This window comes from Notechis scutatus, chromosome 3 (genome assembly GCF_049901735.1).
Source record: "Notechis scutatus isolate UNSWTSFEM ecotype Mainland chromosome 3, rNotScu1.2, whole genome shotgun sequence".
Classification (NCBI taxonomy): Eukaryota; Metazoa; Chordata; class Lepidosauria; order Squamata; family Elapidae; genus Notechis; species Notechis scutatus.
Window position 1 is genome coordinate 189,179,441 of NC_142011.1, and position 72,089 is coordinate 189,251,529.

Here is a 72,089-nt window from a genome sequence, read left to right on the forward strand (position 1 = left end):
CTGGAACAACTATTAACCAACAACACTAGACTAAACAACTGCCTCGATCTCATCTTCTGCAATAGTTTGAATTTAATTTACGGAATACAAACTAAAGAACCCTTTTCCAGCAGTGACCACAATATGATTGACTTTTGTCTCAACATACGCCCACACAAAAATCACCACAATGATGTAATCCCAATTGTAACTTCAAAAAGGCAACTATGATCTTATAGACAACGCATCTCTCATCCCTTGATTGGCAATCTCTATTCACTGGATGCAATACTGTTGAAGACCATTACAACATATTTTTACTTGAAGTCAAAAGAGTCATCAAACTATATGTACCAACAACAACTCCCAAAACAAAACAAAAAGCAGATTACCCATAACAATAAGGAAACTTCAATCCAAAAAGAGATCACTCTGGCGGAAAAACAAATCTGGTCACGTTGCCAATTTCAAAAAGCCGATACAAAAATTTATGCCACCAGATAAAGACCGAATGCACCAATTATCACATTAAACAAGAGGAAAACCTTCTAAGCACCAATTCCACCCGTGCTTTTTACAATTTTGTAAACAACAAACTAAAGGACTCAAGGTCCATCCCACCCTTGATAGGACCTGATGGTAAAGACTGCAACGATGACACCATTAAAGCCAACCTCTTTAACACATTCTTCGGCTCAGTATTTGTAAACAGCAACGGATCATGCCCAGTATTTCCTAGCCGTACCACAGATAACAACAATGATCTAATACATATCGATTTTTACAGAAGACAATGTTGAAAAATCACTACGCAATCTAAAACCATCTCTATCTATTGGACCGGATGGAATATGTGCCTACTTCTTAAAAAAGCTATCCACTGCCATAGCCAAACCTCTAAGTATAATCTTTGAAAAATCTTTCAGGACCAGCTCCTTGCCTAACCTATGGTCACAAGCCACAGTCATCCCCATCTTCAAAAGGGAGACCCAAGCCTAGTTGAAAATTACAGACCAATCTCCTTATGCTGCGTCACCTGTAAAGTCATGGAATCAATTATTAACCAATCCATCATCCTCCACTTAGAGACAAACAACCTACTCTCCAATAAACAATTTGGTTTCAGAAAAAAACTATCCTGTAATCTGCAACTCTTACACTGCAAAAACATATGGACGACACAACTCGACCAGGGCAAAGCAATAGACGCAATCTACATAGACTTCTGTAAAGCCTTTGATTCAGTGGTACACGGCAAACTACTCCTAAAAATAAAATCCTATGGTATCTCTGGACAACTGAATAACTGGATAGAAGCATTCCTGGCAAACAGACAACAAATGGTCAAAATTGGGAGCGTCCTATCAAATTCTGTACCTGTCAATAGTGGTGTCCCCAAGGCAGTGTTCTAGGACCAACTCTCTTCATACTCTACATAAATGACCTCTGTGATCATATTAAGAGCAATTGCGTTCTTTTCGCTGATGATGTAAAGCTGTTCAATACCACAGACAATACTGCTACCCTACAAAAAGATCTTGACTATGTATCAGAATGGTCAAACAAATGGCAACTTCAAATCTCAACAAATAAATGCTCTGTCTTACATATTGGCAAAAAAATCAGAAAATAAAATACAAGCTGAATAGTCAAGATCTTGTTGATGACCCAAGCTCTGTAAAGGACCTTGGAATACTCACCTCTAATGATCTAAGTGCTAGAGCCCACTGCAACTACATAGCCAAAAAGGCATTAAGAGTTGTTAACCTAATCCTACGTAGCTTTTTCTCTGGTAATATCACACTACTAACCAGAGCATACAAAACATTTGCTAGACCAATACTCGAATACAGTTCATCAGTCTGGAACCCACATTACATATCTGATATTAGCACAATTGAGAAAGTCCAGAAATATTTCACAAGAAGAGTTCTCCACTCCTTTACTCGTTGTAGAATACCTTATGCCACCAGACTTGAAATTCTAGAACTAGAAAACCTTGAATTACTGCCTTCGGTCTGATTTAAGCATGGTATATAAAATCATACATTGCAATGTCCTACCTGTCAATGAATACTTCAGCTTCAACCATAACAACACAAGAGCACACAATAGATACAAACTCAAAGTTAACCGCACCAAACTTGATTGCAGGAAATACGACTTCAGCAATAGAGTGGTCAATGTCTGGAATACTCTACCCGACTCTGTAGTTTCTTCCCCAAACCCCAAAAACTTTAACCTTAGACTGTCTACTATTGACCTCACCCCTTTCCTAAGAGGTCTGTAGGGGGCGTGCATAAGCGCACCAATGTGCCTACCGTCCCTGTCCTATTGTTTCTCTTATTCTTCTTTTTATTTTTCTTATATGTACTCATTTCATGTATTCACAACTATGTATACACTTATACTTATTATCTTGTAAACAATTGGCAAATCTAATAAATAAATAAATAAATATAAAAGCGAAATACCACTCATGCATAATCACAAAATCTCCAGAACCGAAAAGCCTACAAACTTGAAATTTGACATGTATGTTCCTTCTGGCTTCTAGGTGCTCACTAAGAAATGATTTTTCAAGATGACCATCAGAGTGTTAGTATTTTGTATATTATTATTAACACACTCTGATGCTAAGGGGCTCTACTCCCCTCCCCACCTGAAAAGAAATCTGTTCCAAATGCAAAACACAAGCAGAGGACAAGAGTTTCGATTTTAGTTTCACAGCACCAAGCAGCTTCAGTACAGGACAATTGAGCTAAGCCACGCCAAGACTCCTTGCTGTCTCCTTCTTGCTCACACAGCAAATACTCAAATATATTTTCAGGATAGGATTGTGTTGTGGTTGTGAAGATTCTGAGCCTTCAGTACCACAAGAAGACAAAGCTGGAGATTTTGTGGGATCATTTCGGAACTCCAGGGAACTGTGTTTTACTTAAAAGATCCAATGTAAGAACTTTGCAGGTGATGTCTTCTTCACTGTTCCTCCAATTTTTTTTTTCTTACAACAACATTGCAAGAAGGTTGGGCCAAGAGAGAATGCCTGGCCCCAAATCACCAAGTAGGGTGGGTCTCACTACTAAATTATTTCCATTTTAGAGTCACATTAATTTCACTGAATAGATTTCTTAAAATAGAAGCCTTTTCAGGGAGGGCCTGGAAAAGAGCACATGCTGCTTTCTCTTTTATTTAACTATCATATCTTTTACATGTTTTATTTTAAGTGCAATTTTACCCAGAAGAAAGCCTTGTGAAATTAATTGAGATTTAGTCCCAAGTAAACAGTAGTCATTGGCTATGTCTGTAGAGCTGCTATAGCTAAATAAATAATGTGAAGATAAAGAACAGATATTTTTTCATAATTCAAACAAAACAGGATATCTGCCATTTCATTCCTGAGTATTTTGCAACAATTAAAATGGCATTACCCCTAGATTAAAAATATGTACCATCCAAGATTCTGGAGACTAGAGAGTGACTCAGTGGGTAGCCTTTCATCTGGCCTTTAATTTCACCACTGCTTTTCTTCAAAAAGACACAGCTGAGTCATGGTGACTGACTCAGATCATAGTATCTTAAAAGAAAGGCAACATATATATGTGACAAGAACTCTAAGGAACATTTTGCAACATTCAATAAAAATAGATGACCTCCATGCAGGGGTGGTTCGCAGGGGTTCCCTGTGGGGGCTCGCAGGGGTTTGGGAGATCCTCTAGCTAAGCTTCTGCACAGTTTGGAGAACCCCCAAATGGCTGGCTGGTCCCCCCTGCCCTGTCCCGCCACTCCCAGGAGTCCCCATGTGGCCCGTTTTCTATGCAGGTAAGTGCAGGGCATGCGGGAGGCACAGGAAGGATGAAAAATGGGCAGGGGTGGGATTCAAAATTTTTAACAACCGGTTCTGTGGGCGTGGCTTAGTTGGTGGGCATGGTTTGGTGGTCATGTGACTGGCTGGGCGTGGCCAACTCAACATCACTCACATTGAGGCACTCATCTCCTCGCCTGGCCTCTCATGATTGTGGGGATGCTGCAACAGTTGTAAGTGTGAAAAATGGTCATAAATCACTTTTTTCAGTGCCATTGTAACTTTGAATGGTCACTTCACACAAGCAAAGTACCAGCAAAGGAGGGGGAAAAAACTCCAGAGATGTTCCTGAGACAGGAAGTCTAGTCCTGCCAAGAATGTAATAAAGGTTAACGGAGAGGCAGTTTCTGTAAGCAACACCAGAATGTTTCCTTCCTGCCTTCCTTACAGGATTAGGCCAGTAATTTCTTGTAACAACTGGTTCTCTGAACTGCTTAGAATTTAACAACCGGTTCAAGTGAATAGGTGCGAACTGGTAGAATCCCACCCCTGAAAATGGGCCTCCCAGAACTTTGGGAGGGCCAGAAATGGGCCCATTTCCAGCTTCCAGAGAGCCTCCACAGCCCAGGAAGGACAAAAATGCCCCTCCACCATGGTGCAGGAGGCCACACCCACCATGGCCACACCCACCCAGCAACCAGGCAGACAACCCATTGCTAAAATTTTTGAAGCCTACCCCTCCCTCCATGTATGATAATGCTCAACTATCCTGGAGGGATATTAAGTCATCTCTTCTTCAACTTTCTTTTGAATTGCACCTTTCTTTCTTTTTTGTTTTTTGAAGTTTTCTTTGGAGAAGTCAAATGCAACTGTGAAGAACTTTCCTGACAGTTTTCCATTTCCTTATAAAAAATTTAAAAACAATGTGGTCGGTATTTCCAAGCATTTCTGTAACAGTCCAGACTTGCTTTAATTCCTAGGCACTGTTTATAGTTAAATCATCACTAATTCTTGAGCTTTGGTCATTTCCATTATCTTTTTTAGATAGTCTTTTGAAGTCCATAGAAATTATGCATCATTGTTGTGTGGTTAGACCACACTTGTTACCACAAATTCTGAAATAAATGGCATATTTACAATTGATTTTGAAAAGTAGAAGAAGATTAACCTATAGCTTCTATTAAGAATCTAGAGAGTAGAAGGAGATTTTTTTTAAAAAAAGTACCCAATTGTTCCAAGATTATGGAAGTAGAAACCACATAGTGTCCAATAGTCATTACAGCTTCTTATTATCTAATTGTGAAATTCCATTTTTCATTGTTGATAAATAAATCAACAATAGGGTATGTTGTGTAATTACAAAGCAGCTAAAACTTGGCTTTTGTTATTGTTGTATTTCACCCCGAAGCTGCCTTCCAAAAACATTTTGATATTTGAAACGGGAAAATACATACTGAAATTTAGCTCAGAGATACAGCTATGTTTTTTGAAAAAAAAATTGTTGGAATTTTTTTAACTGTAAAAGGACTTTACGGAATCATGAAAAACGGTGTCCATATTGTTTTTTTATATCAAGAAACAAATAAACCTAGCATTAATTAACTGGAAAACTTAGATGTGATAGAAAAGGTTTTCAAAAGTTTTTAATATATTTTTAACATTTGCTTTTGACATAAAAATTTGCTTTTGACATTCCAACATGTTGAAATATCCTTTGATCTAGAAAGAAGTAGGCAATTCTAACTTTATTTATTTTGTAGTCTTATGCGATTTGATTTTAGACTCTGCGTGATTTACCTTTGCTGGTCTGTAAATATGATATGCAAAGCAACAACATAAAATTGCACTTCTTTAATTTGTTATTGGTTTTTAATTTAATAAAGGGTAAATTGCAGAATGCTATTTTTCTTCCTAATTTGGAGAAAGAGAAGCGGGTGGAGGTAAAATTGTGCTGTAGTTTTATTTCATTATAGGAAAAACAATAATTATGTGCTTCGCTATCAGTTTCCCTTGGGTGCAGCCTGTGAGTCTGCTAAAATCCTGATCTTCCCACATCCTTTACCCTCTTTTCTCACTAAAATGATTATAACTGATCAAAGCCAATACAAAAAAAAAATAGTTGTCTTCAGGAGGTATTGCTATAATTAGTATTTATTGAGAAGTGAAGGGATTATCTTGGCTGACTGCCAGCTATGGACTTCAGCCAATCTGTAAATGTTTGCTTTCTGCATGGGTTATTGACAATCTGGAAAATTGTCAATATTCAATTTTAGCTCCCATCTAATGCCAAGTGAGGAAAGTAGTGATAAATTTCAAGTGTTCTCTATTGTAAAAATTTCAGTGATTTTGGGGTGTCCTGATATTGCCAGGATCCTAAGATCCAGAAAGACACATTGTGATTCTTCCAAGTGAATTTTTTTTATTGTTCTTCACCCATAGACGGAATCTTGCAAAACTAAAGCAAACATAAAGCATATCCCCTGGGAAGTATTATGGAGGAGCTGTCTTCACCCCTTTTCTGTCAAATAATCTATCTGAACCAAGTGGTCTCTTGTTCCTCTAAAGTACACCTCCTCCATCCTGGAAATATGAACTATATTCCATCCAGATATTTATCATAGCAAATATTAAATTATCTTTCCCTCATACCTCATGATGTACAATATTAATATCAATTATTAGCAATAGCAATAGCACTTGGACTTATATATCACTTCACAGTGCTTTATAGCCCTCTCTAAGCAGTTTACAAACTCAGCATATTGCCCTCAACAATTTAGGTCCTCATTTTATCCACCTCGGAAGCATGGAAGGCTGAGTCAACCTTCAGCCTGGTGAGATTTGAACTGCGAAATTACAGACAGCTGGCAGTCAGTAGAAGTAGCTGCAGGACTGCACTCTAACTACTGAGCCACCGTGGCTCATATTAGAGGGGAAAGTGATCAAATATATAAACTCCAAATGATGTAAAGTATCATTTTTTAAAATTCTATTTACAGTTAGTTAGAAAAACAGAGAATATATTGAATGGTGCAATAGAAGCCTTTCTAAATAATATAAACCTACCATACTTAGATTATATATAAAAACAATTTTTATTTGCCCTACTATCTAAGGTAGAGACTAAACAAATAATTTTGAAAACGGCAAGTGGTAAAATATTGGATATATTTTTATAGAGTGATATAAAACATTTATAGATCTTTTGGTACCAAAATTTTGCCAATTGTATAATGAGATAATTGATAAATAAATATTATCAGTGGTATTTAAGGTATTTACCAAAATCAGATAAAGACCATACCTAATATACTATCATCCAATCTCATTGATTAATATTTATACAAAGATTGTAACAAGATAGAGTACAATAAGTGACATCATTTGATATTAAAAATGATCAGGCAGGGTTTACAAAATCTAGTCAAGCAGTAAACAACATTAGTTAGTTGTTGTAGGAAAAGAAGAGGCAGGACCAGGGGCAGCATCAAGAGAGGACTCAGCCTAGAATCATTACATGTCCACAAATACTCCAAGTCCAGCCTCCCTTTGAATTCTGTTGACTCTTATTTAGTGCCAATTTAGTGTTGACCACTAGATTCTTGTGTATAGGCTTGAACAATAAATCTTATGTATAGTCCTGATTCTTTGACAGTTGTAGATTTAATAGACTTGAATAAAAATGAAGACCAATTTGTAATCTTATCATTAAACAATATAAAACTCTGTAACAAAATATATTTACAGTACATGTTTGCTGTATGAAAAAGGTTTGAATGTCCTTTCTTTGAAATTCATAAAGTGAATCAAGATATTATATGAGTTGCCCACATCTACAGTAAAGTTTAATGGTATATTTTCTCCTACTTTCCCATTACTAGACAAGCATACTGCTATTTTCACCCTTGCTTTTTGATATTTATGTGGAACTCTTGGCTTGTGCAATTAGAGAATGTGAGAACATGAAGAAATTTATGGAGTAGTGCATGGTTCAGTTGATCATAAACTGGTTTTATTTGCAGATAACATTCTTCTGTTTATTTCAAAACCTCACTTGCTACTCCAATGTTGATGCAAATAATAGATGCCTTTAGTAAAATAGCAGCATACCCGGCTTGCTAACCAGAATTGATGACAGTAGTTTAAAATTTTGTTGACTATCCATTTAAGAAATATCAGTTCTGTGTACTGTATAATGTCTGTGTAATATAGTACTCACTTGAAGGGAGTGCATTGTATGAAATCCACAAAGTAATATTTATGCCTTTCCTAAGTGGGTTATCATATTTAAACTTCCCAAAAAGAAGTCATTACAGATGGATGACTTTATCTGCCAACTCAGGTTCATGATTTTCATGGTTCACCTATATATTAATACAGTGAAAGTCCATAAAGTAAATAACAGGGAATATATTGTGTGCGATGCTCCTCTGCATTGAGTATCCATCAATAAGCAGTCAAGAATAATAAGCAGTCTTTCAAAATAACCTCTCTTCAGAAATCATAAAATATCTGCCTTGAAGCAATGCACAGTATTTCAAAGTGAACCTTCTATCCTAAACCAACGATTTCCTATAACAGAAGTTTTATGCAGTATTGGAAAATAATGTCTGTCTTCTAAATCAAGAATTTCCATTTGGAACTAAACTCACCAACAGTTGAATCAAACTTGCCAATCCACCATCTGACTCCTGGACCGTATGATGGCTTCTGCTCGGCTTTGAGGTCCAATATTTCTACTGTTCACACTTATTACCACTCTGGGACATCAAGATATCAGACAATGTCAAGTAGTGGTTATTGCTGTATTTCTTCCTGCTATTGTTGGATGTGTCTCCCTGCCATCATCTTAGCCATGACCAACAATTTAAATTTAGAGAATAGCAGAATCTAAGGTATTTTAAGATATGTAGGCTGCAAATTCAAGAAATGAAAATGTGGCAGATCTGGAGAAGAAAATCAGTGAATTGTCACCCTAAATTTTAGATTTTAACTGTAAGCAGTTATGGCTTATCTTATGTATGCCTTTGCATTTCCACTTTGTATTAAAAAAAATAGGTATTTTGAGTTGTGTTTGGAATATTCATGCATCAATATTTATGTATACATATACATTTACATAACATCCAAAAATAAACAACAAAGAACAAAATATTTCTGTGAACACTGTTAAATAATATCTGAATCTTAATTAGTGCTGAATAGGACACAAGAAACCACAGAATAACATGAGTCCCCATTCTTGACAAGAACAGCTTATATTGTCTTTTCTCAAAACAAACAGACAAACAAGCACAAACACACACAAAACCAAACCAGGCTAAAGACCTTTATGTAAGTTTGTAGCCAATGCCAAGCAGACTAAAATATACAAAATGTTCACAAACAGAATTACATAACTGAATATTATCAAGCTTTGCTACATTCTGTAATATTAAATGATGCTTTTTATTGCTATTGTTTTATATTACTGCATTGGTTGTAAGCTCTCCAGAATTCTTTGAGAAGATGGTTACATAACTATTTTAAAAAAACAAATAAAAGAATGTATTTTCTAATACATTTTCTAAGGCTTTTCACATTTTATTTTTCTTTTAATTAATATTTTGAAATGATGCTGCAAAGCAAAATGCTAGCCCTAAGTATCCTCCTCCTCCTCCTCCTCCTCCTCCTCTGTCTGAGTTGGTAGCTGAAAAAATCAAAAAAAGAAACAAAAAAGGCCCAAATACTTCTACACCAGCAGTCAACAACCAGATATGCAAAGAATACCATTAGATCAAGAAGTAAACAATACTCCAATCCAGGAACTTCCACTCAGACAAACAAGCTAATGGTAACCAATAGCCTAATCAAGGAACCACCAAAACCACTCTCAGCGATACTGGTAGGGTAAGCCTCTAGCATATAAAATGAGAGCAAATATTCTTCGCTACTAGCACTGATGATATTATCTAGTTTGGTAAAGAAATGCCTATTTGCTATTCGAAGTGGTCTGGCCCAATATTGTCAGTCTGACATTTGATAAATGGCTGTTTTGTAAGTAGTGGTTGTTCTGAGAGAATGCTCATAACAGGTTCTCAGACTTCTAAAGATGTTCATAATTTCACAAGAACTGCAGTTTCCTCCCTTAGGCATTTTCCCTTCTTACGTTACTTATTTATTATTTTATTTATTTATTTATTTATTAGATATTTATCCCAACTTTATTACTTTATAAATAACTCAAGTGGCACATATGTATCATACGCCTTCTTTCTTCTATTTTCCTCACAACAACAACAATAACAACATTGTGAAGTGAGTTGGGCTGAGAGAGAGTGACTGGCCATCACATCACTTTCATGCCTTTGTCAGGACTAGAACTTATGGTCTCCTAGTTTCTAGGCCCGTGATGGCAAACCTATGGCATAGATGCCACAGGTGGCACACAGAGCCCCAGACAAACTTACCTCACTGCACATGCGTGTGCCTCCCAGTTGATTTTCGGCCTGTTTGAGGCCTTTTTGGGGTTCTCAGTGGCTCAAGGGAAGCCTCTGCAGCCCTTGCAGAGTGAAAAACAGCCCGTTTTGTCACTTCCTGTATTTCCAGAAATACTGGAAGTGACAAATTGGGCCCATTTTTTGGCCTGCAAAGGCTGCAGAGGCTTCCCTCAGGCCTCTGGGAGCTTGAAAAAGGCCACAAACTAGCGGTGGTATTCAGCAGGTTATGACAAGTTCTGGAGAACCGGTCGTGGAAATTTTGAGAACCAGCAAATACCACTTCTGACTGGCCCCGCCCCCATCTATTCTTTGTTTCCCGAGTCCCAGCTGATCGGCTGGATCTTCTTTTGTTGCCCTGCACAGGAGAACAGAGCTGGAAAGCAGGTTAGTAGAGTGGGGAGGGGAGGGGATTTTGCAGTAACTTCCCCCTGGAGTGGGATGGGAATGGAGATTTTACAGTATTCTTCCCCTGCCACGCCCACCAAGCCATGCCAAGCCCACCAAGCCATACCCTCAGAACCGGTAGTACATTTTTTTGAATCCCACCACTGTCTCAAACAGGCCAAAAATCAGCTGGGAGGTGCTCACATGCCCAGTGCAGGTAAGAGGGTGGTGGCAGGGGGATTGTGCATGCATGTGAAGGCGCGTGGGGGAGGGGGCGCGCAGATTGGGTGCTGGCATGCAAGTGCGCACAATTTTCAGCATAGGAGCCCAAAAAGATTAGCCACCACTGTTGTAGGCTAGTACTTTAACTATTAATCTAACGATGATATTTCACAGTGGACCATAGTTCAGGTCCCTCCCCTCCCCCTACAAAGTACGCAATTATATGCAAAAAAATTTAAAAAATTCACAGAAAGAATACTATATTTAATAATGAGTTTTGAAAGAGTTTCAGACAATTGCTTTTAGCGTAGGCTTATATTTGTACAAATGCTGAACTACAAACTTAGCAGACTACTTTAGCCATTAGCTTCATGTTAGCAATATTTTAAAAGAAGGCATTACAGCAGATAATAATTTTCCCTGTTTTGTCATTTGGGTATTAATAACTCCCCAAAACTATAGCTTCATTTAACACCAAGACTATTTCTGCTGCTGGCAACTTTAACAAAGTTAAAGTTAAATATGATAGTCATGTTAAAATATAATATTTTTGGCTCTGTGTGACAGCTCAAGTAAGAGCAAAAAAACATTTTCTCTGCTATTTAGGTATAGTAAAAGATGTGCCTCGGGCAGCATCTACAGTTTTTTTTTTCAAATATATTGATTTTATTCTGAACTTGAAATTCATAAAGAGCTACCCTGGTCACATACAACCATGAATTCTCAAAGCTTCAAAATTCTTCCATCGATAGTTCAGAAGAGAAAAAAAATAAGCAGATAGGCTTTTCTGTGGTTTAAGTTTCCAGCCCTTTAAGTATGATAGAAGAGAAGAAATATAGATGTTTTCACAGTCTTTGAATGTGCCACATTGTTTACCCATGTGTCTGTTGTTGTTGTTATAGTACTGCAGGGTTAACTCACTGCTCACTCTCCAGGAGTTCAATTCTGAGCGGCTCAAGGTTGACTCATCCTTCCATCCTTCCAAGGTTGATAAAATGAGAATCTAGATCAGTGATGGCTAACCTCTGTGCATGCATGCATGACCCCACCCCCATGTGTGCCTCACCCCCCTGCTCATTCACGTGTGTCTTCTGCATACACGTTTTCCCCCGCGCACCTGCGGCAGATACCCAACAATCAGCTGGCTGGCAGAGGGCGCACATGCATGCGCAGTGGGGCTGTTCCAGGTGACCTCTTGCGTGCTGGCAGAAATGGCTCTGCATGCCACTTCCAGCATGCGTGCCATAGTTTCGCCATAATGGGCCTAGATTGTTAGGGGCAATATGTAAACCACTTAAAGAGAGCTGTATAGCATCATGAAGCAGTATATATGCCCAAGTGCTATTGCTGTTGCTATCACTTGCATTCTCTGTTGTATTCTATGTTCAGTTGCTAGTTATAGAGAATTAGTATGATGCGTAATGGAGTCTGAGCTAGTATATTGATCCTACCCTAATTGGGATGTGTATGAAAGTGGAATATTAGATTTCCAAGATACTAGCAGAATGACTTAAGTCCTATAGTAACTATTTCAGTGTTTTAATTCATACAGTAGTAATATTTATACATTTAAAATCTAAAATATATTAATGCTTCTATACAAAATAGTTTATTTTTGAAAAATAGGACATATGTGCGGCTTGACTGCAGCAATTATAAAGTAGAAACCGCCTACTTTGTGCTAAAAATGAGTTATGTACACTCAACAGGGGAAGAAAGAAGCAAATCTATAAACATAAACTTTGAGTTATTTTTCTTTTTTTAAGAGCCCTCACATCCTGGACATAAACTGTTTCAACTCCTACCCTCAAAACGATGCTATAAAAGCACTGCACACCAGAACAACTAGACATAAGAACAGTTTTTTCCCCGAACGCCATCACTCTGCTAAACAAATAATTCCCTCAACACTGTCAAACTATTTATTTACTAAGTCTGCATTACTATTACTATTAATCCTCCCATCCTTCCTTTCACCCATCTCCTCCCACTTATGACTGTATGACTGTAACCTTGTTGCTTGTATCCTAATTATTTTTATTGTTTCCTAGTATGATTTGATTGCTTATTGTATCCTATGACTATTATTAAGTGTTGTACCTTATGATTCTTGACTCTTGATGAATGTATCCTTTCTTTTATGTACACTGAGAGCATATGCACCAAGACACATTCCTTGTGTGTCCAATCACACTTGGCCAATAAAGAATTCTATTCTAAAAGAGAAAATACTTTTTTCTTCCACATAAAAAAGTCTTGTGTTGCATCATTTTAGAAGAGGCATGTGGATTAGTCAATAAACCATTTCATGAACTGACAATAAAGATTTATACTCTGAAACCAATAAGTGGAATGGATGAATGCAATAGACTACAATGCCATTCCTGCATTTGGATATTCAGATCAGAGGAATTTAATGTCTAGATTGGATTTTTAATATCAATCTCCATTTTGAAGAAAAACAAGGGACTTTTTTCCCCTACTAAAAAGGCTGCTTGTGGCCTGTTCTTGCCTAGTGTACATATAATTTACAATATTTCCTTCCTTCCTTCCTTCCTTCCTTCCTTCCCTCCTTCCTTCCTTCCTTCCTTCCTTCCCTCCCTCCCTCCCTCCCTCCCTCCTTCCCTCCTTTCCTTCATTTTTCAATGTGGAATCAGTTTGATCATTGGTTTAGAATAGAGCTGATGTTTCTTGAACTTTGGAAATGAACCTTTTGTATGTCCTCCCAAAAAACACCATCAGGGAGGAATAGTTTTTAATCTGATATTTAATTAGCTGCTACATGGATCTCTTTTTTTAAATAGATGCTTCATGAATGAATTTTGTTCTACAAGAGTACACTTTGTCCTTTCTGGCAGACAAATATTGGTAGAAGCCTGGTAGCCCCTTTTCCAGCTGATACATTTTAATAAAAGGAACAAGCTTTTTGTGAGCCACAGCTCAGTCTCAGATATATAGGGCGGATTGTGTAGGATTTAACCAGGTTTAGAAAGAGAGAAAGGAAGGGAGAAATGGGTTGGATGAGCAGATGCAGCTTAATGGGAAATAGATTACAAATATCTCATCAATTAACAATTGCAACATCTCTGATACACGAAACAAAATGAAACCTTTTGTAACCTGTATGCAGGTTACACAGCCAACCTTCACTCTCATTTCAACTTAAACAGGCTCATTCTGATTTTAGGGGGCAATAGACTAGCATGCCCCTTCTCCCATATGTCCTTTTGATTACACCTGGTTTTCCTTTGCAAAGTTTCTCTGTGAGATGTTCAGTTTAGCTTGTGCTTAGTTCTATAAACTGAGAACTGGCAGTGTCTGTTCAGTATGGGAAAAATACTAAAATTAAGCAGCCAGTTCTGTTGCTTCTTGAGTCAAATGAAAAATAAATTTCTCTCTCTGATACCTAATGCAAGAGGTTTTGCATTTGTTTTCATAGCATTTTTAAATCAATATCTATGTAACTGCTTTATATAAAGTCAGGTTATTGATCTAACATTGTCCTTTTGAACTGTCCAGCAGCAGGTCTTGACTCTAATTTATTATCCCAGACATCAGATGTTGTGTATTGAATTTGAGCTGTTCATATTGAAAACATGTGTTCTGCTTTGTATCTTCACCACTATAATGTTTCTTCTCTTCTTTGGTTTCCCTAGGAATAGAATAGAATAGAATAGAATAGAATAGAATAGAATAGAATAGAATAGAATAGAATAGAATAGAATAGAATAGAATAGAATTCTTTATTGGCCAAGTATGATTGGATGCACAAGTTATTTGTCTTCAATGCATAAGCTCTCAGTGTACATAAAAATACATTCATCAAGAATCACAAGATACAACACTTAGTGATAGTCATAGGATACTAAATAAGCAATCAGATCATACTAGGAAACTAAATAAAACAATATAAATCATAAAGATACAAGCAACAAGATTATAGTCATAAGTAGACAAGGAGATAGGTAATAGGAAGAATAAGAAGAATGATATTAATACTGCCTTAGAAATAGTTTGACAGTGTTGTGGGAATTAGTTGTTTAGCAGAGTGTGGGCATGCAGGAAAAAACTGCCCTTGTGTTTAGTTGTTCTGGTGTGCAATGCTCTATAACATTGTTTTGAGGGTAGAAGTTGAAACAATTTATGTCCAGGATGTGAGGGGTCTGTAGATATTTTCACAGCCCTCAACATCTCCACATCTCCAGATAAAATTCCATGCAAGCAAAAAAGACTTTAAGGTGGTGAATGTCAATCTCCATTCAGCTACCCCAAGTCTAGGAATTAAGTGATTACACAGGATTGTAAAAAGAAAAAAAAAAGATTTCAAAAAAGACGGAAGAGAGATTGTGGTGATTAGATCTCTTCTATTGGCAAAGCTTCTAAATAAATAGCTGAATGCAATAAATTCAGAATTTGGAAAAGGGTGCTGGGTTAAGAAATAAAACAGGTTTAATATAACCATAGCAACAGAAACAGCTTTTAAGCAGAAGAGATCAGGGTAGGTCAGAGAGTAATGCCAATTAGAGTGCAGTGCTTTTAGATATGATTCTTTGCAGCCTATGTCTTCCCTATTTTGCTGTTCTTAGCCTAATTCTGCAGAATATTGTGCTTATGGACCCAGAAAGATGTTTCTCAGATATCAAAAGAGCTGCAGAATTGCTTTTTAGCGTGAAACGGCCGGCATAGAAATTAAATAAATAAATAAAGATGGTCCTCGACTTACAACAGTTCATTTAGTGACCATTCAAAGTTACAATGGCACTGAAAAAGAGACAAGTCCAATTTTCACATGGATGACCATTGCAGCAATTTCATGGTCACATGATCAAAATTCAAATACTCAGCAACTGACTCATATTTATGACGATTGCAGCATCCCAGAATTTGCTGACAAGCAAACTCAATGGGGAAATGCAGATTCACCTAACAACCATGTTAGTAACTTAACCAAGGCAGTGATTCACTTAACAACTGTGACAGAAAAGGTCGTAAAATGGGGGCAAACTCACTTAGCAGCATAAACTTTGGGCTCAATTGTGGTAATAACTCGATGACTACCTGTACATAAATGATCACATCCATTATTATACAGAACTTTGCTGCAGTCATTAATTCCTTCCACATAGTGTCACTTTTCAGGGAATCAGGTCCCATACTGTATTTATTTCCCAACCATCCTGAGTAAAAGAAGAAAGAAAAGAGAAACTTAATAACATTTGTTTTAAAAAATGGCAGATTTATGATGGCTGCTTTGGACTCGAACCCAATTTATCAGATTCTCCAAAACCGGCATGCATGTCCAGCATATGAGTGTAGATGGGTAAACCGATGCAAGCTATAAAGTGGAACAAATCAAAGACAACTAGGTGGGTTGCAAGGGCTCCAAAAATAAGCAGGAAAATATATTTCAGAGCAATCGTCTCCAACCTTTTTGCCTTTGCAGACCAGCCAGGTGGTGGGAAAGAGGGGATGGTTCCACGTGAGGGGGAGGGCACACACAGCTCCATTTGCACAAGTGGCAGGCATGTGCACATTGTAAACTCGCTGCTCAAGCAAGTGGAAATGCACCCACAAGCGCTCTCCCATCAGACCCACGGCCTGGTTCTGAATGGGCCGTGGCCTGGTAGTGGGCTGCAGCCCCGGGGTTGGGGACCCCTGCTTCAGAGCATAAGAAGTAGAGGTAGCATTCAGCAGGTTCTGACCAGTTCTGGAGAACCGGTAACGGAAATTTTGAGTAGTTTGGAGAACTGACAAATACCACCTCTGACTGGCCCCACCCCCATCCATTCTTTGCCTCCCGAGTCCCAGCTGATCGGCTGGGTCTTCTTTTATTGCCCTGCACAGGAGAACGGAGCTGGAAAGGAGGCTAGTGGAGTGGGGAGGGAATGGGGATCCTTTCTCTGCCACGCCCACCAAGCACGTCCACCAAGCCACACCATGCCACCAAGCCACGCCCACAGAATTGGTAGTAAAAATTTTTTTGAATCCACCACTGATAAGAAGTGTTAATGTAGCATCTGTCTGAAACCCTTATAAAACACCACATTTCTTCCTGGAATCCTAGTGCTGCCTTCTGGAACTGTCACATACTTAGCGATAAGTTTGGTCTTAGAAGTTAAGGCACCAGGTTGGAAACTGGGTGACTGTGAGTTCTTTTCTTTTCTTTTCTTTTCTTTTCTTTTCTTTTCTTTTCTTTTCTTTTCTTTTCCTTTCTTTTCTTTTATGTATACTGAGAGCATTTGCACCAAGACAAATTCCTTGTGTGTCCAATCACAGTTGGCCACTAAAGAATTCTATTCTATTCTATTCTATTCTATTCTATTCTATTCTATTCTATTCTATTCTATTCTATTCTATTCTATTCTATTCTATTCTATTCTATTCCATTCCATTCCATTCCATTCCATTCTCACTTTAGCCATGACAGGCAGCTGGATGGGTCAGTCACACTCTCTCTCTTAGCCCAACTCACCTCATAGGATTGTTGTCGTAGGGAAAATAGGAGAAAGAAGATGAATTAGATATGTTCGCCACCTTGAGTTGTTCATAAAAATAATAATAAAAAAATAGGACCTATAAAAATAAAAGCAGCCATCTGTTTTAAAGAACTGCAGGCCAACACTACTCGAAAGCACTTTTTGAAAATCAAGGCCTGCACATCTCTAACCATACCATTCAGTCTTAAAGCCTTTAAAAAAAAAAATCACAGTGACCAGTCACAAAGCAGTATTGATTATAATACAAAAGCTTGGCATTTCTAATCTACTTAGCAAATGCCATGGAATAGAAACATGTCATTTGGTCTCAGGCCCAGGTGATTGAACTGAACTTCTTAACAAATGATCAATCAGCAATTTTGTACAGGGATTCTCCTTTGCAGATTTTTGATTTAACCTCAGCCGCTTTAAGAATACTTGGAGAAACGTGCTGTGCATGTGTTTTAATTCTCTACCTTTGAGCTGCCCCCTTTCACAAATAGGGTTGGTTAAGAATGCATGGAACAATTAAAATAATTTTTTTTTCCTGTCTGACAAGTTTTTTTTTCTCTAAATTTTTTTAATACAAATCTTGAGGAAAAAAATCAGTTATGAAAAAGGGGACTTAGATCTTATTTTAACCAACTCTTCTCACTGTCCTTTTCCTACTCAAGGTTTTAATTTTAGAGTTGATCAATCTCTTTGCATCAAGCAGACTACTTAAATTTGCTCCTTGTTCATTAGTTTGTGGTTTTGCATCCACAACACCATATTTTTTTTACATCATTTCCAAAGTTTTAAATTTCATTCCCTCCCCACATCTTTGCAAGATACATTGCTTGCCCAGACCGCTTTGGAAAGTCCCCTGTTCTGTCAGATACAGCCCAAAAATGCATTAACAGAGGGATACAATCAGGGGTGGGATTCAACCGGCATTACTACCAGTTTGGTATTTGCGTTTTGCCCGCGCAAAGCAGCTGAGGTTGAAAAAGCAGAAAATAAAGATCAGATAAGAGCCCGGGCGGGTGGGTGGGCCAAAGAGCAGCAGACACAAAACCGGTTCTGTGTCTGCTGCTCTTCAGAGCTACCGGTTCTGTGGAACTGGGCAGAACTGGTAGCATCCCACCCCTGGATACAATCAAGATCAAGTGAGGTACTAATACCACTATATAAGCCTTCTAGACCACATCTAGAATAATGCAGTTTTCATCACCACACTACAAAAAAGATGTTGAGATTCTAGAAAGAGTGCAGAGAAGAGCAACCAAAATGATTAGGGGACTAGAGGCTGAACCATATGAAGAACGGTTGCAGAGATTGGTCAGATAGGGTGTAGGGTCTTCTACTTGGACCGGGGATTGGACTAGATGACCTACAGGCAGAGGTGGTATTCAGCAGCTTCTGACCAGTTCTGGAGAACCGGTAGTAGAAATTTCTGATTTTGATTAATACAAGTTCGGAGAACCAGCAAATACTACCTCTGACTGGAGATTTTACAGTATCCTTCCCCTGCCATGCCCACCAAGCCACGCCCACAGAACCGGTAGTAAAAAAAAAAAAAAAAAACTTGCATCCCACCACTGCCTACAAGGTCCCTTCAAACTCTGTTAATCTGTAATCTGTGTTCCCCTTTGTCTACTAAGAAATGTCTCATCTCAATCTATGATCTAATCACATTATTTCACTCCTGCTTTCACATTTGAGGCATTCTTTCCTGCATGCTGCTCATGACAAACTCTGAGTACACAGCTTCCTTGCATCCCATTTGTCAACTAGTTATGGCAAATCCCAGGGAGAGGATGTAAAAAGAGAACCAAAATGTTGCCTACACAATCAAAGCTGCCATCTTTACAGATAGTCCTGGATTATCGACCATTCATTTAATTTTCATTTGAAGTTAAAATGACACTCTATGTCATGGCTAGCTCAGGAATTCTGGGAGTTGAAGTCCCCAAGTCATAAAAGGGCCGTTGTCGTCCACCCCGCTTCACCTGCATTATTATTTTCTCCCAACTCTGTTCAGCAGTTGCTCAGTGCTGAAAACCCCGTTATCCTCACCTGTTGGCCTTCTACTGGCTCTCCTGTAAAAGTCCAATTGCTTCTGTCAAAGCCTGTTTGTTTGACTGATGCATGTTACTTTGCCAGGAACTATGACATCTACCTGCAATGAAATTCTCTGAGAAAGTTCAACTATTCTCACCTGGAACATACAGCATTACCCACAAACTTCAGCCCTGGGAATTTACGTTGCCATGAAATTTCCCAGTTCCATGGTAGGACATAAGTCTTAAAGAGCTTCAGAAAAGCACATGATGAAAATGACTACTATCCTATATTGTTGTAGAAATGCATTTTCATGAGGTCCACCCTGCAACTGATATATTTTTGGGAAACCTTTGTGAATCCAACCTTTGTGAATTCATTTTCCAATGGAATTCATAAGAACAATAATTGAAAAGTCAGGGTTTATTTACCACTTGGTTGATTTTATGTTTCTCAGGCCATAATAGCACTTTTAAAACAAAATTGCTAAGCAAGAATTTTCTTCCATACAAATCTCTGAGTTTGAAAATCTTAAGGAAAGTAGATCTCTAGCCAAACACCCCCTTTTAGATGTTTAGATGTTCCTATTTCCTTTTAGTCTTTTTCCTTTGAGGCTCCTTATACAAATTATGGGCTTCCATAACAAACCTCTAAACAACTGTTTTAGAAAAATAGAGCTTTAATAGCAACACTCAGTGGGAAATTGTGGAACTTATATGCTGTACATCAAAAGGTTTCAGACAATTTCAGAAGGTCTCAATAAACACAATGGGTTTCCAACACACTAAAATTGTTAGTTGATAAGGTAATTTGTGTCACATGTATTCTGCATTTGCACAAACAATCCATCTACCTTTCCCCATTCCCCCAGTTTAGCAACGCATTGTTGGTGCATGTAGGAATCAGGCTGACTCTGCTCTAATTTTTTTTTTTTTTGTAAATTTTATTTGAGTTTTCACAAAGAAAAAAAAATACAAATAAAACATCTTTTTTGAAAGTAGCGTAATCCCGGGTTACATTTCTTCGTACAGACACAAATTCAGGTTCATGCTCATTTTTATATTCTATTCCATATCTTATTACTATTTCACATTTTCTGCATAGCTTCTCCCCTCTTTTAATTTTCTCAATTTTATTTTAATTATCTCATCTCAATTCAAATCATTGTATTTATATTTTTTGTCTGTCCTGTTTCAATTATCTATTATCTTTTCTCATTAAACAAAATTTCTCCTGTAGTTACTGATTGGAGTATGACGCCTTTATATCTTTTCCCTAAAGTTGTAACATTCAATATAATACATAACTTCCATTTGGATTCTGCTTGGTACATTCTTAAAATACACACTGTATTCTTAAGAAAAGAAAAAATTATAAATGTATAATATAATTAAAACAACATTCCATTCCAATTCAATTCTATCATTAATATTAATATTCATTAAAGTCTTAACATCTTTAACATTACTTTTCAATTAAATATCATACTTCTATGGGAACAATTATAAGCTTTCCATAGTTAATTCTCCCCCCCTTCACTTATATTTTATAAAACATTAACTAATTAAAATGTTCCCGTTCCTTCCTAATTCAATTTTCTCATTTATTTTATTTCACTTATTTTAGTCACAAACATTTCACTAAATTACACTAACTATTTTATCCCTCATTTTAATCATATGTTGTTTCCAATTTTCTAAAGTTATTTCTATTACTAATATAACAATACAATCTTATGTACCTTTACAGAATCCCTTTTTCAGTTAGATTTTCACCCATTATCTCTAAATAGTCCTGGTTCTCTATATCTTGCTCCAGTCCTTTGTAACTTCTTTTCCTTTCCTTCTTCCCTCTCTTCTTCTCTCTCCCCTTTTTACCCCCTTGTCTCTCTACCTCTATTTCTCTCTTCTGTATTCCCCTTTTCTGTTGCTTTCCAGTATTATACTTATTTTTCGAATTATTTTTCTTTTCTTTGGTTGTTTTTTTAAGTCTTAAATTCTCCATTCTCTTTCCCCCTTTCCTTTTTCTTCCCCACATAAAATTGCTTGTTCATTAAAGATGGCTTCTTCTTTGTCCCAGTCTTCTTGTTTTGCAGTCTTCTCTTGTTGTTTCTCATAGTTCCAAATCTCCATTTCTAAGAATTGAAAAACGAAGCCAAAAGAACCCTTCCCTTCTTGTGCGTCTTCTTTGTACTTTTTAAGTTCCATTTTCAATTCATCCAGAAGTGGTGCCATTGTATAAATTTTTAAACAACCACCCGATTGATTTTAGTCATTCAAATATAATAACCAAGAATCCAAAGATCACCAAATAATCCAAATACATACAAGCTGTTTCTTTTTTGCTCTTTTTTTCACTTTCTCTTCCTGGGGTTACTATTTAGTTGCAAAGTTTCAGTTAAAATGTATCTTTTAGAAGTCTTGTTGAAGTTTTACTGTAGATTCTTTTTAATTCCAGGCAGTCTCCTCCCTCTTCCAGATCCTGAGATCCTGCCCTTATTCTTTTTCTCTCCCTTCCTGCTTATGAAAAAGAAAAATTTTAATGTCCAGAAATCTTATTATCCCTTTGGCATTTTGTTTTATTTTCAGCTTAATTGCCTATTGATGTCAAAGCAGATTTTTCCAATTTCTTATTTAAGTCTCTTAGTTGTCAGTATAGGAAGGAGAGAGAAGAAAAAAAAAGCCAAACCTTTCCCTTTTCCCTTTCCTTCGCTGCTTCCGACTCTTCTTTGGGAGCGATGTTATTTTTTGTAAGTTTAAATTCCAGGATACCTTAGTTGTTGCTTTTACAATTTAACCCGGTCAGCCAAAACTTTCACTTCTTATCTTCCTCCTGCACATTCTTTTCCGGTCGACTTCTCCTTTGTGGTGGCCATTTCTGACCACCGCTGCAACCGCCTTCGGGAAAGGGAATAATGGCCAGCTGAGGAGGAGAGATGCAGCTCTCCTCAACCCTGCTGGTGGTCTCCCCCCTCTTCACCACCTCTACGGGGTGGCTTAGCCCTGAAACCAGCTGGCTCGGGGCGCTCCAGCAGCGAGCCCAGACAGAAACCACACACGATTGTGGATTTCTGTCTGTCACCGAAGCCCTTCAAACCGGAAGTCTGACTCTGCTCTAATTTATGCAGGGTGGAGAAGCTGCAGTAATCTGTGGAAATCTGTAATCTGTGTGTCTTTCAACATCAATGGAATTAAGCCATGCCTTTACATATTCCAGTAACAGACAAACAGCCCACCAGACTGACAGACCAACAGACTGACAGACAGAAGAGATAGATGATAGACAGGCAGACAGACAGACAGACAGATTAATTCACAATCTGAATCTAATGCTAGATTCAGATTGTGGGTTGGCTATTTCATTACACATGTGTAGTTTGATTGAATGTGATTAATTTCCTGGGGCAATTATGTATGTGCGTGCATTAATATTGTTAGAAAATCTGGTTCTCAAAATTACATACTTACAGATTTACCTGATTATGTTTGCTTTTTTAAAAAGTTAAAACTAGAATAAAATACATTTTTGGTAAAAAAAAAAGTATAAAATATTGTTCTTTGAACAGCTATATATTCCTGCTTTGTTAAGAAATCAATGCCACCTTGCCAGTTATTATTTCCCAAATTGCTGCAATTGAGGCAAGAGACACAAAAGAACTGTTCTATATATCAAAAAGACAATTGAATTTTTTTTAAAAAAGATTTTTATCTTTTGAATTCAATGTCCCATGTGGAGAGTACCACGCTATAATTTAATTTCAATATAATACATAAGGGCTTTACACACACACACACACACACACACACACACACACACACAAATTATATGTATTAGATGCACAAACACCCACATATATTCAGAGATGCACCGATTTGGAAGCTAGCCTTATCCTTTTTCTCATATATGATAAAATGTGGAAATTCAGAGCAGGAAACCAAGCAGCGAAAGGCAGAAAAAGAACTAGGTTACAGATTCATACGAGCATCAATTTTATCATGTACAACTGTTTGGATTTCCTCATTAGCACTTACTCCTTTAAGAACTAGCCTAGACTCCTGGCTATGTCTGGGTAGGTTTATCATTTTATTTTTAACAGTCCTCTTGAGTTAAAACTGGACAACTCTCTTTCCTTCCACAAGGAGAATAAAGCTGTGTACAAGGAACACTGTTTGTGGCTGTCCTCATTAATAGGTAATTTTGTGATTTGACAGCTTTGCCGCTTGGAGAGGCTCCGTTTCGGGAGGGCTTGGAAGATGCTGATGCCGTGAAGCTTGAGCACACAGTCACAGAACTGATCTACTCCAGCCCATTTGCCAGGGAGGGGGAAGTATCATCCTTGGAAGGTTTTTCTCTGGCTGCTCAAAGTTGAAACAGAGCTCGTGCTCTCTATGCAGACAGAACATGCTAATTTCAAAGAACTCAAGGAAGCTGCAGGTAAGTTTTGCCTGGCATTTTACATCCAAGAACCGGAGAGGGAAATGGAAGAGTTTTAATTTTTCTCCCCCTGCAGCATAGATTCCTATGTAGATTAACAAATGCGATGTGTCTCTAAGGGAATAATCCACTTTGCCTATCAGCCAGAGCTGATCAATGCAACAACTAAGCTGGGATAATTAAGGCATGTAGCTCTAATTGTCTAATTGTAAATCTCCTTTTCATCAACTTGCTGGTTTCCCCAAAGCCACGGCAAAGGGTGCTGAAGCTGGGTTGCTCAATCTTTGTGTTCAGCCATAAACAAAGCTGAAAACGGCAAGGCATGTCTTTCTGCTTTCCCCATTGAAGTGGGGAATTTCCCCCCAACCCATTTTGAAACCTGTTCTCCACCTTTCAAAACTGGCAGGGGGGCAGGAGTGTGGGTGACCTGCCTCCAGACCTTTTGTCATTCATCTGTGCCAGGCAATATCTCTGAATGGTGAGAAGGACAAACTCTGATAGTTTATCTTTCCTCTCTATCACAACCTACTTGGCAGAGGAGAAAAATAAATCATCACAGGAGTTGCGGTTCCAGCATAACTGTTTACCAAAAAGAATCCCCAAATCTAGCTGATTAATGAGACAGAGAGAATGACCTTCTTGTGGGGCGCTCAGATCGGTGCATGCGTTTTTGTAAACGGGTCAATGCACTGTTGGAAGTCAAGGGTTTAATATATGAGGGATGTAAAGCCTACGGACAGGGATTTCACCTTACATTAGATTCCCTGTGATTATTATTATTTTCCTCTTAGGAAGGCAATGAGAAAATGTATTGACCAGAATGGACAGAAGCAGCCAGACGACAATGGAGAACAACACAGGCAATGGACAGAATGAGACAGAACTTCTGCCAAATCTGGAGGTGGTCACTACTGAATACCAAGTGGTCACTATCTTTTTGGTTCTCCTTATTTGTGGGCTAGGCATTGTGGGCAACATCATGGTGGTATTGGTGGTACTTAGGACAAAGCACATGAGGACCCCTACTAATTGTTATCTGGTCAGCCTTGCAGTAGCTGATCTCATGGTTCTTGTGGCTGCTGGACTACCCAACATTACTGAAAGCATTTATGGTTTCTGGGTTTATGGCTACATTGGATGCCTCTGCATTACTTACCTCCAATATCTTGGCATCAATGCTTCTTCTTGCTCTATTACTGCCTTCACTATTGAGAGGTACATTGCCATTTGCCATCCCATCAAAGCTCAGTTTCTATGCACTTTCTCCAGAGCCAAAAAAATAATCATTTTTGTCTGGGCGTTCACCTCTATCTATTGCATGCTCTGGTTTTTCTTATTGGATCTTAACAGGGAAGTCTACAAAGAAGCCACAGTAGTGTCGTGTGGGTATAAAGTGTCTCGGAGTTACTACTCTCCAATCTATATGATGGACTTTGGGATATTCTATGTCATGCCAATGGTCTTAGCAACTATCCTCTATGGGTTGATTGCTAGGATTTTGTTTCTGAACCCCATTTCGTCTGACTCTAAAGAAAACTCAGCAACATGGAAGAATGATTTGGTTCTCTCAAGCAAAACCAAAGCAACCAATAAGAGCATGAACAGTGCCATGGCTTCAAGAAGACAGGTAAGAAAACTACCCTCCAAATCAGGGGTCTCCAATCTTTGCAACTTTAAGACTTGTGGACTTCAACTCCCAGAATTCCTCAGCCAGCAAAGCATGATTGAGGAACTCCGGGAATTGAAGTCCACAAGTCTTAAAGTTGCCAAGGTTGGAGATCTCTGCTCCAAATGGTTTGGGAGGTTCCATCTGTAGCAAGAGTCTTCTCGATGGAAAGTCCAGACAAAATGAGGCTTCCATGTTCACAGGTGCATTTGTACATCATACAAAACTTCCTTAATTTATTTGGTTATCTCTATAACAATAAATATCTCATTAACAATCAAATATTTATGTTCCAAAAATGTAAAGCCAGAATTGATATTAGAAAAAAAATTGAACTATCAACACTTTTAAGACTGCCCATAAGTATGGTGACTAAAGTCTTCTTAAAATACCAGTCAGTACCTGCACCATAATTTCAACCACAAATTCAAACTATATTCCCCATAATTTCTGATTCTAGAACCTGAAGCTGTTGACAATGGTGATCCCAACTTAGAGCATGAAGCATTTATTGCAGTTGACCTTCCCTGAATGATCTCAGCTAAGAGGGAAGAACTTTTCTTCAGCGATCCACACCCAAGATATTTAAGGCTTTAAGAATAATAAGTTTTGTATGTTGTCTGGAAGCAAATGGACAGCCGACATAATGCCTTTTGCATATAGTAGATGTAACAATCCCTTTGACTCTTTTCATAGATGAACCTGGTTGTTGAATTTTTGCAGGAAATATCTGGACTAGATCCAAAGACAGCCCAATAAAGAATCCACTGCAGTAATCTAGCTTGCAGGATACCAATGCATTTACCACTATTTTGATGTGATTAATGGATTTTAACTTAGCAGATTGTATGAAGTGAAATCTGTAAAGTGTGTTTTATAGTTTAGCATGTTGTATGAACCCAGACAATGCTTTTTTATTTTATAAACTACAGGTTCTTTTTAAAGTAAAGTGCTTTATGCAATGGGTGAACCAGACCATTTTATCTGGATGACATAAACTGAGGATGAACAGTGGTATGAGGGAGGGGGAATTGCAGAATTTATGCCCTGGGTTGTTTTTTTTTTTGTTTTTTTTTTAAGATTTCCAGAGTAATTTCAGCCCTGTTATTATATTTGAAGAATGAGTTTCTAATGTAACATACTAATGCTTTTCTAATGAGTTCCAAATGTAACATGCATTCTTTTTTAGTCCTTTGAGTATACAACTACAGTATACTCTGTAATAAGCACAGTGATATCTTAGCATGCAGCACCTTTAACTTTTAACTGGTAGGATTATCATATCATAACTATTTAAACAGCAGTGAAATGCAAAATGATGAAACTTGTGCTACAGGATTGAGGTCATACAATGCCTAGAGAGCTTTTTAGATTAAGAAGGTGAAAAAGAATAGCTACAATGTCAAATACCTCTATAGCAAGCAAAAATGCAATAAACCTTCATGGGTGCAGTCTCAACATTTCAGCCCAATTAAATACATATGGTAATCCTTTGAGTTCAAAGAAGACACGCTGTTGTGCAGTTCATCTATGGACACAGAGATGGCTCTGCAATCCCAAACTGGAAGTGCCGAGTCTTGCACAATGGGGACACTGAACATCCACTGTTGCAGTAACTAAGTGTATTATTCTTTGGTTATGTTGATGGTTGTCTATCATTTTTGGCAATGCCTATCTTCAAAGCCAATGGAGGCTTCATAGCACAGGGCTTGCCAGTAGGTTTTGTCAGCAGTTGCAACATCTAGTTCCTTGGCTGCACATCACAGTGGCATAGGTTTCTTTCACAGCATCTGTATAATTGTTGTGTGCATGACTTCAAGTTCTCTTCCCAGATTCTCATACACTATAGAGCAACTGGTGAGGCTTACACTATCCATTAATTCATTCATCCGATCCAACCCATTTCATCTGGGATTCAATCAGTGGTGGGATTCAAATTTTTTTTACTACCGGTTCTGTGGGCATGGTGTGGCATGGTGTGGCTTGGTGTGTGTGGCAAGGGAAGGATAATGTAAAATCTCCATTCCCTCCCCACTCCTGGGGGAAGGTTACTGCAAAATTGCATTCTCTCCCCACCCCACTAACCTGCTTTCCAGCTCCGTTCTCCTGTGCACGGCAACAAAAGAAGACTGAGCCAATCAGACGGGATTTGGGAGACAGAGAATAGATGGGGGCGGAGCCAGTCAGAGGTGGTATTTGCTGGTTCTCTGAACTACACAAAATTTCCGCTACCGGTTCTCCAGAACAGGTCAGAACCTACTGAATATCACCTTTGGATTCAATGCTGGTGGACTCTGTGATCCAGGATTTCTAGGTTGGGGGTACAGTTTTGTCAACAAATGCCAAGGATGGAGCAGAAGCGTACATGTGAAATTTCTCCAATTGTTGGATATCCCTTTGGTACAGAGTCCAGGACTCAAATCTATAGAGGAGGTAAGGGACAGCCACAGCTCTGTAGGCTTTCAGCTTTGTGAAGATGGAGGTTGATGGAGCATTCTAGTATGCAACTGTCCCAGTACCTGGCTAGCCTTGATGATTTATTTGCCAATGTCTCATCTCTTGAGATGATGCTTCCCAAATCTTTGAAGCTGACATTTGTCAGTTGGATGTCATCAGCAGTGGTTTTTGGTTCTGTGAGCTTGGTGTTTTGCCTGGACGGGTAAAGCACCTCAGTCTTGTTCAGGCTGACAATCAGACAGAAGAGAAGCATAGAGGAATTTGTTCAGCGTCAGCTGTGGATCATTGTCTTTGTCCACTAGGAATATCTACTCATCTTGAATGACTCTATGGAGGCACTTCACCTGTGCATTCAAGTGGTGAAGGTCAAAAGAAAGCTTTCCAGTTGGTATTTGGTGTACATCCCCCCTTCAGACTCTGAAATGAAGAACAGATAGGATATAGCAGGATATAGCAGATCTTAATACCACATGAAAAGTCGCTGAACTTTCACTCTGGCATCACAGGTTTAATATCCATAATCAAGACTTAATATCAATGCAATTGTAATTAAAATTGTAACAATTTTAGAAAAGGTGAAGACCTCCACTGTCATTACATTCATTGAGGCACTAGGAATGATAAAGGGAATACTGTTTTTTAAACAGTACAAAACTAAACTGTGGATAAGTTCCCAACAGCTGTGATGATGATGGTGGTGATGATTATCCCCATTGTAGAAAATTGGAAAGAGGCAATTGAAAACTTCATGGCAGACATGGTAAATAATGTCTGTCAGACTGGATGATGGAATTTAAGACAATAGGACTTCAAGAGCGGCTATTAGGGAATAACAGTGGAAATGACTAACCTATTATAGGTTTCATGGTTCTAAATGTAACCCGTTGGTCACTCTGTGAGAATGTTATGTGAGAGGATGTTTTTAGCCTGATTCAGCAGGGCTGTTCTTAACTTCTTAGTACTGAAGTTGTCTGGGTAGATAGAGAAAATAGTGCAGGCAGCCTAACATTTTTTCTCCATCGGAGCTCCAAGGTAGATGCCTGCTTGATAGGCTTGCTTTGGTGAGAAGTTTGAGGATGCTATGGATGATGTGTGGAGGTATTTGGTGGTCCTTGTTGATTTGGTGGATGGCCAGTGATACTGATGCCAGTTGCTTGAGATAGCAGGAGGAATGGAATGAGAAGTGGTAGCAGCAGCAGAGGTGAAGACAGCTGGCATGGTGGCAGTGGATCAAAACCTGGAGGCTGGCATGATGCTTTCCTGGCTGGTTGCTGAGTGTAACTGCATTGGGTAATGATCTCATAATTGCAGAAGATCCCTGTTGAGCAGACTATAGTTCGATGGTTCAGAAGCTGTGATCTGTTGTCCTTGCTTCAGTTAACAAGTAATGTGTCAGTATTCCAAGTAATATCCTCCAAAGTAAAAGACTTCAAGACCATCACATTCTCAAAGATCCATTTTATTGGAGAGGTCATATTGGCACATCTGGGGAAAACCTGAATCTGAGAGTTCCGGGTTTTTCCCCACCCAAAGAAAGCCAAGATCCAGCCCCTGCACCCAACCATCCATCACATGGCCCAATCAGGTCTTCACATCAACTGGAAACAACCCCCAGTCACTCCCTTCCAGGTGCAGAGTGAACTGTTCTTGATTCTCCAAGAAAAGAATGCTGTCATTACTACTCTTCCACTGCTCCTTGAAATCCCCCTTCACAAATTCCCAGGCACTGAATGTGGCAGCCCAGAAGCCTCAACATTAAAATGGCTTCCAAAGCTGACAGAATGTGGAATTCCCCTTCCCCCAATTCTTGGGATTGCAACCATAGAGATTGTAAAGGGAGACTGGCTGATACAGGGAGAGGAAGTGGTAGTGGCTGTGGGATCCTGGTTGAGTGAGGTGTTAGAATATCTGTCTATAAAGTCTTGGAATTTTAGATGTTTCAGTCCCAATGGATTTTGTTATAAATTTAGACTGGACTTATCTAAGGATCCATGAAATTACCATCCATGATAGTAATTTAAGGGTGGTATTGAGTTATCCTGGATCAACCACAAATTCAACATATCCTTGTCAATACCACTACAGTTTTATATAATACTTAGAGAAAGGGAAAAAAATTGGAAGAGAAAAAAAAATAGCTCTGCCAGAATCTGTGTATTAACAAAAGTACATGGAGAAATACTGTATATGTTCTTTCTCAGCTAGACATAATGTGTAATAAAAACTCTTGTTTTACATTCAGTGTAGAATTAAATTGGAAATACTTAAAATTTGGATTTCCCACACTTTGGGAGATCAAAACCAAAGTAGATGTTTTATACTTTAGCTTGTCATCTTTACATACTGTATGCTTTGAATGGATATCTGACTGCGTGATGGATCATGTCTAGTTCCATTGATTTATTGATGTATCTTTGATTTGAAGACCATGGTTTCCGGGAATTCTTTAGCCTTTCTGCCCTTTCATGCTCAATTATTTCTGTATTTGCGTAGTTTAATGTGTGGTTCATTCTGAGCATATGAGTGGCTATTATTTCTGACCTTCTTTTGTGTATTTGGTGTCTCATGCTTTGCCATACTACAGTAGATGAAATCTACAGAGAAAAACACTTGGAAAAACAATAAGGTCTTTTGTCTTAAACTGATATTAGATTAGTCCTTTGCAAATTCTGCCTTCCACATCTACATTGAGATAGACAGAATCTGGTAGAATTGAGCTTCTGTCAAAGTATAGTTCCATTTTGAAATATGTAGGTTTCATGGAATCACAGTGGCAAATGAAATATACCACTAAGTTTTTATTAAGGGAAATGTGCATGTACAATGAACATCATTTTCCCAATATATTTTGGAAACCATTATCCCAATAAATCCTGGATAAATGTACACACACACACACACACACACACACACACACACCAGAGAAACCAAAAGGACAAAACAAGGTATACTGTAGCCAGTAATAGAACTTACTGTACTTATCTAAGCATATTTTCCCTCTTTTTTCAAAAACAGACCTCAGATCAAATAGGATTCATTAGCTCCATATTTAGGTTACTCACAGTGCAAACAATCACACATCCAGAGTTCAAGATAACTACTTTATTATGTTCTGCCTATAACAAAGTCTGGCAATTAGACAACAATTAGGCAAGGCCCCAAGGAACTTGGGAAGTCCAGTCCTAGCCCTTTTGTGGTTGTGCAGTGACTCTAGACTAGTTCTGCACTTGATCCTTCCTCCCTGCCTGACTGAGTGCTTTTGTACAGCTGCACAAGATATTTCTTAGGTAGATGCATGATTAATTTATGGAATTCGCAAACTTAAGACTGGAAATACAATTCTTTCAGAGATATCTATATGGAGCCACCGTGCCTTCTGGCAGTCTGCAATTGATTGTTAACTGGAAGGAGTGACACTCATAGAGCCCAGTATTGCTTCAAAACTCTACTAATGTGAGAGTTTGGTTCTTCATTTTGGTTCTCCTTTGTATGGTCTAACAGGATATGTTTGATGTTCCGAAGCATCAAAAAGAAGGGTTGGAGCACACAGGGGTACAATTATAACAACTATCTGCAATTCATTAAACCCAATGTGACTTTTTTCAGGACTGCATGACAGCTGAGCTGAGAAAAGTCTTAGCAGCTTTAAAAAGCTCCATAAAAGTGCTCCAGGAACACCTTTGCATTCCACAGAGTATCATTTTGTTCCTTGAAACTAAAGCAGACACATTTCTGATGCTGATAGTCTTAGCAGACACTCAGGGCTAAATGGCAAAGGAAGCAGAGCTGAGAAACTGCAGAAAGCTTCTATATTTCTAAAGGCTTTAAAGACAAAATAGCTCCCAGCAGCAAAGCAATGGAAGATTTCCAACATTAGAAGGGGAAGAACAAGATGATTCTTTGAAGTATAATTAGTTTTTGACTTACAACAGCTTGTTTAACATCTGTTCAAAGTTACAATGGTCCTGAAAGAAGTGCCTTATGACTGTTTTTCACACTGATGGCCATCGCAGAATCCCCAGGCTTATGTGATCAAAATTCAGGTACTTGGTAACTGACTCATATTTATGACAGTTGCAGTGTCCCAGGTCATGTCATCATCTTTTGCAAACCTGACAAGCAAAATCAATGAGAAAGCTAGATTCACTTAACAACCATGTTACTAACTTAACAAGTGCAGTGATACACCTAACAAATGTGGCAAGAAAGGTCATAAAATGGGGCAAAATTCACTTAACAAATGTTATTTAGCAACAGAGAGATGCTCTGTTGTGGCCGTAAGGCAAGGACTATTTATACCTTTCAACATTATGATTTTAATATGATATATATACAGTTAGTAGGCAATTTGCAACAGGCTGGAGACTGCAATTCTTTTTGCTTGGTGCTAAGGTTGCAGTGGGTTAAATGAGGGTTTGGCCATGGATAGATAGTGACAAGAAGATGGAATTGTGTTATGGAAATGAACAAAGCTACTTTTGCACAACTTTGGTAAGTAGGGATGTTCCACTTGCAAATGTCATTGAAATGATATTTTATTGTTATTCCTCCCTAAACCTAATAGGAAACCACCAAATGTTAACTGGAAAATAGGGGAGGACTCCAGTGGTTCTAAAATAGAATATCTAAAGTAGTGATGCAAGGATTACATCTAGTTCACGGGTGTCAAACTTGATTTCATGGAGGGCCAGATCAGCATTGTAGTTGTCCACCACAGACCAGCTGGGGGAGGAGGAGACAGGACGGACGCCCTCCTGCAGCACCCTGCTGGCCAAAATGGGGCATGCAAGGGCCACCCGCGGCCCACCCCATGCTCCATTTTGGCTGACAGGTGCTGCAGGAGGCCATCCAAGCTGAAAACGGGCTGCGTGGCCCATTTCTGCTAGCAGAGGCACATTTGCTATTTCCAGGCTGGTTCCGTGGGCCGGATCTTAGCACTCCATGCACCAGATCCAGCCCGTGGGCCTTGAGTTTGACACCCCTGATCTAGTTTATAAGACATGAGTTGCCCTTCCTTCGCCATTTTAGACAAATCACAAGATTTGATCTTACAGAGTTATTATTAGGATAACTGGAATAGCCCCAGATATGTTTCTCTGATGAAAGACATGACCAGTTTACTGCTAACTGGAAATTCCCAGAAGTTGTATTTCCCAATATTTGGAGAGCACCAAGTTAGGGATGTTTGCTCTCACTCCAAGCTGTGCTTCCCTACTCCCCACCGCCAACTGCACATATGGCAAGAGTTCTACAGGTGTTTATTCAAACCTGCTAAATAGTTCTCAGAAAGCACCCCCATTGCACATATCTGGATTCCGAGCTCAGTACGTCATGGGTCACTGAATAACCAAGACCAATGGGCCCATGTGAGGTCCAGGAAAGCAGTCGGTGAGTCAAATGGATCAGGATACATGGCATGAGCACACAAGGCACAGAACTGGGCACATTGCTCCAGCAATGCTCAAGTCTTCAGGGTGGGATTAAATAGGCGACATCAGTGCAGTCCTTCATGAGAGGCGAGGTTGCCTCCTCATGAGTAGTCTAGCTGACTGGTGTTTGCCTGTCTGCTCTATGTGTCATTGGATCAGGAGGAGGTGTAAACTCCATCTCCTCCTCATTGCTTCCTGGCTAACATGCTGAAGCTATGGCTCCCCTTGCTCAACCTGGCACTCGTCCGATCGACCCAGATAAGGCTGTTTGGTCAGGGTAGTACTCCTTGAGCCCTGAACCTGACCAATACTTTTCTCTGCTGACTCAAACTCACCCTCCTCTTCTGAACTCACTTCCGGAGAGAGGTCCAGTGGTGGAGCCATGACACAAGCTGTGTTTGCTGTTGTTTGGGGATTCATTATTTCATTCCTCTCACATAGAACTAAGAGCAATTCCTTTCAGGTGCCTCTCTTCATTACCCCACTTGAACCTAGATGAGTTCAAGCATCTCTCCTGCCAGAACAGAAAGCTCTTAACAGAGGACATAATTTCATTACAGCTTTTGAAATCAGTGCTGTCCTTTTCAAAATATATAGATTTGTGTTCCGAGAAAGGAGTCTTAACTCCTTTCATAATGGCATTCCTATGAAACTATTCCTTTTTTCTTTCGTTTTTTCCCCTGAAGATGTATTGTCCTTTTTTGGGAGGAAGTCTGTGCCAAATGCCTTGCATCGTACAATTAAGATTACATTAGTCTGGAGTTCTCCAGCATAACTCCAGATAGCCAAATGTGTCCAATCTGTTCCAACTGATATCGCCAGTAGGTTCTACTACAAACATTAATAATGTTTATATTTATTTTCCCAAAATTCTGCTCCAGGTTTTTAGCAAAAACAAAATTAAAAAAACAAAAAACCCTAACTGTCTGTTATCTCACTACTACAGTAATACTTCAGGCTAGAAGAACATGCTATGGAGACATAATCCAACTTTCTTTCATTCTCTTCTTCTTCTGAATTTGAAATGTTAGATAATCTATTATACCTTTTTAAATTGATTAGGGACAGTATCCAAGGAAGAAAGAGAAGCTTAGTTACCTCACCTTGAAACGAGAATTTTACTACATCTGGTTAACAGATTTGGCTGTTTAAATCAGCTAATTTGACAGTTGTAACCCTAATACTCAGAATTTATATTTATATAAAACAGAAGCCTTTAGTAGGACTACTAAAGTAGTCAGTGGGCCACAAATTTAGTAGGACTACTAAATTATGGAATTTTTTTTCCTGCTTTGAAAAACATGCATGGTCTCAGCTCTACACCTTTAAAAGCTCATATATCTGGTTGCTTTATCTGAGGTGGTTTTTTTTTTAAGTTTTAATTGTACCAGGTTCAAATTTGAAACATTTTAAAATAGCAAAGACCGCTCTCCCATAGACCATAGAGCCACCCATTATAGATGAAATGTCACTGCAATACATGCAGCCCTTGACTTATAACCACAATTCAGACCAGAACTTCCATTGCTAATGATGTGGTCATTAAGTGAGATATGATTGTGCCCAATTTTACTATCTTTTTTGCCATACTCATTAAGTGAATTATGCAGTTGTTAAGTGAAACCAGCTTCTTTCATTGATTTTACTTGTTGAACACTGGCTGGGAAGGTTGCAAATCGGGATCACATGACATCAGGATGTTGTAAGCATTGTAAATATATGTAAATACATAATCCAAGATAGAATAAAGTCTTCTGTAAAGAAGTCCTGTGATCTAATATATCCCAAGAGTCATTTGATGCCAGTGGGCCACAAATTAAATAAATAAATATATACATACATATATACATAATATCTCTATTAGGGAACAAAAGCATCTGCTATTGTCTTAGTGTCCCAAAATCTTTCTTAATTCACCCTTTCAGCAGCTGGGGAAGCAAATGATAAGATACAAAGTAGGCCAACAAAAATGGTAGTATCTCCAAGTCTAGTGGACTAACGCAGGGGTGTCAAACTGGCAGCCCATGGGCTGGGTTCATCATGCACAGGCCACACCTACCCCAGCTCCGCAAAGAGGAAAAACGTTGCAAAATGTGATGACAATGTGATGCCATGAGTTTGACACCTGTGGACTAATGGATAATCAGCATTTCTCATTAGATTTACAGTGTGGAATTGCTACTCCAGAATTCAAAAGGCAGAGAAGAGAAGAAGGAAAAACAAGGTAGAAACTTAAAGGCTTTACCCTGGAGCAGAGCACACTCAAGTTTGAAATCCAAAAGGTGCTTTTTTTCAAGAGGCAATTGGACTTTCTTGTTTTTCTTTGAAGATGTTTCACTTCTCATCCAAGAAGCTTTTTCAGCTCTGACTGGATGGTGGGGAATGGAAGGATTTATACTCCTTGCAGACAACTGGAAAAAAAAGCACCTTTGGGACAACTATGACCTGGATGACTGATGCTTTCCATAGACACTCAAATTTGAAATGTAGACAAAATACATCCCCTTGACATTGGGTGTGATAACCAATTGCTTCAGTACTGGAAAAGTGGTATTAAAACTAAAGGGCATTTAAGTCCCTCGGAAGCACCTGAAATGCCTGTTTTTTCCCCCCAGTATCAGTATCCATATAATTGCATATCACATATCCTGGGTACGTGTGTTTTTCTGCATGTCAGCTGTAGAGAGAACACAGGAAGCCTTATGTTCACCTGAAGTGGCCGCAATCAATTTCCTCTAAAACCTTCAAGTCCTCTTTTTGGAAATAATAATTTTAAAAAATGAGAGAACTCCTTTAGCACACTGCAGGCCAAGAAAATACCATGCTTTATGTCACTGTCCTGAAAAGTGATTATTAGTACTCAAGGGTTAATTTGTTACAGCATGGAATAGTCCTGTTCAAATCTGCAGGAAGGCAGGCCTATTTTTTTTCCTCCTGCTATTCCCTATTCCAGCCCTTTGCCTCAGTTTTCTCTTCTATCCAACAGACTCTTTTTCATTCCACATCTATTCTGTGAGTAAAGAGCAATAGGTACAGAATGCAATTGAACAGGGCCATTTCTGGCACGGTTGCCCCCGTTAAAAGATTGCTGTTTTTCTGTAAAAACATTTTGCCTTTCTGTTTTTGGATCTCTCCTGCTGCTGGGTCTGTTTTGTTCAACAGAGGAGCAGCTGAATTTGTTATCAAAGATATGCCTTACATGGCTGAAAGTCAGAATTCCTCAAGCAGGTTACTCTTCTTCTATGTGGCCTATGTGAAGTCCCCGTAAACTTCATTATAGCTCTTTTCTGGCTAAGCATTCTGGGAGCTAAAGTGCACACATTTAGGATTCAAAATTTGTAGATGACACCAAGCTGGGAGGGATAACCAATACTTTAGAGGCTCAAGCTCCAGAAAGATCTTGACAGACTTGAACATTGAACCCTAGCCAGCAAGATGCAGTTCAGTCGTGAGAAAAATAAGATCCTGCACATAAGGAGGAAAAACAAGTGCATAAGCATAGAATGGATGGTACATGATAGCTGTGCCATTGAGGGGATGGCATGAGGGAGAAGAGATTGACTTATTCTGTAAAGCAGTGATCCCCAACCTTTTTTTATGGCACGGCCCAGTACCGGCATCATCTGGGCGCCGCCATCTTGTTTTGATGAAAAGTGCTTCGGTGAGGTCACCGGAAGCACTTTTCATCAAACAAGATGGCGCGCTGTGAGTTTTCCGGAGAAATGGCTTTCACCAGAAAGCTCCGCATCTGAAAAGCTTCTGGTGAGCTTTCACCCGGAAAAGCTCACCGGAAGCACTTTTTCATCAAAACAAGATGGCGGCGCCCAGCAAACCAGCAGCCCGGTAGGACTTGTTCCACGGACCGGGATCGGTCCGCGGACCAGTGGTTGGGGACCCCTGCTGTAAAGCACCAGAAGGCAGGACAAGAAGTAATGGGTAAAAGCTAGTCAAAGAGAGATCCAACTTATAAGTAAGGATAAATTTTCTAACACTAGCAATTAATCAATACAATAGTTTGACTCCTGGAGTGGTGGGTGCACCATCACTGGAGGTTTTCAAGAATAGACTGGGCAACCATTTGACTGAGATGATATAAGGCTCTTGTCTTAACTAGGGAGTTGGACTAGAAGACCGCTGAGGTCCCTTCCTTTCACACTATTGTGAATGTATGTTGACTGTTTTGACTACATCCTGCAGACAACCCTGGTGAAAGTGGTGCCTATTTCCAGCAATAAAAGCAGTGGTGGGATTCAAATTTTTTTACTACCGGTTCTGTGGGTGTGGCTTGGTGGGCGTGGCAAGGGAAGGATACTGTAAAATCTCCAGTCAGAGGTGGTATTTTCCGGTTCTCCGAACTACTCAAAATTTCCGCTACAGGTTCTCCAGAACTGGTCAGAACCTGCTGAATACCACCTCTGAATAAAACACCTGGTTGGGATGGGCATTGCTTTATCCTAGCAGACTATGAGAACCATCAGACCAGAAGCTGCCTACCAGTGACACCATTGGTCTACATTTTTCCACAATAGTTCAAAACAAAACATACACTGCAAAAGTTCAAGTATCTTCCTGATAAATTGAGATACTTACCCTTTTAAATCCCAACTGTGCGTAATTTATAATGTAAGTCCATAGAAGTGGCTGGTCGAAACAAGAATATTCTTTAATGAATAGACTCTTTGTCTTCTGCTGAGTTTTTTCATTAATAAAGAGGATTAAGCCTTTTTTTCTTAGAAATCATAATTCAGAGTAGCAATTATTGCATTTAGCTAGTTAGTAATAGTATGTTCACTGGAATATTTTGAAAGATTAAAAATGGTTGTAATATAAAGAAGGTCCCCTAACAAGAATACAAAAAGATAATTATAAAAAGAGCCTTTTTTTTCAAGTATCAGACCTAAGTTAAACAATTAAGAGCTTTCTTAACAAGGACCCTAACAAAATGTTTTATTGACAAAAAGCTCTTTTGATAATTGAATAACAGAGAGCTTTTAATGAAGCTGCAGACCTGCATAGATGGTATCATCATTTAGAATGACGGTTAAAACAGATGAGTTCAAAACACTTCATTTTGTTTTCAATTTCCTTTATTAAGAGTAATTTATACTCTGCCAGGCAAAGGAAGAGAAGGAAGAAATGAGACGTATCAAAACCAATGAGAATAATGGTTTAGGCCATTATTTCCCTAGTAGAAAGACCCAAAACAAAGAATATTACCAAACAAATACATGTCCCAGGATAATGTTGCAGGATCCAATCTGATTTGGTCACCACAGAAGTATCAAACTCGATTTCATTGAGGGCCGCATCAGGGTTGTATTTGACTTCAGGGGGCCAGGATGGGCGTGGCCAAGGTGGCTGTGGCTAGCTCAATGTCACTTGTATCATAAGTGCCTCTGGAGGCCTGAGCGCTCTGCCAGCGAAAATGGGCTCCTGAGATCCATTTTCAGCTGCAACGGCCTCCTGCAACCCTCTGCGAATGAAAATGGAGGTCGGGAGGGCCACGAGTTTCATTTTCACTGGCAGAGGCACCACAGGCCAGTCCTTTGCTGTTTCCAGGTTGGCCCAGCGGGCCAGATCTAAGCACCCCATGGGCCGGATTTGGCCCCCGGGCCTTGAGTTTGACACCCTGGGTCTACTAAGCATTTGGATTCGTGTTGGAGCTCATCCCAGGGATTTTTTTCTTTCTTTCCTCCTTTCCTTCACTTTCATGTTGCTCAGGTATACGTGAATATTAGAAAATTTTAGACTTATTAAAAAGAAACAAAAGACTGTTGAGTTCCTTGACAAGCATTCTCTATCTTTGTCTCTGTCTGACCATGGTAGTCCCAATCCAGATCATATTGCTATGAGCTAGCAACTTAATGAATAAAATTAGAAGCAGAATGATGTATAATGTTGCCCTTTTGCCTAGCTCCCCAACAGCGGTGGGATCCTCCTACCTGTTCCACTAACTGGTTCTGTGATCATGCGCACGCATGCACCTAATGCTGGCGTACGGCTTTCCCCAGACCAGCTGAGGACTGCAGTGCCAATCAGCCGAGAGGATAAAGAAGAGAAAAGTTCAGGGGCAGGTGGAAGGGCTGATTCTGCACTTTTCTCTTCTTTCTCCTCTCGGCTGATTGTGGGAGTCTTTTTTTACCTTTACTACCAATTTTTGCTACTGGTTCATTTAAACCAGGCTGAACCGGAAGCATACCACCACTGGTCCCCCAAGATTTTAAACCCAAATTATTTCCTTTACGAACTAATAGGGATGTACACTGCTTTGTAAACACTATTGGTGTCTTGGCTTCCTCTGCATTAAGTCTGAGGTAGCCAACCTATGACTTTCTGCTGCTCTTTGGTGTTCCCTTCCAAAAGTGATAACAAATGGTAATTTTGAGCATGATTTTGATTTTGCCAGCTCCCTCAGAGAGCAGAGGAACTGGGAAGATGCTTTCATCTGGCCTAATTTATAAGGAGAACAACTAACTATTCAAAAAGCAAATGCTTAGCCAATATTGGTTCTGTTTTACAGGGATGGGTGTCCACATTTATTCGTGGAATGTGACTTCTGGCTTTTCCTCTTTGAATAGCTTTGTGATTAGGAAAGCCCAGGGCATTCAGATAATAGTGCAAACTGATTGACGGGATTATAGTAGCCTTTGTCTCTCTGTCCCTCTCTAACCCAACTTCTTTCTAATCTCTCTTTTATTTGACCAAAGATAAAGGTAAAGATTTCCCCTATCCAGTTGTGTCCAACTCTAGGAGGCGGTGCTCATCTCTGTTTCTTAACTGAGGGAGCCAGCATTTGTCTGAAGCCATTTCTGTAGACAGCATGACTATATGCTAAGGCACATGGAACACTCTTATCTTCCCACTGAAGGGATGCTTATTTATCTACTCACATTTGCATGCTTTTGAACGGCTAGGTGGGCAGGAGCTGGGGCTAGAAATGAGAGTTCAACCCATGTCACACAGCGCTTGGGACTCAAGTCTTGGTTGGCAGCTAACAAGTTCAGTAACTTTAACCACTGAGCCCCCCCCCACATACTATTTGACTTGCAAGGCTCTGATATGATGCTTCTACCATTCCAGTTTCTTCTTCATTGTAGGCCGGTTTACTTCTCAAACTAGAAGAAAGAACAGATTCTTCCTGCCAGATGCACATCAATCCCATTTTTTATCCTAGTCCAGTTTTCTCACTAGCCTTTTACCCTATCATTTCATTTTAGCCATTGTCTATCTACTGTGGGTTTTTCTTCTGCATGTTTCCAACCAATATGGTCCTGGGCACTTTTTTTTGCCAGTTGGATCTGTAATACTTGCCCAATGTCATCAACCCATTTTGTTTTAGGTCTCTTTCGTGGATGCTTTTTATCAAATGGAATCCATTCTTTAACTACCTTGGTCCACCTGCCATTAGTTCTTCTTGCTATGTGACCAGCCCATTTCCATTTCCATTTTTTTAAACTCTTAGGATGATACCATACACTTTCATTTGTTCCCTAATCCATGTGCAGGTCTTTCTATCTTTTCTTGCAATGCCGAGCATGTATCGTTATTTATTTATTAAACTTATAGGCTGTTGATCTCACTATGCAAGAGACTCTTTTAGAACTCTCACTTCTGGAATTGGTTCAGTTTTCTCTTCATCCAGCTGGTTTAGTAATTCATATCAGACAATGAAGACAAGGCCATCTGGATTTAAACAGGTCCTCACAGCCTCTGTACTCCAGCCAGCTTCATCAGAATGCATGTCATCCCTACAATCTCCTTACAGCAATAGAAAGAGAAAATTACTCTATAAGTAATCATAGTAATGATATTGCATTATTCAAACTGAAATTCGAATTATATAAATCAATTTTGTTTCTGTCTTCAATCTGCGTACATCTTGGGTGGCCCTTGAACACACACACACATACTCAAAATTGTGCATCCTTGATTTATGGTAAGTACTTGGGGCATTTATTTCTATAGACCAGAGAGCAAGATAGATTCTTTCAATCCTTTTCATCCTCTCTGTCATTATTTCATAGTAATAGCACTAACATTGTTATTATACAGTATTAATGGTTAGTCTTTATTTCCTAATGAAGTACAGCATTCTTAATTAAATGCAATAGGATTGAGGATTGCTAAATTCTCTGTCAGATTAAACAATTTTCACTTATTCTCTGAATCCTTCAGCAGATGAATCACTATCAACACAAGGATAAGTCTGAGTCACTGCAGATGACCAGGTTTAGGTTCATAAAACACCCCTGTGAACCAAAAAGGAGAGGACTTTGTGCTTTTTGAAAAAGGTTTTCATTACTTGTTCTAGAAAGGTAACAACATGAAGGCAGTACTATTATTCTCCTGATTAAATATTGATACTCATTAAGATCATTAATATCCAATTTCAAAATTGGTTGGGAGACAAGAATAGAATAGAATAGAATAGAATAGAATAGAATAGAATAGAATAGAATAGAATAGAATAGAATAGAATAGAGTACTTTATTGGCCAAGTGTGATTGGACACACAAGGAATTTGTCTTGGTGTAAATACTCTCAGTATACATAAAAAGATACGATACATTCATCAAGAGTCGAGAATCATAAGGTAGGACACTTAATGATAGTCATAGGGTACAATCAGCAATCAAATCATACTTGGAAACAGTCAATATAAATCATAAGTATACACGCTACAAACTTACAGTCATACAGTCACAAGTGGGAGGGGATGGGTGATAAGGAGTGATGAGAAGATTAACAGTAATAGTAGTGCAGACTTTGTAAATAGTTAGACAGGGTTGAGGGAATTATTTGTTTAGCAGAATGATGGCTTTCGGGGAAAAACTGTCCTTGTGTCTAGTTGTTCTGGTGTGCAGTGCTCTATAGCATCGTTTTGAGGGAAGGAGTTGAAACAGTTTATGTCCAGGATGTGTGGGGTCTATAAATATTTTCACGGCCCTCTTTTTGACTCATGCAGTATACAGGTCCTCGATTGAAGGCAGGTTGGTAGTAATTGTTTTTTCTGCAGTCCTAATTACTCTCTGAAGTCTGTGTCTGTCCTGTTGGGTTGCAGAACCAAAAGTTCTTGAAAACGTTCTTGAAAAAGGAGCAATTGTTTAACACTCATCTCAAGTTCCTTGACTTCACTGTGAAAAGATAAAAATTTAAAGAGTCTCTCAAGTCCATTTCAGCTCCTGCTGATCCATGATATGCCACAAGATTCCGTCTTGTCCCCTATTCTGTTAAACATCAGCCCACAGGTGGTATTCATTTATTACTTTGGAATGGGAAGACATTGATATGCGACCATCCAAAGAAGCACTCAGTAGCTCTGAAAATTATTATCTCTTATGGACTGGATGAGAGATAATACACTGAAATTAAATCCAGATAAGAGTTGAGTTGTTGGTAAGGAGCAAGTGAATTCAGGGATTGGGGTGATTATACTCTAGATGGGGCTGCATTCCCCTTGAAATCCATGTATCACAGTTTAGAATCTCTAGGTGTCATTGGATTTGCTGATGATAGGTATTCCATTTGCACATCCATTGGTACTGCACCAACTTCTTCATGAGCAGGTGATTATTTTAACATATTTTAGATGATACTTTCTTTAAAAGCATCCAGAAATTGCCCTTGAATAAAATATGTCATCATGGCTCTTAAGATGTGAAAAGAACAGAGATAAACCAACACATACACTGAAAGATCTGTATGGATTCCTGGGTGCCTAAATAGCACAAATAGCAATGTTCCAATGTTTAAGGACTGTCTCAAAAAAGGGGGGATCAGTCTATTCTTCAAAGCATCTTAAGGCAGAACAAGAAGCAATGGATAGAAATTAATCAAAAACGGAACCAACCCAGAATTAAGGAGAAATGTTCTGACAGTTAGAACAATTAATCAGTGGAATGACTTCCCTTCAGAAGTTGTGGGTCCTCCATCACTGGAGGCTTTTAAAAAGAGACTGGACAACCATTTATCTGAAATGGTATAAGGTTTCCTGCTTGGGCAGGGGTTTGGACTAGAAGACCTCCAGGGTCCCTTCCAACTCTATTATTCAATTATTTTATAGGACTCTACTCCCATATATCCCACCCTGTATAGTCAGATTGATGGAGTTATGTACAGCAGTACACAACTACAGTAAAACTACAGTAAAAGTTCTCTTTCTCTGCATTAGATCATTGAAAAGGTTTATGTCACTCTACTTTTGCTCATCAGATATGTCCATTCACTTCCCACAGGTTACAAAGATGCTGGCCGTGGTTGTAATCCTATTTGCCTTCTTGTGGATGCCCTACAGGACCTTGGTGGTCATTAACTCCTTCCTATCTCAACCTTTTCAAGAACATTGGTTCCTGCTGTTCTGTAGGATTTGCATTTACCTTAATAGTGCCATCAACCCTGTTATTTATAACCTCATGTCCCAAAAATTCCGAGCAGCCTTCAAAAAACTTTGCAAGTGCCAACAGAAACAGCTGGAGAAACCTACCAACTACAGTGTAGCCCTCAACTACAGCATCATTAAGGAAACTGAACATTTCAACACTGAACTAGAGGACATCACGGTTACAGAGGCTTACCTGTCATCCACAAAGGTATCCTTTGATGATAACTGTGTGACCTCTGAGGTAAGAACCAGAATAACAGCTTGATTTAGTGCCATTTCAATCAATAGCCATAAAAGAGAACATTGGTATAGCTGGACAATTTTGGACATTGTGGACAAGTGTGTGTCCTATACTGTTTAGTATATCAAAGTATGAAAAGTCATCTCTACTACTCCTATACAAAACTATTTGTTTGCATTTCCGCATTTCTAATTTAATAAAAGTAAAGATGTAGTTGGGCGAAATTATCAAAAGTGAAATCCACCAAAAGTTGACATAGGGGTTGACCTCTCAGTGTAGAATCTTCTCTCCAAGGTTAAGGAACTTCTCTGGATTCTCACAGTTCACTTTAAAACTTAAGGAAAACATGACAAAGGATTATGCCCTCATTGAGCTTTCTCAGGTTGGAAAGTGTAAACATCTAGAAATATGATTAAATATGAGACAAGAGGTGCAATTAAAAACAACATGAACATAACACTTTTTACCCAAGATACTTCAAAACAGCACCTCAGTTCCTAAGAAATTATCAAAATGAATGGAAATATGGCAAATGAACAACATTTTTTGCAGGGAAAATCTGTCTGAGAATGTGAGATTAAGAATAGTCTGTCTTAATTTCCTACAATGTTGGGGATTTTACCTATATTTGGATAGATACAGTGGTGCTATGCTTCCGGTTTGGACTGGTTCTCCCAAACCGGTAGTAAAAAAAAGCCTTCCATGATCAGCTAAGAGGAGGGAAAAAAATCTTCTGACAATCAGCTGGGAGGAGAAAAAAGAGAAAAGCCAGGATCGGCCTTCTCACCCTCCTTGCGCTTTTCTGTTCTTTATCCTCTTAGCTGATTGGTGCTTCAGGTCTCAGCTGGTGTGAGGAAAGCTGTGTGCCGGCATTAGGCAAAGCATGCCCACCAAGCCACACCTACTGAACCGGTGGTAAAACAATTTGAATACCGCCACTGGGTGGCTAGAAGTGACTTTTGGCATAATTTTCCTGAAAGGTTTTTTGTTTTTTTGATGTTTTTTGTTTTGTTAAAGCAATGTCTGTCTAGCAGTAGATAATAGTATTTAACAGACACTTGCAAGCAGGAGCACCCAATATCATCAGGTTTCAAGACTGTGAAAGCTAATATCAGAAGACAACCTTGATCTGCCTCTGTATCAACTTAAATGCATGGTGGTCATCTAAAGTGACTCATCCTTCAATTTCTCATTTCAGGTCATGTGAAGTTGGAGGAAGCTGCATCTCTTACTCCATTCTGCTTTTGTTCTATTTGATCTCAGAGCAACCTTTGCCAACCTGATATCATCTGGATGTATTGAGAAATCAATTCCCAGAATTTTTAGTGGAAGTGTGCTGGGTTAGATAAGGCTGTCATAGAGTGATCCACTTCTGAGTCATCCTGCCTATTAATCTAAAAATATCCAAAGTGGTAAATGTCAACATGCTCATACTTATTGAAGCTACCATACTGTATATTATTAATGCTTGTTTTGTGGAAACTTAGAGGCAAACTGCAGATATGTATGCATGCATCCTTAATATTCATTTCCTATCTATATTTTCTGGAGTGAGTTGCCCAGTTCACTTTCATGAGATAACTTTAGATGTGATATTTTTGTGATTATTGCTGAGTCATTAAGAACATTGGTGCAATATTGCACTTTATGATAAGCAGTATGTGAATATGGGAGTTGTTTGCTTGAATGGCCCTATTTTAGGCTCCCAAGTCACAGCATTTTCTCACAGGTCCTATAGGTATATGTAATTATCTGCAGTTGAATGAAGACACTGTGCTATAGCTATTTGCTGCATTACTGCCAGTTGAGGCTGAAGGACACAAATCATATTGGCAAAATTAGAACCATCTCACTATGGAAGACAACAATTCCAGGAAAGAAATTCCAATCCAGGCCAAATTCATAAGACCGCCTTCCTTCAACATTAACAAATAATAACATGTTGCATCTACATTACAATAATTGTGCAGAGAAGAGCAATAAATATGATTAGGGGATTGAAGGCTAAAACATATAAAGAACGGTTGCTGGAACTGGGTATGTCTAGTCTTATGAAAAAATAAGGATGACATGATTGCAGTGTTCAATAATTCAGGGGTTGCCACAAAGAAGAGGGAGTCAAGCTATTGTCCAAAGCACCTGAGGGCAGGACAAGAAGCAATGGATAGAAACTAATCAAGAAGAGAAACAACCTAGAACTAAGGAGAAATTTCCTGACAGTTAGAACAATTAATCAGTGGAACAACTTGCCTCCAGAAGTTGTAAATGCTCCGACACTGGAAGTTTTTAAGAAGAGGTTGGATAACCATTTGTCCGAAATGGTATAGGGTTTCCATTCCATTTTAATTCTTATCTTGTTGCAAGCTGCCTAAACCCTATTTTTGATTTTATTCCAATTTAGAGAACTAAATTGAACTAGTGTGGAAAATATGGCTGGAGATAAAGAATTTTTTTTCTCTTTTTCACAATGTTACATTTCTGGGTCAGTCAGTAAAATTAAATACCACTGTAACATTCTTTCCTCAAGTTCTTGAATGGAGGTGTAGAGAATATATCAGCATCAATTGAATTGTTTCCTCCAGCCCAACTTCAGAATTCAACTCTAAAGTGGTGCCCTGGTAGAATATAACACAGACTATTGTCAGAGCAGTGATTAGTGAATTCTTTATTATACTTTCGCTTCCTACTGAGCATCACTAACCACTCTGGAATGCTCTACCGGACTCTGTTGTTACAGCTTCAACCCCTCACAGCTTCAATCTCAAAATGTCTACCGTGGACCTCACCCCATTCTTAAGAGGTCCTTAAAGGGGCATGCATAAGTGCACCAACGTGCCTACCTTTGTTCATGTTTATGTTCATACCTACACTTGTTATCTTGTACATGTTTGACAAACAAATAAAATAAAAATAAAATAAAAATGTCAACCCTTTCCCAAAACAAATGACCTACAGACGCTAGGTGTCCAACACACTTGTCACTGAAGGCAAAATGATCATGTCCAGGCAGAGGGAGGGGTTTTTCATAATGGATTTACAAAATGAGAAGAACATAGGAAGACCATCCTGACCTCATGCCCAAAGTGTCCTACAGTAGATTGCCTGAACGGCATGTTTTAGGTCAAAAGAAGAAAGAAAACACTACTTCCACAGTCAATTAAAACTAAAGGCTTTCTTGGCAGCAAGTTAGACACAGGTAACATCAGGAAGACACATATCTCAAAATTGTGCTGTGGCAAGCAGGAGATAAAGAAACAAGCAGGATATGAAGACAGACACTGACTGGGTAATAATCAGGGGTGGGATTCTACTGGTTTGGCCCGGTTCGAGCAAACTGGTAGCTCTGAAGATCCGCTGGGAGCAAACCGGTTCAGTTTGCTCTGACCATCAGCTATTACCCACCTGCCCAACCACCCGGCTCTAGGCTGTGCTTTATATCCTGTTTTTCAAGCTCATCTGATTCGCACGGCATAGCAGATTGCCACGTGTCAGCTGTTTAACATACAGGGATTGCTGGAGAAGGTCAGTAGCAAATGCTCTGCAGGTGCACAAAGTGTGCATTTGGTGTGCATGCATGTGAAGTGTGTGCTCACTGAACCAGTTGTTACACCGGTTCAATCACACCCCTGGTAATAATTCCCATTTAATTGAAATATCATGTTTCCAACTCAATATGCACTATGCCCTAGATGTTTTCCTGTATGTTAAAATCAAAGGAATTTTAAGTTGTCAACAAAGAGAAAAAAAAACCCAGCATGGATTACAGTATGAGCTGAATTAGAATCCTTTTCATGATATTTTACGGTTCTGCATATAAGACTATTCAAAACTGATATTTGTACACTTAAAATTTACAGCTGACATTTGCCACTTTGTATTTGATATCTAAAATACAGATATATTGTTGAGTTGATCATAGGATAGCAGATGTCTTGCAATGCTTCAATATGTGAAGGGATCAGTTTCATGGATCAAATCCTAAAGTTGGAAGACACCTCATGGGTTACCTGGTCTAACTGCCTATATGAAACAGGAAATTCAAACTTTCATCAGCCCTAACTTGTGAATGGCTAATCTCTGCTGGTAAATATCCAAAGATCTATAATTGATTCTACTCTTGAATCAGGAAGAACTTTTTCTCAGTATATAAACAAAATATCTTGTAAATTAAGATTTGGACCCATCACCGAGGGCAAGGCAATGTTACCTCTCTTTATATGGTGAGACCTGAATCTAATTTCCAACTTCTAAGACCTAAAGAGGCCATTGGCAGATAAAATTGAGCACAGCATCTACCAAATGAAATGGGAGGAAGAATGGTCCCCAAATGCAGTGATTATGATGGATTGCTATTCACCTTAACATTTTTGGAACATATGTGGGCAAAATCAGGATATCAATAAATGAAAACCCTAAACTGGACCATTTTGAAAGTGGTAAATTTGCTATGTGTAATGTATAACTTGATTTTATTGTATCAGTTTGACTTGGTATTGTTTGAATGTGTTTTGCCAACAATTGGAAATGCAATTTATTATGTATGCACAACTATGCATACCAAGTGTGAAAAATTGTAGTATTTATGTGTCTGCTTTTTGCTTGTATTTATACAATTATATATTGTAGTGTAAAAGAAAATGCTATCTAAAAATATTTGATTTGCTTGCTTGCTATTGTGGCAAGGAAAATATTGTGAAGTAGTGTCTAAAGAATTATTTAATTGAATATAATATACTTAGATGTATTGGATTTATCTCTTATATTCTGGTTAGGGCTTATCAGTTCTGGTTGAATGTACACCTGAATGTTACATGTCTGGAAAAGGCCTAAGTAGATAATACAAAAAATAGTTCAAGACAAAACATTGTGGTGAAATTGCTTACCAGTATGCTCAGTAATAGGTTGCAGATGTATAATGTGAATTAATTTTCTATGGCACTAAGAATATAGTAATTAAATAAAATAAACTTTCAATGTGGAAATCCTTGAAAGTTTAAATGATCGGTGTCAGAAAAAGGGAAATTTCTTAACCTCAAATTATTCTGCTGATAAATTACTTTCTTTTTCACTTAGATAGATGTTTAATTTTCTTTACCGAGGAAGGTTGCATTTCTTCGTCCTGATTTGCCAAACGTCATCTCAAAGCTTAATTAGTGCTTGAACTTTATGTAATATTGTTAATCTACTTTTTAAAGAATTCTCTGAAGTTGGGGTGCACCACTTTCACTACCATATTCCCCCAAAAAGGATGTTTAGAAAGAGGTCTAAAGTTGTCCAAAATACAGGTAGTTCTCATTCAGTGATCACGAGTGGTACCAGCAACTCAGTTTTAAGTGAAGCAGTATGGAGTTAAAATACTATGTTTTTACAATCTTACTTCAGCTTTCCTTAGTTTTGCAGACCTGCAAAGGTCATGAATGTAAGGACTGGTTGCAAAGTTACTTTTTCATCACTATCATAACTGTGAAAAGTCACTAAACAAGGCAGTCTCTAAATGAAGATTGTAGTTGGATCAAGGGATGGCTTCTTAAGAGAGGTCCATACCCTCATCCAAATAGGTGTTGATAACTGCTCAGATGCAATTCCTCATCACCTCACAGAAGCCTTAATCAGCCATGAGGGGCAGTGATTCAGCAAAGCTGACAAAGTCCCATCTCCTTTTTTCTGGATTTCCCAAATAACTTCATGAGATGAAGCCCTAAACAACTCCATTGGCATTCACAACTGGAGTTCACAGTGGCTTGGATTAGGGCATTTTATATGCTAAATGTCATGATAATTCTTACAGTGGCCAGTTGGGTTGTTCTTAGCAAACCTTCTTCCCAAGGGAAGAATGGGTGGTGTTAAAATGGGCTGTTGGTTGGCACTCAATAAATATGACAAGAGTGACAAATATATCATTCTCACCACTCCATACAGTAGGCCTGTGATGGTGAACCTATGGCACACATGCTGGAAGTGGCATGCAAAGCCATCTCTCCAGGCACACCAGCAGTCGCCTGTTGCTCTTTTGGGTTCCGGCGCACACATATGCACCAGCCAGTTAGTCTTTGCGTTGCACAGGAGTGCCAGAAACTGGAATAGCAGCTCCCTGGCATGTGCATGCACACTGCCAGCTGGTCTTTGTGCATACATGCACACCGGGGAGCTGCCCTTCTGGCTTCTGGCATTCCCCACCCAGCGTGCATGCTCCCATTTCGGCACTGGGTGCCAAAAAGGTTCGCCAACACTGGCATAGGCTCTAATATGAGCTCTTACCAATGTCCAGTTGGATTTGAAATGGGTCTTCCTCCACCTGCAACTTTAAGTGTCTCCTCTGTCTCACAGAGGCATCTTTCTAAGTCCTTTAGAGAATCAAGGAGCTGCATTAAATTGTGAGAAGGCAGAGTCGACTCTGGTGCAATTCACATTTCTACTGAAATAAGCAACCACCATATTCTCAGGAAACTTCCTAAACCTCTTCTGGAAACCCTCAATATAAATTAAGGACCTGGGTCCATTAACTTCTTCATGGGGACATAAAAATGAGAAGTTCGACTAGCTCAATTTAATTCAGCGTTGTCTACACTTACAAGCAATATCTTCCCTAACTAGGGAAAAGGATTTTTCCTTAAATCAAACGAGTCTACTTGAGATGTAAGCCTACTTATGTATTATGTTTATGCATGGGAGTTTCTGGGTGAATTTGGCATTATCCACAATGGAGGAATGATTAGTGAAGATGATGGAACTTGCTGAAATGGCTAAATTGACTTCTTTGATCAGAGAAAACATAGTATCTATGTTTATTGCTGACTGAAATTCCTTTCCATGTGAAACATGTGAAACATCAAAAAATAAACTTATGGTTTTATGATTAGTCAGACTAGATAATAGTACAAAGAAAGTTGTTTTGTACCCATAGAGTAAAACTTATAATTGTATTTATAATTACTGTAAAGAAGATTAGAAATTACTTCTTTATCTATTTTTATTTTTTATTTTTCTTTTAGTTCCCCTACCCACTTTCTTGCACTTCTCATATTAAATTGAGATATACAATTTGATCTCTAAACAGCATGATATATTGAGTGAAACAAGATAAAAATAAACTATATTTTGTTTATATTAACAGTCATTATCATTAACATTAATATGATTACTTACAAATTATTAATATGATTGCATCTTTCTGCCACATAGAATCTTAGCATCTTAGCTACTTAGACTATGAAATTCTGCCATCTGCTTCATGTATAGTCCAAATTAAAATCTTTTTAATTTGGACTATACATGAGGTTACTCGGCAAGGCAGAATCACTACATTTTTGAGTAACTCTTGAACTGCTCTCTCTCTCCCTCCCTCCCTCTGTGTGTGTGTGTGTGTGTGTGTGTGTGTGTGTCTGCCAACAGTAAACCATAGACCTCAAATATGTTGATGTCTTTTCATGATTTTAAGAAGGGATATTATATTCTTAGTTTACATTCCAAGTTTCTTTAATCTCTCCTTATAAAATTTTCTAGCCTTCTGATCATCCTCTTTGCTCTTCTATGAATGTTCCAGATTATCTAAATCCTTTTTAAAGTGTGACACTTACACTCAGAACTTCCAACAGTGACTGCCTTACATTCTTGAAGTTTCACTTCTCCAGTATTTAAATACTACATGAATAAAGAAAGGTAAAAATCGTCTTTTCCTTTACCATTAAATCTCTCTTCCTAGTTTCTACCCTCTGTAGCTTAGATACTTAAGTAGCAGCTCTGACACCATTTTCCTTCTATTTTCTGCCCTGTTTCTCAAGCATCCATCAGCGGTTAATAATTCAACTGCTACTTGTTCTGTTTTCTCATTAAATTCATTTTTGGAAAAGCTCTGATTGTATCACCATGACTTTTCATTTGCATAGTTTATCTGGCTATGGAAAATTACTTAGGCTAAGTGATTGAAATATTATCCAGGATTAACTCCTTTTGATGTTTTGGTTCTCATAAAACTTGCCAGCAGCTCCCCCAAAATGCATTTTTTTCCAGTATTTATATCCCTCTAATTAAAGATCAAAAGAATAGTTTCCTGTCCTGTTTGAAATCAGAACTAGACCAAAAATTTGTAGTGGAAGCCTGAAAAACAGTTAACAAAATAACAGTTGGAAGGGACCTTTGAGGTTTTCTAGTCCAACCCCCTGTTCGACCAGGAAATCCTATACCATTTCAGACAAATGGTTGTCCAATCTCTTCTTAAAAGTTTCCAAATTTGGTGCACCCACAATTTCTGGAGGTAAGTTGCTCCACTGATTAATTGTTGTAACTGTTAGGAAATTTTTCCTTCGTGCTAAATTGGTTCTCTTCTTTATTAGTTCCCATCCATTGTTTCTTGTCCTGCTTCAAGTGCTTTGGAGAATAAATTTCCCTTTTCTTTGTGGCAGCACTTTAGGTATTGGAACACTGTTATCATATTAACCTTAGTCCTTCTTTTCATTAAAACAGACATACCCAATTCTTGCAACCTTCTTCGTATGTTTTAGCCTCCAACCCCCTAATCATCTTTGTTATTCCTTCTTAATCTCAAAATGCAGGAAAAAGTCTAATTTCTTGACAGGAAACCCTACTAGTGGTGCTTATTATGAATCATTCTTGCAGGATTCAATTCTGCAGTTAAAGGCTTAATACATATTATTAATTCTAAATCCAGCAATTCTTTTGTCAAATGGACAGACACGTATAACAATTCACAGTCAAATAATTGCTCTTTTCCTATGACAAACATAAACTACCATGTATGCAAATATGTAAAAGAATTTAAGCTTCACTGAATTCATTCATTCATCCTTGCATGAATATGCAAATATTTATATTCTTGCCTCAAACCTATTCTCTTTTTCAAACACATGCTTAGTTATTGTCTTTAAATATAATGCAAATTCCATTTGAAAATGCACACAATGAAATATTTAAAAGAACAAATAACTTTGTCTAATAAAGTTTTGTGCATTCACTTTGGAAATTCAATTTAAAGGGGACCCATGCAACTTTCCATGCTGATTGAAATGAACAAACTTTCTCTTTCAAAATAATAGAATCCTTTTGAAGCCTGGATATTTTTTATATATACAGGTAGTTGTTGATTTACAAAAGTTACAATGGCACTGAAAAAAAGCAAGTTATGATCATTTTTCACACTTACGACTATTACAACATCCCTATGGTCATGTGTTCAAAATTAGATGCTTGACAACTGTCTCGTATTTATGATGATTGCAATGTCCCAGGGTCATGTGATCACCATTTGCAACCTTCTGACAAGCAAAGTCAATGGAGAAGCCAGATTCACTTAACAGCTGTGGCAAGACAGGTCGTAAAATGGAGCAATACTCACTAACAACTGTCTTGCTTAGCAACAGAAATTTTGCTCAATTGCAGTTGTAAGTCAAGGACTACCTGTATAGTGAATTTATTTACAGCCAGTTGTGCTGCTGCCTCATATAGGATATAGGCAATAACTGCATCCCATCGTTCCAATGAATCTTTTCTTTAATTATTTTATTTAAAAAAAAACAAAAATACAAATCTCTATTCACATTAACAGTGTTCATGTCGTTATTAATACATACATCTCCTTTTATACATAAATACCAGCTCTTATTTCTACCCTCCACCCATTTGTACCACTATCCCAAACTGCATAATAGTCTGAGTCATCTTTGCCTCTTAATTCTATTGTGAATTTATCCAGTTCCACACAATCCATTATTTTTTGTATCAAGTCTTCTTCAGATTGTATCTTTTCTTTCTTCCATCCCTGTGTGAGGGCTATTCTCACTGCAGTTATGATATGTATAATGATGTATTGGATGACCTTGCTCAATTTTCCCTTAATTATTCCTAATAAGAATATTTCCAGTTTGAGTTTTAATTTGTGATCTGTAATTTCTAATAACCATCTTTGTACCCTCATCCAATATTTTTAACCTCTTGACACTGCCACCACATATGGAAGAACGTTCCTTCTTTATATTTACACTTCCAACATTCTGCTTTTGTGTTTGGATACATTTTGAGTTCCAATGAATAATTTAATGTGGTCAATATCAAGATGTAAACAATATTTTTTCACTCTACTTCTTATTTAGAAAGAGCAAAATCAGTTGTCATCCAAACTTTGCTTTGCCCAAAGGGTTTTGAAATGATACTTGACAAATTGTCAGCTACTGATGGAGAAATATTCTGTAAGGAGTTATTCCCTGCCTCCATCTTGTTCCAAAACTAATAGCAAGCTGTCCTTTCTGTGAACTGCTTTTCATTGATTATTTCATGCTGGGTTTTCAGAAAAGAAAAAGAATAGAGGGGAGTCCAGATTTGATGTTCTTCGCCTGAATCTGCTAAAAGTGGTTGGCAACATTTGAAAAATAAAAGTTCCTTTCTTGATAGTTTTCTGAAAATATGGATCTCTGACTATTGGTGGGAATATTTTCATGGCTTGTTTTATTAACTTAGTTGTGGGTTGTATAGGAAGCCCAAGATATGTTGTTACAAAAATCACACAATAATCCACATTCCCATTAAAGTGGTTTAACCTCATATTTTCATGGGGCTTTTTTTTGTAAATTAGTTGATAATTATCAAGAATATCTCTTTTGATGTTAATTTGTTTGACTTTATCCATTTTCCTGGGGAAATAAATTGTAATCTTTTCCTCTGCTTTTATAAGAGAGTTAAATTAAATACCTGGGTTGGGCATATCTTAATTGTGCTTAATCATACACAGAAATCAGTAAAACTTAAGCTGTTTAAACACAACTATATGTGGAGCCATCCAACAATATTTTAATTTAATTACATTGTAAATCACAGCAGTAAAACTTTCTAGTTTTTAATCAAAAGTAGTTTCTGGATGTCATTTATATATATTTGTTTGTAGTGGGCTTTTTAAAGTCATTGCTTGAATGAAGTGGTCATTTAAATCCTGTAATTAAATAAATACTTATTTACTTTAATGTAACTTCCAAGATCCCAGGTCGGGATTCCTTTAGATGATCATCCACATTCTTGCCTACAGAACACATGGTTATGAAACACAACTGATGAGAAAGCAAGTTTGATCTATCTATTTGTATATAATAGTTGCACTGATATTGAATTAATGGGAGCAATTGACTTTATGATCAATAGAAAGGGTGCACAGTGGTTAGAATGCAGTATTGCAGGCTAATTCTGTTGATTGCCAGCAATTCTGACCAGCTCAAAAATGAATCAGCCTTCCATCCTTCCAAGGTCAGTAAAATGAGGAGCCAAATTGTTGGAGGCGATATGCTGACTCTGTAAACTGCTTAGGGAGGGCTGTAAAGCACTGTGAAGTAGTATATAAGTCTGAGTGCTGGTACTAGTGTGGTGGGAGGGAATCCTTTGTTCTATTGGAAGTGTTCCAACCACAAAGGATTTCATTAGATCCAAATATTCTGCTGTCAACAATCCAAATAGATTGGCAATTTTTGAAGTTTCATGCAACTCTAGAAGGGGGAAAAGTATTCAGACTTGCTGCCCTCCATAATGATATATCATGGGCTCAATCTTTTTTACCTGTTTCCATTGACTGGAACTGACCAGAGAAAAAACAGAATCACCACAGTAAAATGTCCTCCACTCCCAAACATTATAGTTGGTCAAAGATGGATAGCATGAACAGTATCAAAAACTGCCTAGAGATCAAAGAGCACTGGAATGGAGGCATATATCCCATATCTGCCAAAAGTTATCAAAAAACACAACCTATGCTATCTCTGGCTGTCCCAAAGAAGAGGTCAACCTATTTTGCCAAGCAACTGAAGACAGAACAAGAAGCAATGGATGGAAACTAATCAAGGAAAGAACCAACCTAGAATTAAGAGAAATTTCCTGACAGAACAATTAATCAGTGGACCGACTTGTCTCCAGAAGTTATAAGGGCAACCAGACTAACGACTGACAAAGGGGGGGGGGGGGGGGGGGGGGGGGGGGGGGGGGGGGGGGGGGGGGGGGGGGGGGGGGGGGGGGGGGGGGGGGGGGGGGGGGGGGGGGGGGGGGGGGGGGGGGGGGGGGGGGGGGGGGGGGGGGGGGGGGGGGGGGGGGGGGGGGGGGGGGGGGGGGGGGGGGGGGGGGGGGGGGGGGGGGGGGGGGGGGGGGGGGGGGGGGGGGGGGGGGGGGGGGGGGGGGGGGGGGGGGGGGGGGGGGGGGGGGGGGGGGGGGGGGGGGGGGGGGGGGGGGGGGGGGGGGGGGGGGGGGGGGGGGGGGGGGGGGGGGGGGGGGGGGGGGGGTCAGTGAAGTGCACTGAAGCACTATCTTTTCAACCAAATGGATTCAAAACCTAATTTCTCTAACAAGAATTGTAATAAGAAGACAAAATGTCACATGAATCATTCACTGTGTCACTGTTTCGGAATTAGACTAACCTAATCTGTTACGCTACGGTTCTCAGTCATTTTTATACATTGTCTTTCAGAACTAGCCTAAATTTCTGCTTAGGAGAGTGTTTTATAGTGGAAGCAAATATACTTGTGGACAGTGGTGGGATTCACTTTTTTTTTTTACTACCGGTTCTGTGGGCATGGCTTGGTGGGCGTGGCAGGGGAAGGATACTGTAAAATCTCCAGTCAGAGGTGGCATTTGCCAGTTTTCCGAACTACTCAAACTTTCCGCTACCGGTTCTACAGAACTGGTCAGAACCTGCTGAATATCACCTCTGCTTGTGGATCCATAAGTGAATACTTGGAAAACTCTTACTAAGCACATATTTACTATAGGAAAGGCTACAGAGTACACGTTTGGCCATTCAAATTTTTATTAAAAAAATAAAAATAAATTTAAAAAAAAAAAAATTAATTTTAAATATTAAGGTGGGGTTTAAATTTTTTTTAAATTTAAAAATTTTTTTTTTTTTTTATAAAATATATTTTATTTTGAGTTTAAATTAAATTTTTTATTTTAGTTTATGTTTTTAATTTTTTTTTTTTCTTTTAGATTTTTTTAGGAAGTTTTGGAATTCATTGAGTTATGAAAACAATTTTTTTTTATTTTTTTTTTTTTTTTTTTTTTATATTTATTATTATATTATTTTTTATATTTATTTTTATTTTTATTATTTTTATTATTTATTATTTTATTTTTTTATTATTATTTCCTTGACCCAATGTCCCGTGCCGCCACAATTTTCAATTTCAAAAAAAGTAATTTGTTAGGGGGGGGGGGGGGGGGGGGGGGGGACCAGCATCCATATGCCATATCCAGCATCACAATGACTCTGAATGATGGAGCTGTAGTTCAATAACATCTGGAAATCCATAGCTCTTCTTCTTCTGCTACAAAATATACTTTAATTGGAGGTGTAAATGAAATGTTACAGTTCAACTACAGTTATATCATTTGGATATTCCATTCAGTTATTTTAGCAATTCTTGGAAATGTATTCAGGAATTCTTTCTCTACAGAAACTTCAATAGAAACTTGAGTATAAACTGATTGCATGACAACAATAATGATATGAGAAGTAATTGGAACTAGAAGGCCATAAATTATTGATAGAACACCTAGCATAATTTGATACAGAGGCAGGTTTTAATATGCAGCTACCGTGTCATTTTTTGTTGCCACTTTACAACTAAACAAAACATTACAATATCAAAATCTTTCTTCCCATTCTCTGAAGGTTTTCTTCTTTCTCATTTTTTTCTACCATTCTCATGTGTTTTAGGATTTCTTTAAATGGTGTGAGATGGTAGAAGGTTAACAGAATAGTATTTGGGGAAAAAACAGACTCCCAGGAAATCTTAGGGACTTGTAATCCACTAAAAGAGGTAGGGTTTTTTATTTAGACCTCTGAATCCCTTCTGCTATTCTGTAACATGCTAATCAGAATTTTTGTGATTAGATTTCTTGAACTCCCATGTACTTTTGTATCCAGTTCAAGAATTAGAATTCCTGAAGGATCCAATCTGGGTCGGTCACTGAGATTTAGTCTTCTGAGCTTTCAGGCATGTGCTGGAGCCCATCCTCAGGGCACTTTTCTCTGACCAGAGGGGGGGAGGGAGGGAGGGAGAAAGAGAGAGAGAGAGAGAAAGAAATTCATGATTAGAGTTCTTTCCACCACACCCTTCTTTTTGTGAATCATAAGCCATCAAGATCTCATTGGGAAAACAATTACGTCCCTTAGAATCTCTGTCAAGGCAAGGAAGGAAGGCATATGAAAATGCCTCAGAACTGTTGAAGTTCCAGAGTAAATTACAAGCAGGATCTTCATTTTACAAAAAGGCCTCTGGGCAAAAGAGGTTTAATCTTTAAATGTAAGCAAAGCTGAGAGAAGTGGCAGGCATCTCTTAAACATTTTCTATGCTCCACAAAATGCCCATCTGTTTGATCCAAGCATGATTAAAAACAAAGCCAGGAGATCAGCTGCACCTGCTCATATTGTAATAGACGGTAGAAACACAGCAACAGTTGAGGGTTTGAGAAAATCTAGTTTAATCACCAATGTACATGTAGGTCTTTCCACACAACCCCCCATAGTGAATTCATCTAGCATCAACTAACTGGTCTCTGTCCACTTAAGGAGGAAAAGTCCTACCATAAAGCATCAGTCACAATTTTAGCATGCTTTTCAGTCTAGCTTATACCTGTAGAATTATCCTTTTTCTTTTTTGCTCTTCTTCCATTCAAAATGGAGTATGGATACTTGACAATCACATCAGCCTGATAAGTGGGAGGGGCAAACAATTGTATGTCTTGCATGCCTGATTTTATGGTGTTTATTGCACTGAGGTATTGATCAACATTGACTTTGAGAATTGATGCTATGTTGATTTTTGGCTGGTAGTTCCCATATCAGTAGCTGATGAATTTCTAGGAAATCTCTCTCTCTCTCTCTCTCTCTCTCTCTCTCTCTCTCTCTCTCTCTCTCTCTCATCTATCTATCTATCTATCTATCTATCTATCTATCTATCTATCTATCTATCTATCTGTCTGTCTGTTATATTCTGGGCATGGGCGCAAGGAACGGAGACGAGGCAGTGAACGGTGAACTTCAACTCTTTATTAACGATCAGGAACAGAGCGAAAACCCTGGGCAGCAGCAGCTCTTTTATAGGGCTGGCTGCTGTCCCATTAACCAATGACTTACGTTAAAACGTTTAAATTGTACCCAATGAGAGGCGTTCCGCTAATAGCCAATCAGGTTGCTCCGTAAGGACCAATCCCAGCTCTCTATCCACGGACCAATCAAAAGTGCAGGATTACGAGCCTGCTTTTCTATCAAGGTTGTCAAGCTTTATTAAAATACGTTTATGTTAGTTCATAACACCCCTCCCCCCTAGGTTCCGTTTGAGGGGTGTGGTGATATAATCGCGTAGATATGCAGGTCGTTTCACCTGCCTGTTTGATTTTCGCTGTTCCACCGGTTTCTGTCTGCAGTCTGATTCCGGTGGAGCGCTTCTAAGGTTTTCTGGTACAGTTGGTTCCGTTTCAGTGCGGGAGGACTCGGCGCGGCTGCCATTGTTGTTATCCCAGTCTCCTAGGGTTACTTCCGGGTTCCGTGGGCTTGCCTCCCTCGTGGTATTTCCCCGCGGCGAGGCTACCCCGCTGCCTGATTCTTCTTCAGTTGGCGTGCTTCTTTGGGTTGGTTGCTGGGTTTCCCTGATTACATCATTATCTATTTCATTTTCGGTCCCCTCGATATCCCCTCCCCCCTCAGTTTGCGAATAAGGGGAGTCGCGGGAAATGGGTGGCAATCTGGAGCGAAGCTGATCTATATGGCGTTTCCATACTCTCCCGTCATTAGTCTGTAGGCGGTAGGATCTGGGGCCGGTGGGTTGGGTAATGGTTGCAGGGACCCACAATGGGTCGCCAGAAAAGTTCTTAGCAAACACCAAGTCGCCTACCTTGAATTTGCGGCACTTCCCGCTAGACCCAAAGGGTTTTTCTGGTGAATAAGAAGGATGTAGATGGTCAAGGTGGGAGCAAAGTTTCCGTCCCATTAACAGTTCGGCAGGAGTTTTATTCATGACGCTGTGTGGGGTGATGTGTTGAAGAAGCAGGATTCGGTTCAGCTTGTTGTCGATGTCCCCAGAATCCATTTTTTGTAGTGTTTTTTTTGACGAATTGGACCATTCGCTCCGCCCTTCCGTTGGCCGCAGGGTGCGCTGGCGAGGTTAGAGCATGGCGGATGCCCCGGTCTGCTAGGTACTGTTCAAATGCCAGGGCAGTGAACTGGGGCCCGTTATCAGAAACTAAAACGTCTGGTAACCCATGCGTTGTGAATAATTTGTTCAGTTTGTTAATGACTGACTCAGTTGTGGTTGTCTTCATTTTATGTATTTCTAGCCAGTTGGAATAGGCATCCACTGTTAGTAGAAAAGTGGGTCCTTTGGTGGGTCCCGCAAAATCAATGTGGATGCGGGACCACGGACCCCGAGGGCTTTCCCACTCGGTTGGCATCACTTTAGGTGGGCGTTGCTGACGTCTTGGCACTTCCGGCACGTGGTTACCCAGGCTTCGATCTGTTTGTCGATGCCCGGCCACCATGCGTAGCTCCGTGCGAGTGCCTTCATGCGCACAATGCCCGGATGTCCATCGTGTGGTACTTCTAAAACTGTCTGTTGTAGCCTCTCTGGGACGACGACTCTATCTCCCCAGAGAATGCAGCCCTTCTGAGAGAAAAGTTCTGTCTGCCGGTTTTTGAACGGCACGAGGTTGTCGTGGAGTTGGTCGAGTGGCCACCCTCGTTCGACCCAGCTGAGAACTCGTGCTAGGACAGGATCCCGTTTTGTCTCGATGGCGATGTCTCTCGCCGTTAGCGGCAGCGAGTGCAGCGTTTCAATTTGGAGCGTCGTGAGGGTTGGAGCTGGGTCGTCGATGGCTTCCGGAAGTGGGGAACGGCTTAAAGTGTCAGCGTGGGGAATGGCTTTCCCCGGGCGATGTTGCAGTAGATAATTGTAGGCAGCTAGGAACTCTGACCAGCGAGTCATTCTTGGAGATAATATATAGGGGGTTGACTTGTCTCCCACTATAATACCAAGCAATGGCTTGTGATCCGTAATTATAGTAAATGCTCGTCCATACACGTATTCATGAAAACGCTTCACAGGCGATACAACAGCAAGAGCCTCTTTATCGAGTTGGCTATAGTTCCTTTCAGCCCTTGATAATGTTCGTGAGAAAAACGCAATAGGTGCTTCATTTCCGTTTGGTAATACATGACTTAAAACTGCTCCTACTCCAAACGGTGAAGCGTCGCATATAATAGTCAAAGGTAAAGTCTCGTTATACTGCATCAATACAGCGTCGGAGGTTAGTAAGTCTTTCACTTGTCGGAAAGCGCGTTCCTCTCGATGTCCCCAGACCCAGGTTGCTCTTTTGTCGAGAAGTCTGTGTAGGGGCGTAGCTACGGTCGCCTTCTGGGGCAAGAAGATGTTGTAAAAGTTAATGAGCCCCAGAAAGGCTTGGAGGTCTGTTCTATTCTTAGGTGTTGGGGCGTTTTTAATTGCTTTTAACTTGTTATCAGAGGGATGGATGCCTTGACTATCGAGAAGGTATCCAAGGAATTCCACCCTCTCAGTACACAGTTGACATTTATGTTTTTTAACCTTGAGGCCGGCGTCTTTGAATTTCTGGAGAACCATTCTGAGACGCCTTTCTAAAACTTCTCTATTCGGGGGCGGCAATTAAAACATCATGAAAATATGGCACGACTCCTTTTATGCCTTGTAAAAGTCTCTCCATCAGACTTTGAAAAATTCCCGGGGCCACGCTCACTCCGAATTGGAGTCTATTGCACTTAAAGGCGCCTCTGTGCATAACGATAGTTTGTGCTTCCGCAGTTTTCGCATCTACGGGTAACTGTTGGTATGCCTGCGCTAAATCCAATTTTGCGAATATTTTCCCGCCACCCAGGGAGTGGAGAAGGTGTTGGACCACCGGCACCGGGTAAGCACTCTGCTGAAATGCGTGGTTCAGGGTGGCCCGATAATCCCCACAAATTCTTAATGATCCATCCGGTTTGATGGGTGTTACTATTGGGGTTTCCCAACGGGTGTGGTCGGTTGGTTCTAAAACACCCTGGGCTAATAATTTATCGAGCTGCTCGTCGATCTTTGGTTTGAGTGCAAAAGGCACCCAACGAGGCTTAAGGCGGATGGGAGCTACTTCAGGATTAAGGCTAAACGATATTGGGGTCCCCTTGTACTTGCCTAGCTCTTCTGAAAAAATGTCCTGGAATTCTTGGACGAGAGACTCCTCCCAGTCATTGCTCTCGGCTCGGTGAACGCCGGCTACCTCGATCCCGAGCGGGGCGAACCATTGTAGGCCTAACAAACTAGGCCAGTCACGATCGACGACGGTCAGCGGTAGTGATGCGGTACGATTTTTGAAGGAGACTTGGACTTGGCTGGAATCGACGACTGGGATTCTGTTGCCCTGGTAATCTTTGAGTATGATTCTTTGGGGGCTGAGACCCTGACGACAGATGGCCGGAATTAGTTGTTGGAGGGTCTTCCAGGATACCATTGAGAGAGACGACCCTGAGTCAACTTCCATTATGCAAGGTTGGTTGTCAATGGCGACCCTTACTCGGATCTTTCTCGCATCTAGGGATGATGCGTGACCGATGGTAATAGTCTGGTGTGTTTCTTCCCGTCTAGTTGAGGTGGCAAGTGCTTTATTTCTGTAGTAGTGGTTGTTCCATTGGTGGTTCTGGTGATCTCGGCTCACAGGAGGATTTCCTGTAGACTGGCGGTAGTTATTTTCCTTCCGAATTGGGCTGGAACCTTGCTTGCTTCTACAGACCTTTGTGATGTGGCCTCTCTTTCCACAGGAATGGCAGAGTGCGTCGAGGAATTTGCAATCAGATCGTGGGTGGTTTGCCCCACAACCCGCGCATTGACGCGGGAATTGTTGGTTTCGTTGGTCTCGTTCTGACCGGAGTCGGTTGACCTCTTCCTCATCACTTTCTGATGGGGATTCTAGGTCCTCATGGTGCGCCGTTGTTGAGTGCCTCTCTGGACGAGGCGAGGTATCATTTGCGAGTTGACGGAGTGGTGCGTTGGTGCGGCGCATTCGAGCGGCCGACTTCCTGGTTGCCTCTGCTGCAGTAGCGTCTGCGATGGCATCTGCAAGATCAATGTCCCCTTTGGCCATGATCTTGCTCTGCGTCGTGTGGTCATCTAATCCCAGAACTATGCGGTCTCGTAATGCTTCCTCGAGGTTTGAAAACCCACAGAGGCCACCCAAGTTCCGGAGGTCAGCGATGAAGTCTGCAAGGCTTTCGCTTTTCCGTTGGTCCCTCTGGTAAAACTCGTGTCTACGGACAAGCGTTGGCACTGCGGGTGCATAGTGGGCCCGTAGAAGGGGCGCGAGGGTGTCCCAATCCATCGTTTTCACCTCAGCCAGTTTTGCGAGTGCTTTCGCCATCTTAAAGATGGCAGGCCCGCAATGGGTCAGGAACACTGCTCGCTTTTTGCCGGTCGTAGCATCCTTTAAGTTGTTGGTCTCCAGGAACATGTGGAACCTGTCCATATACGAGTCCCAGTCTTCGTTTGCCGGGTCAAATGGAGCGGGTGGTATGGCACCGCTGGACATATTGCCGTTGTAGGTGCTCCTTCAGCCACGTGCTCTGTTTGTTGCTCTGTAAGTGTTCAGTCAGCTCTGATGTCTCCACATCCCATCCTCGTCGCCAGTGTTATATTCTGGGCATGGGCGCAAGGAACGGAGACGAGGCAGTGAACGGTGAACTTCAACTCTTTATTAATGATCAGGAACAGAGCGAAAACCCTGGGCAGCAGCAGCTCTTTTATAGGGCTGGCTGCTGTCCCATTAACCAATGACTTACGTTAAAACGTTTAAATTGTACCCAATGAGAGGCGTTCCGCTAATAGCCAATCAGGTTGCTCCGTAAGGACCAATCCCAGCTCGCTATCCACGGACCAATCAAAAGTGCAGGATTACGAGCCTGCTTTTCTATCAAGGTTGTCAAGCTTTATTAAAATATGTTTATGTTAGTTCATAACACTATCTATCTATCTATCTATCTATCTATCTATCTATCTATCTATCTATCTATCTATCTCTATCATCTATCTAGTCTGGTGCATCTATGTTCACAATTTTATATGCACGCACTTAAAATTCTGCTCACAATGAAAATGTAGATTTAGTTTTAAGACATATTTAAGCCAAGATGTGACTTAATATACATTTTATGTGCACTGCAACCAGCTTCCATTCCTCTTTTTGTTGTTAAAGTAACACTGAGGTCTGGACTATTTATTCAAATCCCTGTTTATCCTGCATTTCATTAAATAATCTTAAACAAACCATTTGCAGCTTCATTTGTCCAACAAATGGAGTGTCTTTGAGTAACCTTGGGCTTGTAATAAACCTCCCAAGTTAAAAGCTGTCTCCACAGACTTTTACTAGCTTTATTCCTTTATGAGTCAATAGAAAATGCATTTCTTTATTTAAATTACTGCTCTGCAGTGCAAAGATATGTGTCTGAAAATGAGCAGATGAAGAAATAAAAGAAACATCTTTGGAGAAGCGAGAGGTAGAAAAGGATTCTGTGTAAAAAAAATGCGACAAAAAAAAAAAAAAAAAAAAAAATTATTATATTATTTTTTATATAATAAATAATTATCTGTGGAGAAGCAGTTTCTTGGAGCTGATGATCAAGGCCATCATCAAGCAAAAAGCTTTTTTTTTGTTTGGGGGGGGGGGGGGGGGGGGGGGGGGGGGTTTGTTTTTTTTTTTGTGTTTTTTGGTTTTTGGGGGGTTTGTTGATCCAACTAAGCAATATCATCAGTGTGTGAGTGTGAGGCTTGATGCCTGTTTATATGTGATTGCTTGCCCTCACAATTATGGCAAGAGTATACAGTAGTTTCCTCCTTGGATGGTGTATAAATATGAATGCTGTATAAACATGATTTATCTTTATGTGTCTACTGATGCCTGATTTCTCTGAATGCCAGAGTTCCAGGAATGCTTTAACGTTCTTGGATATGACTTGGTCTAAGACGCCAATAGTTTCCCAGTTGAAACTGCAGTTGAGTTTATATGTGTGTTGCAAGATTATAAATTTTTCATTGTCTTTTCTGACAGGTAATTATTTATGGATGTGCTCTCCTGGTCTTTTGCCTGTCTGTGCAGCACACTGGTGATTACAGCCTCACATTGAACTTATGCACATAAAAATAGGGGTGGAAGGAATGAAACGGAACATTTTGGAGATGAAATAAAAGTCGGGTTTCTTTAATTTAGAAAAGAGTGGGCATAAAAACTTTAATCAATGCTCACATAAAAGAAAACCACCGAGCTTAAAGTTTCTGATATACTAGGTACCACAGATGTAGAAATAGTGCTGAAAATAAACAAATACTTCAAGATGAAGTGGCTTGTTTGCAGGATTTATTTCACAAAATTAATTTAACGTTTCTAAACATTATTTACAAAGCTGAGTAGGATCCGTTTGTAGTCATCTTTATGAGGAAATGTATATGTAAGTTATGGTGTTATTTTTATCACAGCTGGAATACAAGCTGTATGATAAAATTATTTTTCATGTGGTTTTCTATTTATACCTAATGTAAAAAGTCAGTTCTATGATGGTTTAATGTTTAAATTCTACAGCAGCAGTCCCCAGCCTTTGTGACTTGGTGGCCTGGTGGAGGGGGAAGGGAGGGGATTTTTTCCTGGATGTTGGTAAATTTTTGACATAGAAGTATAGGGAAATTATTTGAATCGAAGAAGTTGCAATCCTTTATATTTAATATCTGCATATTTTAAAACAATGAAATAGGTTGTGTTGGCTTGTGGGTGAGTGGGTCTTATTTTTTTTCCCTCCTTTTGTTCATATTTTTATCTTGGTTCTTTAAAAATTGCTTCAGTTAAATGATTTTTTTTATTTTGCAGAGTCTCTGAGCTTGATTGTTTACTTGCAGACATCTCATTTCTCAACTAGGTAACATCATCAGTGCTGGGGAATTTAGGGTTTGCTCCCTGCTTATATTTGTCAGCTTCCCCTGTTGGTGGAGATATGATATGATTCTTTAGACAGCTATATGATTTCTTTGTCCTTTCTCAATCATAACAAAGCCGAAATAATAAATACAATCTGTTTCCCAATCATGATTAAATAATTACAGCCCTTAGCAAATGTGAATTCACATGTTAAATTGGCTTAAATCAGGGTGTGAAACTCACAGCCCACGGGCCACACCCAGCCCCTTTTAGCGAAGGGGAAAAAAGACACGCTATGCCACACGAGTTTGACACCCCTGGTTTAAATCACAGCATGACTGAAGGCTATGCTGATGCTAAATGTAGGTAGGAAAAGGTACATTGTTTTTATAGAAAAAAGTAGGGTTCTTTAATAATATAGCTTTTTAATCAGGAAGGAAGGAAGGATGCCAAGTAAATGCCAAGACCTGCACACACACACACACACACACACACACACATATAATATAATATAAATATAAATGTGTATATGTATGTGTGTGTGTGTGTGTGTGTGTATGTGTATATATATATATATATATATATATATATATATATATATATATATATATATATATATATATATATATATATATATATATATATGGTGTTCGGCTTGGTTCGGTATTTTCCCACGTCATTGTAGTTGTTCTTTAAAGTTGTAGCAACGTTTCAGCAGAATCTCATCTGCCATCATCAGGCTTCTGTATTGTGTCCGCCACTATAGAAAACCCTAATCACAGAATCATCAGAGAAGCCATAGAGATTGAAAAAAGACCAGAAAGCATGAATAGAAGAGATGATTCCACCAGGCTGTCAATCATTTGGAAGCCTGCACTCACAAACAAAAAATCTCCACACCACAAGCCAGGCAAACACCTGGGCACAAACAGATCCCCCTGATACCTCCAGCTCAAACACATCCCAACCAGGCACCCAGATGAAACCCAGCTTCCTAACTAATGATAGCCGTCCATTTACCCGAAGCCAAGCTGCACTAAAGGCCTCCATTAAAGCAACACAATGCTGCCAGCCAATCAAGATACAAAAGAGCCAAAAAACAGACAGAAGATATTAGAGACACCAATCAAGCAGAACACAGCAAACTCCGAGACCAATAAACACAAACCAAGACTCCCAACCAATCAGGATGAAGAAAAAACCATTCTGGCACAGCAATAGGCTGCCCCAAATTCAAATCTGAAACCACTGTAAAAGTCTGACTCACAGACGGACACAATACAGAAGCCTGATGATGGCAGATGAGATTCTGCTGAAACGTTGCTACAACTTTAAAAGAACAACTACAATGCGTGGGAAAATACCCGAACCAAGCCGAACACCATACATGTAAGTACCCGCGAAAACTTGTTCCTCTTGGCTTCTAGGTGCTCACTAAGAAAGGATTTTTCAAAATGACCATCAGAGCATTAGTATTTCGTATGTTATTATTAACATGCTCTGATGCTAAGGAATTCTACTCCCCCTCCCCACCTGAAAAGAAATCTGTTCCAAATGCAAAACACAAGCAGAGAAGAGGAGTTTCAATTTCAGTTTTAGTTTCACAACACCAAGCAGCTTTAGTACAGAACAGTTGAGCTAAGCGGTGTGGCTCCTTACTGTTCCCTTCTTGCTCACACAACAAATACTGTTTGAGTTTCCAAACAGCCCTCAACTCTCTCACACACTGACAGATGAATACCGATGGATGCTGGTAGGAAGAGGCAGAATTTTTTCCCCTTATTTTTCTCCCCAAAAACTAAGCCTGAGCACATAGTTTCATAGCGAAGCACGGGTATCGAGCTAGTGCCTCAATAAGTGGACAAAAATGCCAAATGCAGTCTAAATACCTGGCTGACTGTGCAGCAAATCATAACAATAATAATATAATTTCACTGACATCCAGTGAGTTTAGCTTCTCCAATCATGATAGTGACCCACTTTATATATGTATTCCTGATGCATCTGTAAAGACTTAGCATGTTCCTTCTCCCAAAATTTATCTCTCATTGTAGTCATTGAAGCAAACTCCAGACTGTCAACCATCCATCCAAAACCAAAGTAAAAATTCCAGCTTTTCCAAAGAGTTGTCAAGTTATGATGCTTATCTCCAGAGGTGGATCATTAATGGTGGCTATCAGCTCACTCATGGGCAGGGCATTATTTTTGGAACTGGGTAGAATATGTTAATAGTTTATCATCAATACCATTTTTCAGAAATACTGTACAGCAGTGTTAAAAATCACAACATCCAAGAGTGCTGGTGTTTGCACAGAAAGGATGTGGACAATGAGCATTTCCACAGGCAACTATCCATACCTGGAGCTAGACAATTGAAACTGTTAGGGGGAAAATTGCACCCAGATATAATTAAAATCAGCATTTATAGTATGACAATTGATGTAACAAATTATCTTGGAAGGCAGACAATTTTCCTTGTTGGAGATTTTAATGCTTAGGCAGTATAATCTTTAGTAAAGCATTTTCTAGATATCACATGTTTTCTAAGATCTTTGATTGACTAAATAACCTTCAAGGTTTGTTAAAGCTTTGTAAATCTGTTTCAATATGTCCCCTATCCCCTTCTCCTCTTGGATATTCTCATTGTTGCAGAGCAAATGAAATAGGTTTTTTTTTCCATTACTATTCTTGGTGCTCTCTGAGCTTGGTTGTTTGTTTGCAAATATTTCATTAGGGTAATGAAACATTTGCAGTCAAACAACCAAGCTCAGAAAGCACTAAGGACTCCACAGTTCAACATAGAGCTACAAATATTCTCCTCTATTGAAATTATTCAAATCATAAAAACACACTCGACTGGTTCCTGAATTGATAACTAAACCATAAACTGGAAATTAAGGTGGTGCTCCTAAGCATGCTTGCTTGAAAGCTAAGCCCATTAGAATTATAAATCTTGCTTAAGGAACAATATGTTATATTGTATATAAAGATATAACATCTGCAGTTATTTCTTACTTAAATTTAGAAATTGAGACACTAGAGGGAAAGAAAAGTACATGTATTCAAGAAAGGAAAGTAGATTTTCTCAACTTTTACTTTGGTATCGGTCACATACAGCAATAGCACTTTAAAACTTCTATAGCATTTTTAACTCTCCCTAAGCAGTTTACAGTGTCAGCATGTTGCCCCCAACAATCTGGGTCCTTATTTTGTCCACATTGGAAGAATGGAAGGCTGAGTCAACCTTGAGCCTGGTGAGATTTGAACTGCTAAATTGCAGGCAGCCAGCAATCAGCAGAAGTAGCCTGCAGTAGTGCACTCTAATTATTGCACCACTATGGCTCATGAAAAAGACAAGGAGAAAAAATAAGGCCCAAAAATTCCTACTTCAACATCAGTGGGGTATAAGAGTACAATAGAGTTATACAAAAATCTTGCATGAATCCATTAGAAACTTCCAAAATTTTCCTTCAAATAAAAGGTTTGAATGTGTCAGAAGGAGATAATTATTAAGGGAAATCAATTAATTTTGTTCTGTTTAAATTTAATTTTTAATGCAATGTAAATTCCTTTTTTAATTGGCCTGACTGCTTACATTTTGGAATATGGTCCTGGACTGCAATTCAAGGTCCTGTAGGAGACTTTAGCCTGGAAGTTGTACATGCCTAAATTATAATACACATCAAGTTCAGATTCTTAGTGTTGACCAAGTTCTAAATGAACTTCAGAAAGTTTCATACACTTGCCAAGAATAAAATCTGATGCTCAGCCACATCTCTATCTCAACAAATTTTATGTGGTGATGCAAGTTGGTTATTAGGCAACTGTCTATTTGAAACTCTGGCAATAAATTCTCCTTTACTGGAGGCTTTCAAGTGGCTGTCTGTTGGGAACAGGTAAGCACTGAGAAAGCAGTTGGACTATATCACTGTTTTTCAACCTCAGCAATTTTAAGACGTGTGGACTACAACTCTTTGAATTTTCTAGCCAGCATGGGAGTCCATACATCTAAAGTTGATGAAGTTGATGAACCCTGGACTAGATTACCTATGCAGTCCTTTCCTATATATCAGTTCTCTAATTCTAACAGATTTTCTGGTATAGAACCCAATTGTTCAACATATAAAGAATGGTTGCTAGAATTGGGTCTGTCAAGTTTGATGAAAAGAAGGACTAGGGGTGACACAATGGCAATGTTCCTACATATCAGAGGCTGCCACAAAGAAGAGGGAGGCAAGATATTCTCCAAAGCATCTGATCCCGAACCCTAACCCTAACCCAAAGCAGGACAAGAAGCAATGGGTGGAAACTAACCAAGGAGAGAAGCAATCTAGAACTAAGGAGAAATTTCCTGACAGTCAGCACAATTAATCAGTGGAACAACTTGCCTCCAAAAGTTGTAAATGCTCCAACACTGGAAGTTTAAAGAAAAGATTGGATAACCATTTATCTGAAATGGTATAGGGTCTCCTGCCTAAACAGAGGGTTGGACTAGAAGACCTCCAAAGTCCCTTCCAACTCTATTATTCTATTCTATTCTTCCCAGAACTTGCACCAAACTTAGTTACGTTTTAGGGACCAGTTAAAAAGTGGGCACCTGACTTTTGGAATCTTAATTTATGTCATTTAAAAGTCATGTTGCTAATTTCTTTATTTAATATAACGAACAAAAATATAAAAACCAGAGTCAAAAATAAAACCAGAAATTTATAGCTGTTGGGTACTGACACTTCCAGTCAACCAAAACACTACCTTCTCTTACTTTTTAAATTCTGTTTATTGTTTTTCCCCTTTTGGTTGTATCCTATCTTGATGTCTATAGATATTCAATTCTTGAAAAACATATAGAACTGGGATACATTTATGTCTAATATTAGGGCACAGATTGGCACTGAAAATAAAATATAATTATTTCTACCATTAGAACTTTTCACCTTCTACCTATTATATACAATTGAAGGTGTACCCTAAAGAGATTGCAGCTTGAATCCTATTTTATTTGTCCTAATTATAGCTTATTTTTCAGAAAATGCTAACATTAAGACTGAAAGTGATATGATAATATCATGCACTTTTTATATGGAACACATAGAGTGTAGATAATTATTTTCATCCAGCTTTTTCCCTGGCATTTCTCTGCTGTTAATAATAATTACTCATAAGTAACTCAGTGCTATTGTATTTAACAATGAGAAGTGCATACTTTAGGCCAACTTTAATGACCCAGCTTGGGATATTAAAAATAAGAGTATCAAGGCCAAATAATTGAACAAATATGGCAAACTGCAATACTTTCAAGTACAAGAAATACACAAACTGAATATCTGTACTAACTTCTATATAGTAAGTAAGTCCAAATCATTAGCAATGATCTCCATCATTTATCTGCAGGATCTTTTTTCCCTATAACTCTGGAATGGTCATCTCTAACTGCTCATCTGGCAGCTAAGCAAAAAGGAATCAACTCAAGTACTTTTTAGTTTCTCCAGGAAAGCTGTAGTTTATCCTGTGACATTAGTCTGGAGAGGTTTTATGACTTAGGTGCTGCTAGCACATTTTTGTCATAGGATTATCTGAATTAGAAAAATAGCAGTCTTTTTATTTTATTTTTATTTTATTTTTATTTTTTCACTTTTAAAGAGGAACATACTATTGTAGCTGGTGGTGGGTGCTGGAAATGAGATAGTCCTACTTTCTATTCTTCTTTTATTTGTTTTTGGGATGCCTTTAAAGCAGGGCTGTCTGGCCAGATGCATCATGCGCTGGCCACGCCCATGCCCAGTTTAGTTACATCATGTGACACTGCCGTGATGATGCAAGTTCAACGCCCCTGTTTTAAAGCATATGTACATGGTCTTTTTTCACATTTACCATCAGGGAAAAGAACAATGAAACAGTTTGGGCATACACGTGAGACTCCAATATATTAGAATTATATGCAGCTTTTAGAAGTGTTAAAAAGGAACTTAATTCCCTTTACACTCTTGCAACAAAATATACACTCAGTCACATAAAGCAATGATACCGGTTACAGGAACTGAGCATGTCTAGTCTAGTAAAGAGAAGGACCAGGGGAGACAGGATAGCAGTGTTCCAATATTTGAGGGGCTGCCACAGAGAGGAAGGGGTCAAGCTACTTTCTAAAGCA

General features: G+C 39.1%; 1 protein-coding gene across 1 annotated transcript; it reads left to right on the top strand.

Moving 5' to 3' along the window:
• Positions 1-23,632: 23,632 nt before the first annotated feature.
• TRHR (thyrotropin releasing hormone receptor) lies at positions 23,633-48,929 on the top strand. The gene is made up of 4 exons (XM_087962089.1): positions 23,633-23,822; positions 24,614-25,449; positions 43,610-43,996; positions 45,195-48,929. The coding sequence occupies exons 2-4, from the start codon at positions 24,643-24,645 to the stop codon at positions 45,201-45,203; spliced, it is 1,203 nt and encodes a 400-aa protein (XP_087818215.1). The 5' UTR covers positions 23,633-23,822; positions 24,614-24,642; the 3' UTR covers positions 45,204-48,929.
• Positions 48,930-72,089: the final 23,160 nt, after the last annotated feature.

What these genes read in the sequence shown, in the direction of transcription:
- TRHR (XM_087962089.1), top strand. Translation starts at nt 24,643, where the DNA reads ATGGACAGAAGCAGCCAGACGACAATGGAGAACAACACAGGCAATGGA. An exon ending in CCATGGCTTCAAGAAGACAG is followed by an intron (nt 25,450 to 43,609) that starts GTAAGAAAACTA and finishes CACTTCCCACAG; the next exon opens with GTTACAAAGATGCTGGCCGT.